Here is a 72089-nt window from a genome sequence, read left to right as displayed (position 1 = left end):
CCTCCTTTCGCCATGCATAACTAAACCGGAACAATGCAGTTATGGATAAGCTACTGAAAGCTAGTTTAGATCAGCCATTCGTATAGACAGACGGATACCGTGAGCTCCGCAATATCGCTTTAATCAATCGCCTTCATCATACTCTAGATGCCAATGGACCTGAACAAAAATACAGCTTCTGTATACCACGCATCAGTATACTCACTCACTCGCGGAACAAAAATGGGAATAGATGCAACCAATTGCAGGTAATAACGGTTCTACTGATTGATCACGCCAGCAATCAGCCCACTCGCGGATTGCTCGATTCCCGATTCATTTAGAACTCGTCGATAAGTGTCTCACTTCGCGCTTCTTGTGACTTGGCTAAGAGAGGGTGAGCTTCTAACATACTGCAAGTGACGAATTCAGTTACATATTGCAGAAAAAGGAATACACTATTGATACTTCATGACTTTCTGTTCGGAATACCTCATGTGACATACTCATATTTCGCTAACCTCTCTAGACATAGTTAGACCGTATCCACAAATATCAAATGTGGATAGAGTTCCTCAAATACGGATAGGTGATTCGCGAGACATTGAATACTAAGAATATAGATTATGTTAATTTGTTGAGGGTTTAGATTCTAGATTAGATAACTATACATACAAATATCAGTTTTTTTTGACCGATTTTGAACTGCTTCTGCCCATTTTGTTTCGATTTCTCTCTCATATCGAGAGTTTACATTCGCTTTACGTGTATTATTATGTGACCCGAATTTCAATTCTCACTTACGTGTATCCTATTTATATAACTTAACATACCTTCATATATTTAATTCTCAAATTAAATAAAAATGGCCTAAGATTGTACATTATATTAGAAAATTTCTATTCTAATCATTTTGATCACATAGAAGTAGAGACCTACTTACAAATATGACATACTCATAGATGTGTAGAATATACCATATTTAGGAACTTGTGTGATGTGTACTCTTGATTTTAAGGCATTAGAGGAGGGACTGTGACTTAGCTCTCTCAGTTTCTCGATAAGCACTTTTGTCTAGATAAGGTTTGCGGCAACCGCAGATCCTGTAATATGCGCAAAAGATAGAACATAGCCTCTTACGTACTCATTTCGACGATATGATTCTCTACAAAGAGTGATAAGATTCACTCCAAGATATCTATCGTATTCTTCATTATATACGATTGAGGCTTATGATTAGCTATCAAAAAAATTCATTGTAGTATAGAGCTCAATTTCCTCATATAGGCAATAACTTCCATGTTAAATATACATGGTGTGCATTCGTGAATTTAAGAGTTCGTGAGTATATTGCTAGTGGTGAAGCTCGAACTTTTATTAGCTTCCCAGTTTCATGATTCAATAGGTGTTTGACTCTTAACTCTCTAAACACTTACTATTGTTATGTATTTAGCGATACGTAATTTATCTTGAAAGAGAAGAAGTATTCCTAATTTCTTATTTAGTTGTGTTATGGCAGAATAGGAACATTGTGTTCAACTTAGTGGTTTAGAGTTCATATCTACACAATTACTCAAGACTATTCAATACTATGCAAAGAAGTATCTCGCAAATATCAGAAGTAGAGTGCTCCAAGTATTACACTATACCAATTACCAAATCGATAATAATGGAGAAAGAGATTTAAATCGATTTTTTTATTTTTGTATTTATAATTTTAATGTCAATTTTTATAGTGCACATCCTGATACGATAGTCCTCTTCGTATAACATACTATCATGATACACTATTCCTCTCATTATATAGTGCCTTCAGAACTTTGATTATTTGTAGAAACTTTAGTATATCCAATTAGGAACCCAACATCGCATTTCGCCTTTGTGATGGAGAGTATCTCTGCATGCGATCATCTATGCGATAGCCCGACTTTCGCGTTTGCATCCACCTTCTGCGTTAGCTACAAAAAATAGGCCATTGAACGCATAATAAAAAATAATAATGGGTTAGTCGAGATTCTCAATGTTGAATGTCGCAAGCTCATTTTCTCATGAATTCCTAATATAATTGCCGCATATTCTGCTTAACAACCCTCATAATTCTAAATAAAAGGCCTAAGATGACATGAATTTCTACATGCCATCAGTAGCCTACAAATATGCACAATTTTGAACAAGGTTTCAATTTCTTAGGATTTGCCTCAAGCACATGTGTTGGGCAACCGCAGATCCTGAAATGGCATAGACTACCTTTACGACCATTCCATAATTCCAAAGGTATTCTCGTAACACTCTTTGATGGAACATAGTTAAAAATATATGTTGCAATCTATATTGCATAACTCTAAAACGAGTCAAGTAAGAAAGCATAACTTAGCATAAACCGAACCATGTCCAACAGGGTTCAATTTCTCCTTTTTGATACACTATTCAGCTGAGGTGTAACAGGTACTAGGAGTTGGGATACAATTCCATGCTCTATCAAATAGTTCTAGAATGTAAGATCCAAAAACTCTCCACCTCGATCAGATTTAAATGTTTTAATTTTTTTTATTTAATGCATTTTCAACTTCAATTTTAAACTCTTTGAACTTTCAAAGGCTTCAGACTTTTATTGCATTAAATAAACATACCCATATCATAAATAATCATCAGTAGAAGTGATGAAATAATCAAACCATCATCTTGCTTTAACATTCATCAGACCACAGATATCTAAATGTACAAGCTCTAAGGGTTTTTTGTCCCTATGACCTTTTCCAGTAAAAGAACTTTTAGTCATTTTGCCTTTAAGGCATGAATCATAGATAGATAAAGAATTTTCTTCTAACTCGTTTAGAAGTCCATTCTTAATCAATCTCTCAATCTTATTGAGATTGATGTATTATAATCTTAGGTGCCAAAGACGGGCATTTTCTTTAGGAGAAATTTTAAGACTTTTAATTTGAGTTACCGCAGTTTTAAATATTTCAATGTTCTAAGAAGGGTTTTAGATGCTAACGATCTTAGCACATACAAATTATCTTCAAGTTAGTACAATAAATTAATACTCCATTCTTGTAAACAAACACTTTATTTACTTGAAAATTAAGAGAGTAATGTTGTTCAAAAATACATTTTACAGAAATCAGGTCCCTTTTCCGGCCTTAAACCACATGCACATTATCTAATAAAATATAAGATTTCTGTAAGTAAAGTCTAAGCCCTCCTACTACCATAGTTGAGACGACGTGCCTAGTTCCAACACGTATTGTCATCTCCCCAGCTTTCAGTTGTCGCCGGGAACTAATTCCGTGGAATGAAGAACAAACATGGTTAGTGGCACCTAAACCTATTATCCAAGGAGAATCATCATTCTCCACTAAACAAGTCTCCAATACAAATAAATCATATTTACCTTGTTTGACCTTCTTCTTTTCTGCCAAGTATTTAGGACAGTTCCTTTTCCAATGTCCCTCGTGGTTACAATGGAAACAGATTTCCTTTGTAGCCTTAGCCTTCTTGCCCTTCTGGACAGCAACTAATGGGTTAGCTTTCCCCTTTTTACCTTTCTTCTTCTTCCACTTTTTGGTATCGAAAGAAGAAGATACAGACTTAGTTCCAAAGGTTGTACCTTTGTAGAACTTCTTGGAGGATGAAGCTAAAGGAACTCTTATTCAAGAGTACCTACGAGTGGAAGAGGATCTTTTCCAATTCATTGTGACAGAATGACCATATATACATTAAAATATACTAATATGCATTCATAATGCTAAAGAGATCAAGAGGTCATACCATATGAAGATTTCTCCTTCACAATAAGCCTAAAACCCAACCGTCTACCTCGAACAATCATCACTCGAACAGAAGGAAACAGATATGACACCACCACTCAAATCCCTCAGTATTCTTGGAGTGAGAATCCAAAGTGTGGACTTTGTTCGGATTTGGTAGAGGGAAGAAGGAAGAGAGACCGTATACAATGATCAAGTAAATGGGAGATGAGGTCGTTGATATGTTATTTTATGATGTGGAAATGTGAATGAAATGCGATGGCAAAAAATGTGTTGAGCACACAAGTTTTCTTAGTGGAATCCAAGTATAAACCCCACTGAGTTCCTGGTAAGTCCAAGGTCGAACTCAGGGACTTGTGAAAATAGATTGCAATGGTAATTTTTTAGAAAACTTTGCAGTAATCGGTAACTCAATTAATTGTTGGTTTGTTGTTGATTGCGGTAATGAAAAATGAACAAATGCGGCGGAGTTTGAAAAGAGCTGAATAAATGGAAGATGCGATGAGTATGCGGTGAACGGGTTGAGAAAAGTTTCGGCTAACACTTCCAGGGATGCGTTCATGTTATGCGATCATGCAACATGCATACAACAGTAAACCACCTCTCGGTGCGAATGCCACGGCTTCTAAGGCTAGAACGCATGTGATATATGTGATAAGTCTATAAGACCTTCACAAAAGCCTCTATTCTTATTTATGCAATGACAAAATGACACACACAAATAAGGCGACAACATAATATCATTCCCATCTCTAGGATGCATGCGATGCAGGTTGACAAATAGAGCTTATTTCTAAGTTTCTATCTCTTCTTTATGTGGTTCTAATCTTGCTCTCTCGAGTCTAGATTCTAACCTAGCTCTCTCGAGTCATTAGGTTCTTTCTTTAGACTCTCTTTCGAGTAGCTCTAAAGGGGTGTTGGGCACAACATAAAACAAGACAATCGCAAGCAATGAACTTTCTAGGTCATGTAAGCTTAGTTCTTCTCAACCCATTCGACTAGTTTAGCTACTCATGCGTGCTAAGAGAGTGAACAGATGTAGAATAAGAACTTCAATTGTATAAATATAAAGATGAAGTACAAAATAAAAATGCAAGGATAGAATAAATAGCCTGGTAACAATCTTTTGTTGCGCAGGCTTTTACACTGTTTTTCTACTCGTGTTCAAAAGATAATCTCGCTCTCGCGAGAGTCGGCCCACTCTCTGCTTCTACGCCTCAAGATTCTCTCTCGAGTTTCCCTGAGCGATCTTTGGCGTCTTTACTCTTCTCTTGCTCCGCCTTAAAATAAAAAGGAAAAATCATGGACAAAGACATGCGATTCGAGCTTATGAATTTTCGAACTGGTGAATCCCTTTTCTGAAGGATGCCTTTGGTATTTATAGAGCTTCAAGGTGAAGGCAGCTTCTCTCTTATGATTTCTCAGATGGAATGACTTTAATTCCCTGACTGATGTGCTGAATATTTGTCATCGAAAAGTTGAATGTACTTTTTATCGTTAGCAGCTATCAGCTTAATTCGGATTCGACCATCATCAGTTTTCTATCCCATCGCAATTAATTATGCCTTTCACCTAGATGCGTCCACCAAGTTGTGCCGACCAAGTTGTAGCAATCCTTCTTGAGCGAATATTTGCGAACACAATCACCACAAAGCCTTGCGGTAATGCTGCACTCGACCAATGATTTCCTATGATCGCAATTTCTGCCTTGCGTCAATGCATATTCTGCATAAAAATACAAAAATCAACTATTCCTATGCAATGAACGCATGCGGCCGCAATATAATAAACTTAATGCTTTTTGGACGCAATCTAACACATTTTATCAACACAAGCCAACATTGTTTAAGAACTTAGCACTATGATAATGTGTATTTTTGCCCGTTATCACACCCCCAAATTTAAACAATGGTTGTCCTCAAGCATAAGCTAAAGATTTCCTTTAGCAAATCGACCACAATGTTCTTTTCCTAGATTTCTCAAGGATACTTCGTTCAAATCCTATATACCAAAGTTTCCTTGAGTCTTATTCAAGCCTCTTCTAAAAATATTTCTAAGATTTAGGGATCGCAAGCTTAACCTTCAAAAGGACTTTACTAAATTCCAGAACATCGCATGATTTATTTCTAAAAGAAAATTTTTCCACTGGGTGTCAATTGATTTTTATCCTTACATATTTCTTGACACTATTATATTTTTTTTTTCTTCTGACCTTGCGCTGATCCAAATGCCTTGCCTTCATTTTGGCCTGCCCCCCACGTGTGTCATGCAGACATCCAACTACGAGCAATGCGCTCTTCCTCAGACTAAACTCATACCTTCTTGGCAGCGAAGTTACAGTCATTTATTTCTGCGTTGATCTTGGTGACTTACTTTTGTTTTGGTCTGCCCCCACGTGTGTCATATGGACATCCAACTACGGGTAAGTTCCCTTCACAACTTGACTCTTATCAGCATGGGTTTCCCCATTACGTTGACAGTGGAGTTGTTATTCTCAAAATTTTCCTTCCTTTTTCTTTCTTTTTCTTTTTTTTTTTTTTTTTTTTTAGTTCCAACATAGCAAGGTCGAACCCAAATTAAAATGCGGCAATGTCCTCATTGCCAAAAGATTGAAAGAAGTCATGTGATGTTCTTAGAAAGCTTCGTAAAAAGAGTTTGAAAGAAAGTTAGCGGACCCCTAACTTCTAGAAATATTCCATGAGGCGACTATCTTAAGATTAAGTTGACTCTAGTATATATGAAAGAAATAGAAGCATATTTTTCATTATTGAAATCATAATTGGCAAAGAGACAGTATGCGATAGCTTACTAAATTTATCCATGTCAAATGATTGTGGTAATCAAAGAGGATGCGGTGATAAAACTTTTAAAATTAAAATGCGATGCAATAGTGCCAAATTTGAAAAAAAAAAGTTAAGAAAGAATACATCCCCAAATTTACGTTGTCACCCGCATTATGTATTAATGCATCCTTCTTTGCCGATTTATCTTCTTTGGATTGCGATGACAGAATTTGATAAGTTGCTTCTTCGTGTAACATCTCCATAATCTTGCACCTCGATCGTTGCAAGAAAAACAGAGAGAGGGTCAAATAATTTTTAAACAAAACAAACACCTTTTTTTATTTTTTTATTTTTAGAATAAGAAGAGTAAGAATAGATAAAGACTGAAAAGATATAATGAATTGAAAGTTCTGAGTAGTAGAGAAGAATTGAAGAGTCCATGATTCCCAAAACTTGTATCCCTCATGGATTTCAATCGTTTGATAACGTAGGGACCACCTACTTCCTTCTTTATTCAAAGTTCCTTAGTTTCACGAAGTCGACTCGACAATGCCAGCCTTCTCCATGATACGCTTTTACTCGCTGCCCATTAGCTTTGAATATGTTGGTTCCATCATCATTTGATAATTCAACCTCGCCATGCGGAAATACTTGTCAAACTATGAATGGTCCGGACCAACATGACTTTAGTTTTCCCGGGAAGAGCCATAGACATGAGTTGAATAGTAAGACACTCTGCTCGACTTGGAGGTTTTTACCACATATGCGTTTGTCGTGCCAGCGCTTGGTGCGCTCCTTGTAAATCTTTGCGTTCTCATATGCGTTAATCCTCCATTCTTCTAGTTCGACCAGTTGCATTTTTCGCGCTCCTCCTGCTTTCTTCAAATCAAAATTCAGTTTCTTCATCGCCCACATTGCCTTGAATTCCAGCTCCAGAGACAAATGACATGCCTTACCAAATACTAACGCATATGAGGACACACCTATGGGTGTTTTAAATGCAGTCTGGTATGCCCACAACGCATCGTCGAGCTTTGTTGCCTAATCTGTTCACAAAGGCCTTACTACCTTCTCGAGTATCAGCTTAATCTCCTGATTGGACACCTCGGCCTGACCATTCGTCTGCAGATGGTATGCGGTGGCCACTTTGTGGAGAATGTTGTATTTGCACAACAGCTCCTTAACAGTATGATTGACAAAGTGAGACCCCTCATCACTTACTATGGCACGTGGGGTGCCAAAATACGAGTTAAAATGTTCTTCTTCAAGAATTGAGAGACTACCGCCGCATTGCTTGCGGCATACGCCACTACCTCTACCCACTTAGATACATAGTCGACGGCTAATAAAATATAATGTTTACCATCCATTCGAGGGAGGGAATGGTCCCATGAAATCAATACCCCACACATCAAACAATTCAAGCTCCAAGATGGTGTTCATCGGCATTGCATGTTTCCATGAAATGTTACCTGTGCGTTAGCACCAATCACACTTCATTATCTAGTCAGTTGCATCCTTAAACAATGTTGGCCATAAGAATCCACTCTGTAAAACCTTGGTTGTAGTGCGTTGTCCTCTAAAGTGCCCACCATATGGTGAATCATGACACTGCGATGATATGCATTGTTGAGCAGCATTTGGTACGCATAGTCACAAAATCTGGTCTGCCCCCTTTTTATATAGATTTGGCTCATCCCAATAATAATATCTGCATTCATATTTGAGCTTCCTCTGTTGGTGGTAGGTATAATCTTCACGAAATTATCCACAAACCCGGTAGTTGACTATGTCAGCGTACCAAGACAATTCTTCAATATGGAACAGCTGCTCATCTGGGAACACCGCACTCACCTCTGGTTCATTGGGGTCAACTTCAGGGTTTTTCAATATAGACAATGATCCACAACTTGGTTCTCTATCCCCTTTCGATCAATTATTTATATGTCAAATTCTTGAAGGAGGAGAACTCATCTGATCAACCTCGGCTTTGCGTCCTTCTTTGTCATTAAGTACTTTATTGCCGAATGATCAGTATGGATGAGTACCTTCATCCCCAGCAGATATGCTCGAAATTTTTCCAACGCAAAAATTACTGCAAGAAGCTCTTTCTTTGTGGTGGTATAATTGGTCTGCGCAGGATTTAACGTCTTACTCGCATATGCGATAGGATGTAAGATTGTTTTTCTCTTATGTGCCAAAGCTGCTTCCATCGCATACCTGCTTGCATCACACATTATTTCAAAAGGAAGTGTCCAGTCAGATGCAATCAACACGGGTGCGGTTATCAGTGCATTTTTCAAAATTCTGAATGCGTTGAGGCAATTGTTGTCAAAATCAAATTTTCTGTTAGCCTCCAACAACGCACTCAGTGGTCGTGCTATTTTCGAGAAGTCTTTGACAAAGCGTCTGTAGAATTTCTGTCTCTTATACACATCTAGATGTGTATAAGAGACAGATGTGGTCATGTCTTGATCTTCTGGAGCTATCATAATTTGGTTGTACCTGGCATAACCATCCAGAAAGCAGTAAAAGTCATTTCCAGCTAGACGGTCTAGCATTTGATCAATGAACGGTAGAGGGAAATGATCTTTCTTTGTGGCCGCATTCAGCTTGCGGTAGTCCATACATATGCGCCATCTAGTGACTGTCTCTTATACACATCTAGATGTGTATAAGAGACAGAGGTGAATGTGGTCTTGTCTTGATCTTCTGGAGCTATCATAATTTGGTTGTACCTGGCATAACCATCCAGAAAGCAGTAAAAGTCATTTCCGGCTAGACAGTCTAGCATTTGATCGATGAATGGTAGGGGGAAATGAACTTTCTTTGTGGAGCATTCAGTTTGCGCCATGCAAATGCGCCACCTAGTGACGGTCTTTTGCAGTATTAGTTCATTATTTTTGTTCGGGACTATCGTCATGCCACCCTTTTTCGGCACACACTGCACGAGGCTGACCCACGTGCTATCTGCTATCGGATAAATAATGCCCGCATCTAACCATTTAATGATCTTCTTTTTAACGACCTTTTTCATCGCAGGGTTGAGCCTGCGCTGATGTTCGATCGTTGCCTTATGGTCTTCTTTGAGACGAATACGGTGCATACAATATGTTGGGTTGATTCCTCGAATGTCGGCAAGCATCCAACCAATTGCTCCCACATGTTTCCTCAGAATGCTCATCAACGCATTCTCCTGGTCTTAATTAAGTTCCAATGAAATGATCACTGGCAGCTTCTCATTCTGCCCCAAAAATGCGTACTTTAAATGGGTCGGTAGGGTCTTTAATTCCAATGTTGGTGGTTCTATGAGGGACGTTTACTTTGTTTTTCTTTCTTTTTTTTATGTTGGCTCTTCTTCTTGGTTTGCGATCATCTCTTCTTCCTTGCTTTTTTTTGTTATGATCGTATTACAGGAAGAAATGGATGCACTTGCATCCTTTTCTTCATTCTCTTCCTCAAACTTTGTCAGAAAACTTCATGGCACGGATTATGTTGAACTTGAGCTTCTGTCCATTGATGCTCAAAGTGATCTCCCATTTATGCACATCAATCTGGGCGCGACCTATTGATAAAAATGGTCGCCCCAAGATGATGGGCAAATCTTCGTCGACCTCGTAATCCAAGATGATGATGTCGGCTGGTAGGATATATTTGTCAATGGTGATCAGCACGTCCTTCACCTTTCCCTCTGGATGCACCAGAGATCTATTGGCCAATTGGAGAGTCACGGTTGTGGGCACAAGTTGCCCCACATTCAACTACTTAAAGATCAACATAGGCATCAAATTGATGCTGGCTCCAAGGTCACACAAGGCTTGCCCGATGTACAGTCCTCCTATGGAGCAAGGTAATAGTAAACTCCCACGGATCGCTCATCTTCAAGTTGAATGATTGATTTGAACTCTGTGTTAAAGCCACCGTGGCAAACTTACCAGCTCCTCTTCTTGGTTACCATATCCTTTAGAAACTTTTGTATAGGCAAGGGGCATTCCTTAATACTTCACCTGAATGGAATATTAATATGTAATTGTTTTTAACATAGACGTAGAAAGCGTTGGTACTGTAACCTCTTCATTCTTTTTTCTTCTAAAGTCTCTATGAGAAAGGTGGTAACTACACTTCAAACGGTCCCCTTCTCTGTTGTCTTGAGGTCGATGCAAACTCTTGGATCTTATTACTACTTTTCTCCTTCTTCTTCTTGTATCACTGCATTTTCAGGTTCCGCTGTAATGGGAGCAATCGTGACTAGGCTCCTTTCTTTCTTTTTCCCATACAGTTTTTTCCACTTCGCAAGTCACAACCTGACATTGCTCTTTACCTAATCCCCTCGGTTGCGTTGGGAGTTCCTGTTGAACTCGCAAGGCCCCTTGGCAATCTGTTCTTTAGCTCACTTGCCAATCTGGCCCCATCTGTAATTCTAGATTGCGATGGACGTAGCCTGAGTTTGAAGCAACCGTTTCGTTTTTCTCTATATATTGCTTCAATAGGCTTTCAGGGAAAGAAGATTGCGGGCAGTTGTGAGCTAACTGGCTTGATTTGCTTGGCTGACCATTAATTGCAACAAGAAGAATCCAAGGGCCCTTTCTTTCTGCACCACAGGTTGAAATTTTGCTGGCTGATTCTTCCATGTAAAAATTGGGGTGTTTCTTCCCACACCGGGTTTGTAGATATTCGAAAAAGGATTATTTTTCACAAAGTAAATACACTGTGGATTCTATGGGCATTCTTCCATTGCATTCCCATCACCACAAGTCGCACACCTTGTGGTGTTTTGACAAATTGCGTTGATTTGCCCATTTTGCGGTGTTGGGCTACTGATCACAATTCCCTGAATTAAGTTCATCATTGCGGTCATCTAATTCTGTAGTAAAGTAATAGCACCATTACTTGCGCATTATCCTTGATTCTCAGTCTCTAATCACTCTCTCTCCAATCTTCATGGTTCTTAAAGATGCGATCCAAGATATTCTTAGCCTCGTCATACATTTTATCAAGCAGATCACTAGCGGCTGCCGCATTGGCAGCGATCTGCGAAGCGGGATTCAAATCATGATAAAAGATTTTCATCTGAAAACAGTCTGGCAAACCATTGTGTGGACAGTCCTAGATCAACCTCTTATGAGTTTCCTTCGTCTAGCGTTCTCAGTAGGCGGAAAATATTTCTTCATAAATTTCTCTACGACCTGTTCCCATGAAGTGATCTCTCCCGGCTCGAGAGAATACGCCCATTTCTTTGCCTGATTACAAAGAGAAAATGGGAACAAAGTTAGTCGAACTTCTTCAACAGAGATGTTCGAGAACACAAAAGTATTGCGTATTTCAATAAAGCTTCGGAGGTGGGCATGCGGGTCCTCGCCACGCCGACCTCCGAATTGTCTTGCAGGCTGGATCATCTATAGCATCATCGGTTTCATTTTGAATCTGCTTCCATCGAGGGCAGGCCTCATGATTCCTGGAGAGAAATCATAGAGGTTTGGTGATGCATAGTCCCTAATGGGTCTATTGTGATCGTTAGCCAGAAGGATTGGGTTCGCCATGATGTTGTTTTCGTTTGGTGCTCCGTTTCCAGGCTGCTCTGCCATATCTTTTTTATCTAACTATTGTTGTTGGCGGTCTCTTAATCTTATTCTGAATTTCCTCTCAATCTTTGGGTCGTAATTCGTAGAGATTGAGAGTCTGTAAAGAAATCAGAAAAATAATCGTTACCACACTATTTTGCCAAAGTCCCCGGCAACGGCGCCAAAAACTTAATGACAGGAAATTAGAAGTCAAATTATTCAACAACTAAAATCCATTGGACGCAATAGGCGATGCATGTTCTTAAAATATGCATTGATAGTCATGCATCGATGGTCATACATTGGAATGATAATGCGTTAACGAAAGTATGCGATGACCATGCATCCTGTCACAAGTTTTCTTGCGCTCACGCCAAGTATAACACGAACACAAGTTTCTCAATTCATCCGAGGTCGAACTCAGAGACTTGTAGCAAAATGAATGCGATAATGTGCATGCAGCGGTTTAAATAAAAGAATGATGGAGGGGTTTCTATATTAACACTACTCCTACTCCTAACTAACAGCAACGCAATGAGAATATGCATGAGAGGTAGAGATACAACAACACTTGACATGGAACAGATGAATGGGAAAATAGATAAAATGCGAAGATGTTTCATTGCAACCCTTAAGAGTGACCGCAAAGGCAGTCTTAGTCAATGCAAGCCATGCGATCGTGCAACACACATACAATAGTAAACCACCACTTGGTGCAAATGCTATGGCTTCTAATGCTAAAACGCATGCAATATATGCGATAAATCTATAGGACTTACACATAAGCCTCTATTCTTATTTATGCGATGACAAAATGACACACATACAAATAAGGCGATCACATAATATCATTCCCATCTCTAGGATGCATGCGATGCAGGTTGACAAATAGAGCTTATCTCTAAGTCCCTATCTCTTACTTATGCCAATCTAATCTTGCTCTCTCGAGTCTAGATTCTAACCTAGCTCTCTCGAGTCATTAGGTTCTTTCTTTAGACTCTCTCTCGAGTAGCTCTAAAGGGGTGTTGGGCACAATGCTAAAGAGATTAAGAGATCATACCATATGAAGATTTTTTCTTCACAGCAAGCCTAAAACTCAACCGTCTACCTCAAACAATCACCACTCAAACAGAAGGAAACGGATATGACACCACCACTCAGATCCCTCAGTATTCTTGGAGTGAGAATCCAAAGTGTAGCCTTTATTCGGATTTAGTAGAGGGAAGGAGGAAGAAATATCGTACACAACAATCAAGCAAGTGGGAGATGAGGTCGTCTATCGCATAGACAAGATGCTTGATCGTTTAGGTGAAGTATATAATCATGTAGGAAAAAGTAAGCGATCGTCTAAACGATCGTGTAGAAAAGAGTATGCGATCGTCTAAACGATTGTGTAGGAAAAGGGTGAGCAATCGTCTAAACGATAGTGTAGGAAAAACTAAACGATCGTAGTAAATATCGAGAGCTAAATGATCGCTTAGGAAAAGGTAAATGATCATTTAGTTAATAGCGCGCGAAGGTGTAATTGGTAAGTGATCGCTTAGCAATATCGTACATGTATGCGGTCATGCAAGTACTATCGTATAGGCACTAATTTTCTAAGTGATGACATTCTATTTAACACAATGTTTATGCCTCTCATGCTTAACACACCGTCAACTATTTATGCATCTCAAAGTGATCTTTCAATACACTCATCCGTTATTAGAATAGAAGAGACACCGCCCCATTTCATTTATAACCGTCCAATGAATATGATCTCATCATATTCATAACATATCAATTAATATCATATATTAATTATAATATTTTTCTCTACTAGATATAAATCATATTTATATCCAATTTCCTCCAAATTAATGTATCTCATAAATAAAGTTAATTATATCATATTTAATTAACTCGTTCAATTATATCATATATAATCGAACTCCCTCTTGTCAATTTGAACATTTCAAACTAACCCAAAAACTGACTCTCACTTGTATCCAAGCTACCAAGGAGACCTTATGGACCTTTGGCTCGAAGCTCCAACGGTACGTGAATAGCTGACTAAACTCTTTAGTCATGATATCCACCATCCGTTAACTGTCAGGCATTCCACTAAAGACTGATAGTTGAACTCTTCTTGTCATAGATATATTTCTATGTCCATTGGATATAACCAATCATCAGTACAATGACCCTTCACAAACGCGCGTAATTACAGCAGCCCAATTTACCATTTTGCTCCTATAATTACATCTTCCTTCTTAAGTACCATTGATCCCTCTAATTAACAATACAACATAGTTCTACTATGTGTGAACACCTCTCGTTCCATGAGAAGGTGTGTGGTGCCATATCATTCAAGCCCCGGGATCAGTCCTTAAAAGAGCAATCTATCTACTTACCCCTACTTTAGGGAAGGAGTGAACTCCATCTTGTGAAGTTGAGTTCCCAGCTCCCAAATTAGACGAATCCCCAAAATGGTAGGTTTGAGTTGGCACTCTGGCCACTCGCACCCGTGCAAATCAAAGGACCGCCCTCAATGGCAGGAGTTCCCAACTCACTCAGGATTGAGGTCATGTTACTTATAGTCATCCTAGTGAAATGAAGTCTTAGTCATGACTGGAGTTATATGACAAGACATTAACACTTCAAGGTCAGGTCTTATACAAACACTTTGTACATGATGCCCCCACTCGCATGTCCACTACATAAATGATCAGGATCAAACCATCTGTGACAAGTCACAATATTTGTAACAATTTCACAAAGCGGGTCGCATTCGTAGTGTTACCAGGATAAGGTTTCCCTCCTATATTCATATACTACAGACTATTTTGGTTTTCACTTAAGATATAATCCACTTGTATGTCACTACATACATGCTTAAGTTACATAAAGACAACCAGGGATATTAAGTTTATTAGTTTGTAGAAAGTAAATATCATATATATTATACATCACAAGTGTCTGTACAAATTTTTTTACAAACTACAAGACACGAGACTTTAGGGCACAAACCCTAATAGAAGAAACATTTGTCTCTCCCTTTTGTTCCTTGCATTTCGTCAAGGACTGAAAAGTCTAAAGTTCATTGAGTAAGGTGGTCAAGTTGTAATCAATCATGTTCATAACAGCATTGCTACGAAACTGTAGGAAACTTTCAAGTAAAGATTCCAAAACAAAGCTAACCTGACTAGCTTCATTAATGATAGACCTATTCATCTCTGCCATGTTGAAGTGGACCATCATTTTGAGAACGTGCTCTCTAATAGATGCCCCTTCTTGCATATGAAGATGTGTTTTAGAGCGTCATGCCTTAGTTGTGTGGATGATTATCCGAATATCCCTTGCAGGGACTCCATGATCTCACGGTAGTGATCATGGGTTCATGCTTCTTATTTAGGACTTCAGAAAGACTAGCTAAGATATACGCTCGGGTCTTTTCATTTTCCCTTATCCAGTGCTCGTATGCTTCTTAAACATTTCAAGTGACATTTTGAGCAGGATAGGAGGATAATCCTCCATAAGGACAAAACATTGGTCATCAATGATCGGTATTATGTTGATTGTGTTTCTCCACGTTGTATAATTTTCACCAGTAAATTTGTCGGCAGCAAGTAAGTTAAGTGTCACGGAAGTCATAATTTTAGTTTGTTGAAACCATACAATTTATTTATATTAGTAATCTATGTATTAACCCATTTGCAAAAACCAATCAAATTTAGTTAATCTAATGCACCCTAAGTGACATCTATTTCGCAATGATGTTTTAGTGAGACAGGACAAAAGCCACTGTAGAGTGATCAGGTGCCCCTTCACTAAGATGAGACTATCTCAACCAATAGATAGAACAACTCCTTGTTACTGTAACTATCAGTCACCATTGTTCGGTCCGAAAATTGTTAAACTCGCTTAAAATTTTCTTTTAACTGTAACCCGTTCCACCCCAATGAGCCAATTGTCGAAAAAAACCGATTGAGACAAAAACTAAAGTAATCTTATCCATTTCTGGAGTTTGAGATAAAGAATCATGCAAATGTCATCGGTAGGGGGACATAAGCAAAGGTGTCTCGAGGCCAAGCATGAAACTTTACTACAAACTAATTAGAGAAATCATGTCACACATCCCGCTTCCACTTATCATAAACACTCTCTCCATTCACCTTGATATTGACCTATACAAACACCATCCGTAAGGGGACACAAGCAAAGGTGTCTCAAGGCCCAATATAAATCTCACGATGTGAACTTTTAGGGAGAAACGTGAAAAGGTAAAATGAAGTATCATATATCCCATTTACCTCCCACTGAGTTTTAAACCTAGGGTTATTTAACTTAGAAAAATCCGGCTACTAATTTTTTACTAAGTGTTTTGTTTAATTTGCCCAAAAGTAACACTTACTTTAGATGGTTAAACAACTTTGATTAATTTTTATTAAACACTTTAATAAATTTCAATCAACCATTACATGCTTGTAATAAATGTATCTAATTCACCTTTCCAAGTAAGTTCCCAAGTAAGGGGGTTACATTTTCTTCAACTTAAATACCCTAGCCTAGACATAACTAACCTTAGACAAAAGGTCCTAATAGATACATTTGTTACAAATTTAATCTTTTAATTAAGAATCAATTTAATCCTATTAAATTGATTAAAAGATTAAACTTAATTTCTAATCTTATTAGAAAAGTAATCTTAGGTTTATGTGAATCATATTTTAAAACTATTTTGAAAAATTATTTTAACCTAAGGTTTGCATGCAATTCTAATTTATAAAATAAATTAAAATCATATAATTGCATTCATTGACGTACTTAGTAAATTATAACAATTATAAACTACCTAAGGTAGTGTCATGTTTCATGTAATTCCATTTCATTACTAACCATATATAATACTTATATAATAAGGTAATGAAATAATTAATAACATCCATCCATACATACATAAAACTATATATTACAACAATTATAATATAAATAATGCATGGCTATGTTATTAATGCATGCAAACATATACTATAACACTTATATTATATGATGCATGAGCATGCTATAAAAATAAAATCATGCAACTATATACATTATAGCATTTATAATATAAATAATGATGCATGAATTATGCATAACCTATGGTGGTATTTTCACTATATGACATACATTATGGTATATATAATATTAAAATAAATCATGCATCAAATGCATAATTTAAAAACAATTACTGGATCGTTGGACTTCTAAACAATTAATTAAATTAATATAACATTTATATTAATTTAATTAATAAAAAACTATCTATTACAAAAATATTGATCAACCAGTTTAAAACAAGAGAACAAGGCCTTGAAATGTACAAACCGCGGGAACCAGTCGAGCCATGAACGAACTGGGCGTGAACCGGATAGTTTTTTTCATTTCGTCTCGTAGANCACAAACTGAATCAGGTACAAACCGGATTGTTCTTTTCGTCTTGCAGTGTTGCAATGCTATGACTTCTATACAGATAGAACGTTTGTTTGCCTAATCGCAGCATTGCAATGCTAGATACAGTACAGAATACACTGTATAGTTGCGATCTTCTTTAAAACTCCTCCAATTTTGGCTTCGTCTTCTCTAGAATTCGATCGGAACAGCCACGAATGACACAATACAAACCAAATAAAGACTCTATAACAAAAATTATGCCCAAAACACGGGCCCTTATAAATCAAATTTGTAAAAAATAAATTAATTAATTAAAGAAAATAGAGGCTATAAAGACGAGATCCAATCCCAATGTTATCCAATAATGTAAATAATCAATCCATACATTTGTAAACGTACAAAATGATAAAATTCCACCAAGAAACTGTAATATATATATATATATATTATGAAAAATTGGAAAATTTTGGACCAAAAACCCCGCTCTGATACCAATTAAAGGAACCGATTAAGGTTCAAAGCGGAAGCAGAGATTGGACCTGAATCTCAATTTTACAGAACATGAAATTTACAATAACAAAACAGAAACATTATGCATTTAATTTAAATTTTATAGCATGCTAATATGGAAAAAAAAGAATAGAGAAATAAAGAGGAACTCACCTTTGAAGATCTAATCTTCACATATAATTCCTCCTCCAAAATTGCAAAGAACTCAAAATCCTAATTGGCCACCACCACGAAGGCTTCCTTTGTATTCTCTAAGATGAGAATCCAAGGAGTTGTAAGCTCTTGGTATTTTTGGAAGAAAGGGAAATTTCGTTTAAGGGAAGGAGAGGGTGAGATCTTTTCTGGAAAAAAAAATTGCAAAGAGTGGTTTTCCTCCTCTAAATATTGAGAAGAAGAGAATAATCCTCAACCACACCCACCACTCAGGGAGTGAGTTGAGAGAAAATAGGGGAGATAAAGTTATTTCCTCCCATTAATTCAAATTAAAATTAAAAAAATAAAATAAATTAACTTTAATTTAAGTAAAACTACTTTATATATATATAAAATCACTACCTTAATATATATAACTATAGGTTATATGTCAGTAAACACAACCTATAGTTTAATATTGCATCACATACAATATAACCTATAGTTTTAATTCTCTCATTAATAGTATTTAATATAAATCTCATTTATATTAAATTCAACAATATGAATCTAATTCATATAATTAATATCTGAATCATATTCAAATATTTATTTACTCTCAAATAAAATTTATATTATAATGTATCAAATATATTATAGCAATTATATCATATATAATTAAATTAAATTAAATTATTTCACATATAATTAACTCCCTTAATTAATTTGATCAATTCAAATTAATCCAAAATTGATTCTCATTTAATCTGTGTTAAGCTACAGAAGGGACCTCATGGACCTGTAACTTGAAGCTCTAATGGTACTTGAATAAGTAATTAAACTCATTTAATTATATTATCCAACATCCATTAACTATCAGACACTTCACTGAAAAACCGACAGCTGCACTCTTCACACTATAGATATATTTCTGTGTCCATTGGATATAATCAGTCAACAGTATGATGACCTTTCACAAATTGCTCGTAAGTACAGCTGGGCCAAAATTACCATTTTTCCCCTTTAGTTACATCTAACTCCTTAATTATCACCGATCCCTCTAATAAACAATAAATCATAGTCCAACTATGACCAAACCCCTCTCGGACAAGAAGAGAGTGTGGCACCACATTGTTCAAGCCACAGAATCAGCCCTTAAGTGAGCAATTTATCTACTTACCCCGACGCTGGAGAATGAGTGAATTCTGCCTTGTGTAGTTGTGTTGACAGTTCCCCAATCAAACGAATCCCCAAAATGGTAGGCCTATTAAGTCGGCGATCTGGCCAATCTCACCCATACAAATCAAAAGACCGCCCTCATAGGCAGGAGTTTACAACTCATTCAGGATTCAAGTTATATCACCTATGGTCATCCTAGTGAAATGTAAGTCTCAATTACAAATGGCGTTATATAATAAGACTAGTCATTTCGTGGTTCGGTCTTATACAAACTCCTTTATATAGAATACCCCGCTCAGATGTCTCTACATGAATTATCAGAATCAAATCACTTGTAGCACTTTACAATAATTGTAACATCTAAAAAGTGGGTCGTATTCGTAGTATCACAAGGATAAAGTATCCAACCTTGTCCATCTACTTAAACCATTTAGGTTATCACTTATACATGATTCATCTGTATGTCTCTACATTCATGTTTAAGCTACAGAAGATAACCTTAGATGTTAATTTATTGGTTTGTGGGTTTAATGCTACTAATGTCAAATAAAACATCTCAAATTTTATTAAATAAATAAAATATTTGTACAATACAATTACAAACCATAGGATCTTACGAGATTTAGGGCATCAACTCCAACAGCCTTCTCACCCTATCGATGGTCCTTGTTACCTGAAAGCAGTTGTGTGGTGTATGAAGATTGTACTGTGTTGAAATCATCTACCTTCTTAAGATAACTATTCACAAGTTCTTAAAGAGAAGCCAAGTTGTTCTCATGAATCTTGGAAATGTCGGAAAATATCGTTGCTATTTCTCATTTAAGGCCTGGTATATACTCGAAAGGAGCGCACAAAATCTTATCTTGAATATCCTCCCACATAGATAAGGTTGCCTTCTGATAGAAGTTTGAAACCACTGCCTCACCAAAATACAGAGAAGGCTAAGGTTGCCCAGTAATTGGTTCATCATCAGCACATCATATTGGCTCAGAAATCTTAAGAGGACCAGGAGGGGAAAGCCCGTTCTTCTCTATTTAAGGTACTTTAGAGCAGCCAACCTCTTCAAATGAATGGTCTAAAGCTTCAATGCTCACGATGCCTACTTTCATTTTGTCACATCGAATTTCTTCAGAAATGTTAAAGGATCGTAAGGGTTGTCTAGTTGTTTTAACCGATGGCAATTTATAAGTAACGACCTTCTCGATAAATGAATCAAAAGAATAACCTCCCGTTAAAGATTCTTCGCTACAGTACTCCGCAAGTTCTTGAAAATGATTGCTCAAGGGTGACTACAAAGAAAAAAGAAAAATGAATAAATTATTTGCTAAAGAGGAAAACGAAGAGAACATAAAGTGAAGATGTACATACCAATATTATTATACCACTGGGAATTACCGAAGCACTTGGAACTCCTTCAAAAAAATCATCATTGGGCATCTTCGTCTTCTTTGAGGGTCTTTTCCAATGATTACCATCGTTACTACTATGACTCTTTTCTTCATGACCAGAAACATATTTTTGAAGAATGAGAGCTGCTTCTTCAAGAAAACGAATTTGCTTACCCTCTTGGTTACTCCATTTATTCTTATGTAACTTGGGTTGCAGGGGAGAAAAATTAATGCTACTTATTAAGTGATGTATGTTATCCTCAAAATAACTCCCATGTTTTGTCAACCATCAATTCATGTATCGTGGTTAACGTGGTTGCATGGCTCCAATATGCAGGCCGGTAAGAACACTTGAGACAATGATCTACGTTTATTGCAGACTTTAAAGTGGTATGTCACGTTGTAGAGAGCTACAGCAGGCGAAATTCCCCCTATATCATTAGGAATGTCTTGATAAAATCTGAACTACCAGCCAAATCGATAAGGGTTGTATGATTCTATAATCAAAATATTCCCACACCAAGACAATACATAGCTTGATCACATACTAGAAAGTTGGCAAGATTGTTGAAATGATAAATCTCTATTATCAATCAGACGCCTATGCCTATTCCAATTCTAAGAATTCACATGCCACTGAATGTTTGCATATTTATGGATCAATTATCGTGCTTCATATCCTCCAAAATAAATTGAACCACCTTTACCAAAAAAATTGGTTCATACCTCGAATATCCACTAGAAGGGGTAATGGGTATTAAAATAGTGGGCCAACCACCCATGGACATAATGCATGGGAAAATAGAAATCCATGCGTCCAATCAGATTTGAAGATTCAATTATTGGCCTTAGATCATGATAAATATTGGCTAGAACTAGAATGGCAATGCTAAACGTCTTCTAGTCAGCCATCAAACTAGCAGTCTTAAAGACCACAGGACAAAGGTAAGCCCCTTTTTACAGAAATACAAAAAGACATAGCTAACAGGATAAAAATGCAGTCAAGTACATTTTGTCCTTCAAATCATCTTTTATCCTAAGCTCTTTGAATAATATATTTTCTCTACTAGACTAGTCTTGAGGCTTGATGCTTGCACCATCTGGGTTTTGAGTAGATCGGGAGCGAGAGGCTTTCTTTTGCTTTCGTATAGTAGGTTTATCATATTTTTGAGCCCCTAGGAACCAAAATGAAATCCAAGAACTAATGGTCACTAGGGAATCATTCTTCGAGGATGACGCACAATCCTTTTTCTGCAAGCAAATTATTTAGTACGCCCGAAAAATATGTTCATAAGTCTTCGAAAGATATCTCTTCTTGTCCCATAAGCTGATCAGCTTTCTAAGGCAGGGAATGACCTCCTTATAGAAGCCCCTCAAATCGAGAGGCTACCAGATGACCACAGGTCCCATAGTAAAATTGATAGTTCACCATTCATAGTGTGAAGAGTATTAGTTGAAAGACACCAAGCTTCGCAAAAGGCTCGAACCACATCAATATTTTGGTCATACATATACAAAAACTTTGTCACTGCACCAAATAAATAGATGGCATGAAGAGAGCATTCTTTTCGACCAACTATGAACTCTAGCCATTCCCAACAGCAATCGATGAAGGTAAATTCTCCATGGACTTTTTATGGTGGCATTCTAACGAGTCTCACCATCGATCATGTGACGCCTAAAAGTTAACACCTGATCAGGAGTAGGGTCTTTGTTATAAATAGAAGATTGCAAATATCCACACTTTTTCTCCCTAAGTTAAAGGCATCTCTATTGATAATTCGAGTGTAGTCATATTGTTGTCCAAATCAGGCCATACATTTGTAAATGGACCAGCCAATGGCTCCTCCACAAGAAAGCTAAGGCCATTTGTTACAGATTGATTCCTATATGCAAGAATTACAAGATGTTTCTTCCCAGACGAAATGTGTTCTATGAAGTAAACCATTGCTCTACAAAAAAAAAAGTGTCATCAAAGAGAAATAAGTTTCAATTGCATAATCTAAAAGAAGCAGGAGGTGAAGGATGGTGAACTTCATAGGGCTTGGACATTTTCTGAGCTCGAATGGATGGAGAATACTAAAGGAGCCTTCTAATGTAACCATCCTTAGACGACACAAGCGCACAGATGATCCAGACATCTCTAAGGCCAAGATGATCAGAAACTAATACAAGATTATGATCCGGATCGAGTCCTCTCTAAGGGCAAGACGATCTGGTCCGGGTCCTCTCTAGGGCCAAGACGATCCGGTCCTCTCTAAGGCCAAAATGATCCGGTTCACTCTAAGGCTAAGATGATCCGGCCCGGTCGTCTCTAAGGCAAAAACGATCCGATCTGGTTAGCTCTAAGGCAAAGATGATCTGATCTGGTCAGCTCTAAGGCTAAGATGATCCGATCCGGTCAGCTCTAAGGCCAAAACGATCCGATCAGATCAGCTCTAAGGCCAAGACGATCCGTCCGATCAGCTCTAAGGCCAAGACGATCCGATCCGGCCAGCTCTAAGGCCAAGATGATCTGATCCGGTCAGCTCTAAGGCGAAGACAATTTGATCCGGTCAGCTCAAAGGCCAAGACGATCTGATCTGGTAAGGCATTTCTACAACAAAAAAAAAAAAAAAAAAAAAAAAAAAAAAAAAAAAAGATAAAATAAGGAGAGCTTCGTAGGAGGAAAAGTTATTTGGGATAAAAGCTACCAAACTAGCCCGAGCTTGAGCAAGTTAATAAAAGATAATAATAGAAAGTATGGAAAACCTAATTATTTTGCAAAAAAAGTTGTTGCGAAGAAAAATTATTAATAAAGAAAAGTATGGAAAAAAACCAAAATTAGTATTAAAAAATTTTAAAATGTTGTAAAAATACCCAAGAAGAAAGTAAAACAGTGATTCGATTAAAAAACATGGCTGAAAAAATAGATGAAAAAAAATATAAAAAGGGAGGCTTAATAAAAGTTTTTTAAAAAAGTTAATACAATAACGAGACAAAAAAAAAGAAGGGAGGGGAGGAGGCAAGTTTAAAAAAAGAAAACAAAAAACAAAATTCATATTGAAAAAAAAATCTGATCATGTTTTAAAGCCAAATAAAAAAAAAAAAAGGATAAAACCAAAAAATGATAAATAAAATAAATAATAAAATAATAAAAGAACATTAACGGGGGAGGGGCTAAACCTAATGCTGTCGCGGCCCCGCCATTTTCTCTCTTTCTTTTCTGTTTGCAGCCACCCCTCGTTCAGTCTCGATGCCGGAGAGGACGAGCGCCTTACCTTTCTCGACAAACGACGGGCGAGCACGTTGGTGACGGCTGGTGCAACGAAAAAAGGGAAAAAAAGGTGCTCGATTCCTCACCATTTGTTCTGTCCCTTCTCTCACTCCATCTCTCAACCATTCTCTCCAGCGGGAAAACAGCAACCAACGACCCAACCACCATGAGACATTGATCAAGTCGAAGATGGAGATACGAGAATCATACGACATTTTTGGCAATTCATCATGACGGCAGAGGTTGACAATTTATTTTGAATCTTGCTGAAAGGAAAAGAAGAAGGAAAGCCTGCAATGAAAAAAATGTAAAGCAAAGAGAATGATTTACAATTAAAGTGGAGTATAAATTTTCTAAGTTTACTCTCAAATAGAATGATTCACGATTTGTTGTATTCAATTTACAATTCATCGTGGAATCAGATTGCATAAATGCATTAAATTCAATTTGAGAGGAAATTTTTTTGTAGAAGAGCTGCTGATTGCTAGGTGGATGACATAAGAAATTTGGCTGAGAGTTTTGAATCAACCTCCTTTTCTTTTTGCCATCGGGAAGGAAATAGTTTTGCTGATAGTTTACCCAAATTTGCTTATAAAAATGGCCTTAATTTTCATTGCTCATATAACTTCCCTAAGTGGATTGTAAATGAGGTCCTAAAGGACATACTTTCATGTTAGCCCCGGTGGCTTATTAAATAAATTTCTATTATCAAAAAATTAATAATAAATCATTTAAATTAAAAATGGTATTGAAATTTTAATTAAATTTTTATAATTATTTTTTAAACTATATCTATTTTTTTATTTAACTTAGCTAAAATTTCAAAAATAACTTTAAAACGTCAAATTGATTGGAAATAAGGCCACATTTACTTCTCAATAAACATAATCAATCGATCGTAATATGAAAAATCTATCTTATCTAAATACATACCTAGAAAACTAGTTAACAATGTTCTATGAAACAAATTTAATGTTGTTGACTTTCCCTACTAATAGATGGTTGACTTTTCTATCTCAGAAATAATAATAATGATGTTGTTTAACATGTTATGAAACAAATTTAACATTTATATTCCCTTAATCAACCACATTATCTCGAGTTAACTAAATAATAAAAATTCTACCCGTAATGGTTTATTTTGTTATTATTTCATTATGTAATTCTATTACCTAATTCATTTGTTCTGTTTGTACTTTATTTCTTTTTTAAAAAATAGGGGGAAAAAATAAAGACCTTATTTTTTACCGTGAAATTAACTGCTTCACTTATCATAATTATTCATTGTTTGTGTTCTTCGATAAAATTTTATCTCGAATTTTAGGAGGGAGTCTGTTTTTTTATCCATTTAGTATATTATATTTAACTAATTTTAGAATGGTTTTTTTTTAATAAACATCAATGTTCAAATTCAATTAATTAAGACATTATACGCGATGACTATAAGATCAAAAATTTAAATCTTTATCTTTACATGCTCTCGTTTAACTCAATTAAAGAACTTTTAAATAATTACAATGATAACTTATTAAGTACAAGCTATATATAGTAACTTTTTATTGGACAATTTTAAAATTACTAACAAACTTGACTTTTTATTGGTGATTAAAGTTATAAAAAGTTTCAAAGTATCTCTAAATTTGAATTTTTATTAGTTTTTAAACTTTCAATTTTTAATATAATAAATGATTTGTTTATGAGATACTTTTTAATGTTCAAATGTATATTAGAAATAATATATGCTAAAAGTTAAAAACGTGTAATTTAACTCTTTTTTCTTGTGAACATTATCCTTATAGTTGTAAAAGAATTTTTACAAGTCACAATTCTTCTAATGATATTGAATGTTTTCAGTGAGTTAGACTTATTAAGTTTGATAATGTTTTTTTAAGAACTCGAACTCGATTTTGTAGTTAGATTGAAATATTTTTTTTAACTAAAATTAGATACTTCTATATTCATAAATAATATTTTAATTCAACTTTAAACACATTTTGAACTCTAAAATATATTAAAAGTTAAAAATTGATGAGTTAAATATAAGTGTAAAAATTTTGGTAAATATTGCCCTGAATAAGAGGTAAGGAAAGGAAAAAAAATCTGAAGGCAAAAACTTTTGAGTTCATTCATTTCCACTCAAGACGAATCTAACAATTCCCTTAAAATGAATTCTTGCCCGAAAACAAAGGCTCATAGATTTGTTAAAGATCTTAAAATAAAAAATAAAACTTTGCTAATTTGAGAAAAAAACCCACCACTTAATCCACGGATTTAGACAACTTTACCTATTTTTTCTCGTTAATTGCATCTATAAAATGGCGCCCCATTTACCTTTTCCCTAGACCATTCATTTGCTTCTTGAATTTCAGATACCATTCTTCTTCAATCAATCAATCTCAAGTTTCCCTTGAAATTTATTCTGTAATTCGCCGCAGAAATCGAAGATAAGCCCGACTGATGCGTAAAATTCTTGAATCTTATCCACTTTCCACTGATTTGATTTCTCTGGTTTGTTATTGTTCTGATTCATTGTTTTGAACATGATTGCTCTGCTTGATAATTCGACGATGAAGGCTTCTTCTAGACTTCTAATTAGTTGTAGGAATTCAGGGTTCTTTGGGTTCTCGCGTGTAAAATCCCCTTATACTTTGCCCCACAATTCTTGTTTGAACTTTAGCTTCAAGTTTCATTCTAATAGCCAGTATACTTCTCACCCTTTTCATTTCTCGGGGTCTCAACGGTTTTTGGAAGGGACCCAGAATTTTTCTGTGGCTAGATTGAGTTATGGCCAATCTAGGGTAATAACAAGGTCTTGTAGTTATAGTATTTTTCCTAAAACCAAAAGGGATGTGTCTATAATTGCTAGAATTGCATCAAAAGTTCGTGATCTTTCGACATCGATTGAAACCCGTGTGAATGACAATAACTTTGAAAGGATATATGTTCAAGGTGGTTTGAATGCGAAGCCTTTGGTTGTTGAAAAGATTGACAAGGATGAGAATATTGTAGGAGAAGAAGATTCTAGAATAGAAGTTGGTAGTGAACATGTAAATGAGGAAAACTTAGAGGATTTGAATAAAGCTAAGGTTATTAGTTCAAAGAGAGAGGAGTCTGATATTGAGAAAGAGGCCTGGAGATTGTTACGTGAGGCTGTTGTGACATATTGTGGAAGTCCGGTTGGGACTATGGCTGCAAATGACCCGGCTGATAAGCAACCGTTGAATTATGATCAGGTCTTCATTCGAGATTTCGTTCCTTCTGCCCTTGCATTCCTGCTGAACGGTGAAGGGGAGATTGTGAGGAACTTTCTCCTTCATACCTTACAGTTACAGGTACCCCTTTCCTTGTTCTTTATGTGTTATTTATCTCTTTTACTTATTTATCTTAATGTTTTGGGAACTTTCTCATGCATACCCTACAACTGCTAGTTCTTACGTGAATATGTTAAATTTTTATCATTTTGAATAGGTTATTCAATCTCACTCGCTCTATGTGTGTATATATGATATGGGATTTCATTGACCATTTAACCTTTCAACTAAAATAATAGTTACAATTATTCATGGTTTTAGCAAAGTGCTCTGGCGGCTGCATAGATGAATTATTCAATGTGTATCTAGTCCCATCACAAAGGATACAACTTAAATTTTAAATTTTAGGATGCGAGTTGCATGTGAGAGATCATTTCTATTGCAGAGGGATTGTTCTGGCTCGAGTATCTAATTTTAGCTTGAGAAGATTTGCTTGTTAATTGACGATCTTTTGTTTATTCCTTATGATTGTTCACTTGGCACGAAGTGTAACTGTTCTGTAACAAGTTATGTTTGTGAAATTAGACTGAGTCAAAAGATTTCGATATATTTCTACAATTTATGACATGAAACTCAGAGAAGACATTTATTTTTCCAGAGCTGGGAGAAAACAGTTGATTGTTATAGCCCAGGACAGGGCTTGATGCCAGCAAGCTTCAAAGTCAGAACTGTTCCCCTTGATGGCAATAATTTTGAGGAAGTTTTAGATCCAGACTTTGGTGAATCAGCTATAGGTCGTGTCGCACCAGTAGATTCAGGTTACCACGATTACTTTGTTCTTTTCTGTTTGTCATCAGGAGTCATAGATGGTTACCCTTCAATTCATTTTAAGTTTGTAACTCCTGAAAATGTTTCGAGGTATAACCTATTTGATCCAAGTCTCTATTAGGTTAACTATTTTTCTGATTCATGAAACCAAATATTTCTCCTTTTCAGAAGACTACCCTGTATCGAAACATTTGATATTAATTTCTTTTTTCTCTCCTTTTCTTTGATAGGATTGTGGTGGATCATTCTTTTAAGGGCGTATGGAAAAATTACCGGGGACTATGCTCTACAAGAAAGGGTGGACGTCCAAACAGGGTTGAAAATGATACTTAACCTTTGTCTAACAGATGGGTTTGATATGTTTCCTTCGCTGTTGGTTACCGATGGTTCCTGCATGATTGATCGTCGAATGGGCATTCATGGCCATCCCCTTGAGATCCAAGTGAGTTTGAATGTAACTTAAACAAATTGCACTCTGCAGTTAAGTTTATCACCTAAAAGAATTTAATCCTGGATTCACCTTCAGCTGTTGATGCTGCTTCTTCTGTTGCATTACATTGCATGCTTTATAGCATCCCATCCATCAGATGCAACCCTTCTTTTATCCTATCCTACAATTTCATATTAACCATTTGTGAATGTTTTTCCTTCTCAGTTAAGGTTGTCATGTGCATCCATCGTAACAAGTTTGATTATGCAGGCCTTATTTTATTCAGCTTTAAGGTGCTCCCGTGAAATTCTCACTGTGAATGATGGGTCCAAGAACTTGGTGAGGGCCATTAACAACCGACTCAGTGCATTATCATTCCATATCAGAGAATATTATTGGGTTGATATGAAGAAGATCAACGAGATCTATCGCTATAAGACAGAAGAATATTCCATGGATGCTACAAACAAATTCAACATCTATCCCGACCAAATTCCTCAGTGGCTAATGGACTGGGTACCAGAGGAAGGAGGTTATTTGATAGGCAATCTCCAACCAGCTCATATGGATTTTAGATTTTTTACACTTGGAAACCTTTGGGCGATTGTTTCATCTTTGGGTACACCAAAGCAAAATGAAGCTATTCTAAATCTGATTGAAGCTAAATGGAGTGATCTTGTGGGTCATATGCCTCTTAAAATATGTTACCCTGCTTTGGAGTATGAGGAATGGCGCATAATTACTGGCAGCGACCCCAAAAATACGTGAGTTTTATGCATAATTTGTAATATGTGTTCTGTGCTACTTCTTTGCCTTGCATTATCATTCTCCATAGAGTATCTAAGATCTACTTTATTCCAATAGAAAGTTCGTTTTGTGGTTGGTTGATGCTCATATCCATTTATCTTGTTGGCCTTTTTCAGTCCATGGTCATATCATAATGGCGGATCCTGGCCGACACTTCTTTGGCAGGTAACATAAAACTGATTATAGCATTGAGATTGGTCCTTCATTTCATTACGTTTAGTGAATAGACATTTCACTGTGGCTCCACTGTTATTTATCGAATTAAGTAATTGTCTTGTAGTTCGCTAGTGGGAACAGGACCAATAGGTTCATTTATACCCATTTTAATTCAAATATATTGCAGTTCACATTGGCATGCATCAAGATGGGCAAACTTGAAATGGCCAAGAAAGCAGTTGCTGTGGCTGAGAAGAGGATTTCAGCCGATCGCTGGCCTGAATATTACGACACTCGAACAGGGAAATTCATTGGAAAGCAATCCCGGCTCTATCAAACATGGACAATTGCTGGGTTCCTAACATCAAAAATGCTGGTTGAAAATCCAGAGCTTGCATTGTCTTTGTTCTGGGAAGAGGATTACGAGCTACTTGAGATATGCGTTTGTGCACTTAGCAAGTCAGGCAGGAAGAAGTGCTCCCGTGGTGCTGCTCGGTCACAGATCCTTGTTTAAGGTAACTCCATTCTTTCAAGAATGAGGATGCCTTTATACTTTACTGTACAGCTATAAGTCAATAGGTTAGAGCAATTAAATTAAAAAGTTAGTTCATAGTTCTAAAGGATAGCAGAAAGCCTGTTTGTTTTGCAAGCATACTGCACACTATGCTAATTCTGTCAGCCAATTTATTATAGTTGATTGGCAATAGATTTTTTTTAGAACTGAGAGATCCTGAATATTGATCTGTGGGCTCTCCTTGAACATCTTATATGTAAATTATTTGACAGTAATACATTCCCATTCATTAAACACCACACACAACCCAACCCCCCCCCCCTTGTTTTACACGATTACAATACGTAAACTTCATACCAATGTTTATTCAATAAAATAAACTTTCAACATAAAAAACATATAGCGAACATATTGAGCCAACAACAAACCAGTAGTAAGGAGGAAGAGAGAGTCCCTTGAAGCTTCAAAGAACTAAAATCAGACCTCCTTCACCTCTATAGCTGCAGCTGCTGCTTTCACTACTTCCTTCTCTTTGTTGTCCTTCTCTTCCTCATCCTTGACTTTTTCTTCAACCTGAAAAGCTGACACAGGGAAAGTTCTTGACAGCCCAGTCGTAGACTTGAATGTGATTTTTCCGTTCGGTGGTTCATTAACATAGATATCACAGAGTGGGAGCCACAGCAAGAGCTCCTTGGCTTTGACTCCAGTAAGCTTCTTAACCTTGTTTTTCTCCACATAGGCTGTAACTTCTGTGCCATAAGTAACCAACCTATCAATATCTTCAAACTTATGAGTGTAGCTCTTTTTCTGCTTCAGCCAAACAAACCCTGTCTCTTTCACCATCCCACATTCCTCCATGTCTTTCATTGGCAAAAGCCCATTTGGAAGATCCATTTCTTTGAGCAGCTCCCTTGATTTGATTCGGCACATCTCATCTCCATAGTAAAGCTCATCAGCTTTGGCTTTGATCTCTTCTGTGATTAGAGACATCCTTTATGAATTTATAGCTTCTTTCCTTGTTTGATTCTCACTTGTTTGGTTGAGAAAGAAAAATGGGGATGTTGGAGTTTATATAGGTGTTTAATCCAAAGCCATTTGGATTCCCAACCATAATAAGTGGTTGTATGGTGGAAACTTTAATGTATACAAGCATAAGGTTTAATGTGAAAGGTGAGGCCGATAAATTACATTGGGTAAGTTGTTTTGAGGCTTTTGTCAAAATGTTGCTGTCATGTATACTTATAGAAAGGAGATGGAAAATATATGTAGATGGTATGTTTTGAAGTCTGTAATAGTTAAAATCACTTTGGNTATATATATATATATATATATTCCTTTTCTACTATTCAAAGATTTGGATGATATGAAAATCATATTTAAAAGTATTAATCCAAACATTAAATTGTTTTTTTAAATGTTAAAGACATATTTTTTATTTTGAAGATGGCAAAAACAAGTTTTGGTTGTTTACATACATAGTGGAAATTTAACTCAATCAAAATGAACTTAATTTTTAAGTTAATGAATATCATATAGTCAAACCCACATTCGGTCTATCCTTGTACTTTCAAAACGTGTAATTTAGTTCTTGCTTTTGAAAAAAAATGGCTATTACAAATTAAAATATTCTTATTGAAAATAAATATGCTTTATTCGCCTACAAAATGTGAAAGAAATTCGTCCTAATTTAGATATTTTTCTTTTCACTCATTGTTAGTCTAATAATATCCACCAACTAGCTGCCTCATTCATATTGCCAATGATGTGAAAAGAAAAAGGGGGAATTAGTTAAATGTTATTATATCTCACAATCAGTCTAATTAAGAAAAAAGGCATATAAATAAATGATGTCACATCATATTTTTATTAGCTTAAAAAAGATATCAATTTTAACTCTAAATTTTCCATTACATTTCATAGTTAATGGGACTTTAACTTAATAAAATTTTACCATTCTCATCCCAAATATCATTTTAAAAAATTTCTCTTATGCATTTAATGAATTAAAAAACACATGTATGATATAAACTCATTAGAATTTTAGAGCAAATGATGTAAGAGGTAATTTGCGTTTTTTTTTTTTTAAATTTATAAATCTAAGCAAAATTATTCTTATTCAATGATTAATTTGTGCAAGGGACCTGACTTTTTCTGCAAAACTTTATTGAACTTTTTCAAATACAAAAAAATGAGTCAATTTAGACATTGTGATACTGATTATATAGTGATAAACAGTGACATTTTGTTATATTTATAAATATTTTCAATTATAGATAATAATATTTTACTATATTTATAAATGTTTCCTACGGTTTGTCATTTAAAACAATTATCCAACTTTATTCTATAAAAAGAACAATGCATTTATGGAGATTTTTTACTCTATTTTCTGTTGAAATTGGTGAACAAATCTAAACCGATGCAAGAATAAAGATTGTCACACTTATTTAAATTTAGAGTCCTATTTAATGTCTTATTTAATGAGACTGGAGCTTTATGGTCTAAATTGATTGTTTCACTAATAAAAAGATAATATTTTTTAAAGCGATCTGCAAATCATAAGATCAGAGAAAATCTAAAATAAACATTTGAATGAATATGGTAACAGAGTGGCCATGCTTTGGATAACAAATTAAGAACATGGTCTTGAAGTCATAACCAAATACAATAAATGGATGCAGCAATAGCAAGAAGCTATATTAGTATGGCCATTATTTCAAAATTTGACTGCTTATTTCTTACAAAGAATTAAATTGAGACCATTGGATCTGAGGAAAATTCAATGAAATGAATATACCTAAAAACCAACCAACTGCTACCTCCTACTACCTACCTGTCCATGACCATGAATGGAATTGAAGTATATAGATGGTACAAAAAAATAGGCTAGTTATGGTAGTGATTGAAAATATAGTACTCATGGGAGACGAGTCGAAGGGATTCCAAGCAATACTTGAATTGAGTCGGATGCATATACCAAGGTGAAAACGAAATGACAGCAAGATGAGAGTGATGTGCAAATAGCAGGCTCACGAGGATGATGGCAGTGCCCTCTTCAGCCACTTTACCAAGCGAACTTATTTACTTGAACGTTTCGATGCGATACTATGAGTTGCCCATGGACAAGGACTCCACAACTAATACTAAGAGAACCCAAAATAAGTTTTGTGACAGAAAATACAGATGATACACTCAATTTTGATGTCGTTAGCTGAAATCCTTCACCAGTTCAACTCATAACAATCGTTGCATCACAACGTCGATACTCGAGCCAAGACATTTATTCAATAGCAGTGAGCGTGTTCCCAAAAAGTGACAGAAGATGCATACCCTCATTGTCTCACCATCGTCCTCTTGCACACCACATTTGCTCATCAGAAACACCAAGCTATCGTCCCATTTGATCCTGACTCAAGTATTACTTCGGATATCACATCATTGTCCTCCATTCCACTATGTTTAAACACCCAGAACACTCAAGAATTGAATAAACACTAACCAGTTGCTGCTCCCTAGCCTCTTTTTTGGTCTTCATTCTCAGATATTTCATACACCTAAGAGTCCCCACATTTGATCAACAGATTGAGGCTTTCATAAAATGTGAGCCATGCATTGTAGATCCAAAGCAGAAGTTGTTCAGCAATGACTCTATCTGATTAATTTCTTTTGGGATTGAACCTGTGAGGACCTGATGCAAGAAAGTGTAATTGAACAAATTAATTATCAGATCCAGACATTGTAACTTGTAAGATATAACTGAACATCGAACGAGTAATCCAAAATCCAAGTTACACACTAATGCATAATGAAGATAGAAGACTCCTTCACAACCCAGGGACACCAGTTCTATAGCATATGATGCAACATAAGTATTCACTTTTTTGGTCTACAGGTTACAGATTTATCGAATGTCGAGAGGCCATTTTTGGTCTCTGCCATCATTAGAACATACAATATATTTGGCATTCAAGCCAACAGCCGGTTGGTGAACAACTGATAGAAGTTTTAGCCTTGGAGTACACGACGGTAAACTTTCCAATGTTTTTCTTTAATCAACTATCAGACCAGAACCATCCACATTCCAGAATAAATAAATAAAACCTTTCAGAACCATCCATAAAAAACTTGGACTTGAACTACGTACCTCATGACCTGACTCGGTTATAAGGACTTCATCCTCGATCCTTATTCCAATACCAGCAAACCTGCAGAGTTCATTCACTAATGAGAAAATGGAGTTATAAAATTGAAAACAGAATCCTAATGTTAATACAAGGATAAGTTGCAACCACTACCAAGACAGAACTTAGTGATTAAATTTACTTTTCTAAATCTAATTGCGGCAACTCGAATCCACTGGAGACAACAATAAACTATGTTGAAGGACTGGCGAATTTTTTGTTACTTGATAAGCTTTTAGCTTGAATGATTTTATTTTTTGTGTTTACCTTTCTGAAACTTCAAAAACAGATGGGATGTAAACTCCCGGTTCAATCGTTATCATCTGCAAACAACAAAGAAGCTTTTAGAAATTGAATTCCAAAATAAAAACAAGACTGCTAAAACTAAAATATCCAAACAAATTGGTTGATTTAAAGGATTTTTCAATAAAAACATCTCTAAGTGGGATGAGCACACACGTAGAGGGACAGGAAAATGGGGAAAGAAGGGTTGGTATCCAAATAAATGAATAGGAACAAAACTTACAACACCTGGCTTCAACGTTCGACCATAACCAACCCTAGTGCAATCATGGACATCCATTCCAAGATAATGACCTAAGCAAAGGAATCCGAAAAGGGAAAAAAACAGTTAATAAGGTAACCAATTTGGAATGGATATCATGTCAGTGAAGAGAAAAAAAGGTAACACAACATCAAAAAAAATGTACCATGCTTCTTTCAATTAAAAAGAAAAGGGACTAATTTTTTCAGGAGGTAAAAGAGAACCTATAGAAGTTGGATTTAGATGGTGGTAGAGATCACTTTTCAAATTTTTCAAAATTCCAAGCTCTTTGAAGCCTTCTCGGAGCATTTTCGTCTGCAAACGTGTAGAATATGAGAAGGGTCATGATATTTTTCAGTGATCGTGTGGCATTGTTAATATACGAAAAAGTGAGATGCTTAACCAAGTGAGGAACTGGCCAAAATGGAAGAAATCAAATATAGTGCAAAGAAACCTTTAGAAAGACTAAACCATAGAGAAACTATTTTAACTTCCTCACGAGGTCTTTCTGCACCAGATTTGTTGCTACGATCCATATATCATTTGAATGAATAAATACACAAGACTTACCGAGTAATCGTGAATGTCCTGTATACTAGCGCCAGGTTTGCAAAGCTTTATACATTCCTTGTTTGTTAGCAGTATAAGCTCATAAAGCTCTTCCTGAAATACATTCAACTAAGCAAGTTGAGGCACAAAAAAAGCACCCAATAAAGAGGGTAAGATATAATCCAGAAAACAACAAGATCAGATATTCAAAAGAACTGAGGTCACATGATCATTCCTTAAAGAGTAGTGACAATGACAGCCAATCCAAACAAAAGATTTTCGTGTTCACAAAGACAAGCATGGAAAAGATTGACATTAGAACTCGATGAAACAAGTAGGCTGAAATCCTCAAAATTGTTTGAAATGAGTAAATAAGATTTCGAGATAAAGGTAAAATACCTGAGCAGCAGAAAACTTTCCACAAGGGGGCCATGTACGAGTAAGATCACTAGCATAACCATGCAATTCACATCCAATATCCATAAGAACAAGATCCCCATCTTTAACCTGTAATCATTTATTATGTACATACCACCTATGAATGGTCATATTCTTTTAATCTTTCATAATAGTGAAGCCTAAGCACCAATGGATAAATTCACTTACTCTCTGATCATTTCGAGAATAATGTATAACACTGCCATTACACCCACCACCCACCACAGGATTATATCTGTTACAGAGAAGGTAAATTGAGAATCCGTTGTAAAATCTTGCATAGTTTAAAGTCTTATTAAAACTAAACCCTGTTCATAATTTGCACGATTCAGCATACAATTAAGAATAAAATGAAAACATCTAGATAGGGGTACTTCTTTAAATCCAAATACAAAGAACACTTACGCCATCCTTTGAGCACCTCTCATTCTGCACTCATATTCTACCTTTGCTGATAACATACTCTCGTGAGGATATGCCTTTGAATGCATCATTGTCTGCAAAAGAGCCTAAACCCAACCAAAAAAAAACACAGGAAGCATCACTTTTGCAAAAGTAAACTTAGAAAAAACTGACAACATGGTGCAGAAATAGATATGCTTTGAAGAAAAAATATTGCATTATCATGATATTTGATTGATCCTCCCTAAATTTGAAGGAGTTTTCTTTTTTTCAATAACTTAGTCAAAGATTAACGTTTCATATATATATAGATATATATATATAACACTTTGGAGTCTGGGAAAAAGGCACTTTTCCTCAGACTAACTGACTGAAGACTAAAGTACATAGTACAAAAGAGGAGATTTAAGATGAAGTCGATATAGGTTTATTCTGAAATAAAGAATTCTCCATTCTTACCATTGTGCTCTTGCTAAGTTGTAAAATAAATATATCAGCCTATAAGTCGATAACACACCTTATTCTCTTGTAAGGAGTACGTCGATAACACACCTTACTCTCTTGTAAGGAGTACGCTCTATCACTGAGCTACCGAGGAACAATGGTAAATTAGGCTTCAAAGAATTCAATTTTTGTTCTCAAACCCAGGACCAATATGAGCTCAAAGTTTCCTTCGTGTTGTGTTTTTTCTTCTTGCCAAGAACAAGTTGTGATAGAATACTATTAGGAACCAAGGTAGTATGGGATGTCTTTGTCCCACATTGGTTAGAATGGGATGACCAATGTGGTACTTAAGTGGCTTAACTCTCCGACCCAAATAGCTAGCTTTTGGGGTGTGGTCCTCCAAGGTGCTTAAGTACCTAACAATGGTATCGAGTCAGCTGTTGACGTTCCGGAGAGGAACCGGCGGAGGGTTCTGACCAGGTGTAGATGAGTGAAGTACCATCGAAATAGCCGCCAAGACGTCGGCTTTCTGAGTATGGGGTATTGTTAGGAACCAAGGTAGTATGGGATGCCTTTATCCCACATTAGTTAGAATGGGATTGATCAATGTGGTACATANCTTTCTGAGTATGGGGTATTGTTAGGAACCAAGGTAGTATGGGATGCCTTTATCCCACATTAGTTAGAATGGGATTGATCAATGTGGTACATAAGTGGCTTGGCTCTCCCACCCTAATAGCTAGCTTTTTGGGTGTGGTTCTCCAAGGTGCGCTTAAGTACCTAACAACAGTATCAAGTCGGTTGTTGACGTTCCGGAGTAGAGCCGGCGGAGGGTTCTAACCGGGTGTGGCTGAGTGAAGTACCGTCAAAGTAGTCGCCAAGACGTCAGCTTTCTGAGGATGGGGTATCGTTAGGAACCAAGGTAGTATGGGATGCCTTTGTCCCACATTGGTTAGAATGGGATGACCAATGTGGTACTTGAGTAGTTTGGCTCTCCCACCCCAATAGCTAGCTTTTGAGGTGTGGTTCTCCAAGGTGCTTAAATATCTAACAAATGCATCTTGTTTATCTCGATAAAAAGGGCAGAATGGCTATCCCGATTCCAAAAATATTCATGACTTTTAAGTATTTTATTGATGGTTTCACGACTTTTGCAATGACTTTTAAGTACTTTTAAATATTCATGACTTTTGCAATGCAAGGTATGAGCAGTTTGTTGCAGAATAAATAGTCTTTTTTTGGAGTAATTAGCAGCCAAAATATCTTTATGGAGAGCACAAAAAGTAGAAGGGGGGAGGGGAGAGAAGGTTCTAAATTCTTGTATAAAAGAAGGTTCTAAATTAACATAAAGATGAGACTAGAACCCCATGATATGCTTCTATAACCATGATCCTACAATATCCTTTTTTATATATAAAAGACAAGAATTGTATAAGAGAAAAAAGGACAAGCTTAGTGCAGAGGGATGAGAAGACCCATCTCCCAATAAAACTATTGAGTAACAGCCTTCCAACCTTGAAGAGGCTAGGCTAAAATTACTCCCACCTGTTTCATTATTTCTTAACAAATAACTGAGTTCAAAAGGAGAATACATTCATGACATGAACATGAAGCCAGCAGGATTAATTAACAAAAAGTTTGGAGGTACCTGGCTAGCAATTGAAGCGGATTCCCTCATTAACTTTATCTCTGCTGTTGATTTTATTAACCGCAATTCATGAGTAAAAAGTGAAATATCTTTCACACGGTCATTCACTGCCGCTTTTTGAAAGGCCTCTAAACCCACATAAGCCGGACTGGCAGTATTCAAATTATGAAACAACTTGGAGGACCTCCTAATAATATCTGGAAGGATCTGTGGTCAAATACAGAGGGTGAAAAGCAAAACACTGGTACAGAGAACTTCATGAACAGTGAAAATTCTTCATTTGGTTCGACAGAATCTTAAAAGTAAATTCATGAATGATGCTAGTAACCCGTGACACAACAAACAGATATCTGTATTGGCTCCATCATATTTCCAAGAAATCAGCTCACCTCATGCAACTTTCTCATTGGATATGCTTCGTCGGCCTTGAAAAATTCTAATGCTGCATCAACTCCTGCAGTTTTCCCTTTCCAAAGAACATCCTGATAAAATATGATTAAACCTAAGAACCTCCATTGTTAGGGCAAAGAGTAAATTTTATAAAATGAAAAAGACTAGACATACATAAGGCTTTGTTTCAGGCATGAACATGCACAATCCAAAGTCATGACTCAGAACTGCCAAACCACCGGGTTGTAGGCATCCAGTGACATATGAGTAATCAGAATCTTGTCGAAATGCATAAGGCACCTCATCGGTCATCATTTTCACAGGGGCAGCTGCAATAATGGCCAAACCATTCTCTGGTAGAAGCTCTAGCAACCTTTTTCTTCTTGTAATGTATTCCTCAGCAGTTATTCCAGGGGTAATTTCCCCTTCTTTCATCAACTACAAGGTTCAGCAGGTAAATGAATATATTTCAAGAACTTTAGCAAGTAATACCATTTAAGTATTAAACAAAACCAGAATAGAGGAACGCCTAGTGCATCGCCTCAGTACTTCAGGTCGAATCAGACCTCTGGATGAGAAGAAGCAGTAGGCTGTCCAATGTCAAGTATCTTATCAGTACAATATGCCCGGAAAGCAACAACCTACAACCGGAATACAACAATGTCAACAAGATCTGAAGTAAACTATAAGTGCTTGTCTTTCACGACTTGAAAAGGGATTGTGTTCAAATGGGAAGGAATTTTCATTACAAAAGCTGGAGAAATACAATACATACAAAATAAATAATAATAATAATATAATAAAGGGAGGAGATTTCCCAGGAACCAAGGTAGGAGATCGGGAAAAGGATTCCAATTCACTAGAATCATTAAACTAATTTAGATTAAATAAATCAATTGGCCGCCATTTTCTTTTAACTTATCTTTCAAAATTCTAAGACTTCATTCCACCAAATCTCCCAAAGAAAAGCCTTGACCACATCAAACAACAATTTCAGGCTTGTCTCTAAGATTCTAACCAGAAAGGGATTTGAATGGAGCCTCTAGTCTCTACTAATCTGAAAAAGAGGGCAGCTTACAATCGTATTGAAGCTATCAAACAACATGAACTAGTTATAAACCTTGGATCAACAAAAGAAGAGATCCCACTAATACTCCAGAGCATTACTTCAAAATATGCAGCAGGTGGGAGAAAGGTGCAAAGTATTAAATCCTAAGAAAGTTAAAGTCCAACAGAAGGAAGAATTTGATCCTCTTTGAAGCTTTGCTTCCACTTGAACAACTGATTGTTGAGCCTGGAAGAAGCTGTTGAGATGTTCTTGACAGGTTCTTGAAAAGACCCACATGAATAATCATTGAAACTCTCCAAATTCCACAATTTTTGATCGGGGAGAGAGTTCAGCCTAAATCTTTGCAACTAAAGATTTCAATTCCAACCAACCAACATGAAAGAACTTTTACGATCATATTGGAAAGAAGCTCATTGCTGGAAAGAAGAAGACAACTTCAAGAATCACAAGCACTTCAACTCAAGAAAAAAGTGAATGATTTTGAAAACAAGCAACATAACAAACCAGATTATTACAAAACAACAATAGATAACTTATTGCAAATGGGGTAAAAAAAAAGATTCACAAAAACGCACTTGCTTGAACGTTGTTCTGGGCAGTAGTTTCTGAACTAGAGTCTGCATTGTTGGGTGTCTTATTCTAACAACTTAGCTCCAGATTATGAACAAGATTGTATCTTTCTGCTACCTGCAATTTGAAAAATGAAGATTGAAGCTATCCTTTTGAGTTATTGATCCTTGGGAGCTAATTTCTAGGTCAGAACCACTTCAACAATTGTTCGCTTACAACACAAACACCAAGAACACAGCGCGTTTTGAGTAAGCGTTTCCTCAGAGCACAAGTCGCGGCTCCGGCCAGCCAACCCGTAATGAAAGTCTCTTATAAAGGATTAAATTACTCCTTTAGGTTTTTTTGTTTTTCTTTTTTTGTTTTTTTGTTACCAAAGGAAGGTGTTTGGCCCCAAGTTGGATTGGGTTGGGTGGGTTAAAAAAACTCACTTATTATTTGGTTCACCGATTTATTATCTCGTTATTTGTGTTAACTCACATTTTTTCATCTTGTTATTCGCGTTAACTCACATACCTCGTTATTTGCATCAACTCTTCAAATTATTCTCCTCCTACAATAATTACCAACTCAACTCTACATGCCAAACACCCCTTAGTTTTTAAAAAATGGGTAGATGATACAGTTTTGAGTTATAATGTCTTAATGAATCTGATTGCGACTACAAGGTCTATGATTCAACTTTCTCTACTAAAAATGTTAATTAAAAAGCAGAAACCAAGAATTGCATGATTGTGAGTTGACGCTTGATGTTATATAGTTTTAAAAAGTCAATTTGAATGTCCGATAAAAGTTAAGAATTGAATTGATATAATGTTGACTTAAAACATCAATTGAGATTCAAATATTGTCAAATCGTTTCAAATCATTATCATACTCTTTTTTATTCTTGATTTTCATTCCATGTTGAAATGAATTTGTAATTTAATGATAGTTTTGAAATGTTTTTGAAGTATCAATGGCAATATTGTAACAAAAAGAGAAGTTCGACAACCTTTTTTTTTTGGTAATACAACCTATTTTAAAAGATTTTAATTTGTCTTTAAACATTTAATTGTGTCTAGTAATTTTTTTATTACTTCAACATTTGTATGTCACTAAATGTTCTAATTTACATTAAATCATTTCATCATATAATCCTTCAATTTTTTTTTATTATTTTTTTAGTAAACAGACAAACACAAAGACATAAAAAAAAAAGAAAATCGGGACGAATAACAGAATCCGCCCACAGATGGTGGTCTTCAAGCCACTAAGTAGAAAGTCTAAATTTGCGAGCGTGGAAAGCTAAATGATGAGCAACAGAGTTGTATCAACGGCTTGCCCAAAGAAAACCAAGAATAGACTCACTCATATGAATATCATGAATAGCATCAACGAAAGTCTGAACCTCATTCGCATGTCTAGCATTTCCCACCATGAGTTACCAAAGGATTTTGGATTTAATCTCCACCCAAAGAGAGGAGATGCTAGTTTCAAGAGTTTTAGAAATACCATTGAACATCAACATTCTTATCATGAACAATGGTGCCAATACCCACGTCCCTATCAAGCCAGAATGCATCGGAATTCATCATGAAATAATTAAGCAAAGGGGCTAACCAATGGGAGTCCTCTACACCTAACCAAAGGAACCTGAGCCACCTGTATGGTACCTTGACCAAGATGTCAATTAAAATCTTTAACCAACGAAACATCCCATCATATCGTATCAAACTGAGGAGAGATGTGACTATCAAAAATCAGCATGTTGTGTTTATGCCAAAGAACAAAAGCAATGGACGTGAAAATGCAAAGATCACGAGGATTCAAAATCTCACGAGCCCTCCAAAAAAGAAAGACAGAATTAGAGTATTTTCTATCCGTAAGGGAAAGACAAAGAGGCCAGAAGGTTCATATAATCCTTCAACTAATCGATACTAGTTATAGACACGTGCGACACAAGTAGCTTAAAATGTTTATAATGTTCATGACATAACATATTTGTAATATGTATGATAAAATTTAAATTTGGATTGAGAGTTTATTTTTCTTTTAAGTTCAATTAGTATATAATTGTCATCAACTAAAGTAAAAAAGAAAGCACCTAAAAATACATATTTATTGTAAATGTAAAATTTTATGTTTATTGTTTATTGTACAATATATTTATTAAAAATTATACCATGTAATTATGGTTTTTTTCAAGAATCTATTAACTTAGAAATGAAAGAATTTTAAATCATTGGTTCAATAAAACTAAAATGTGAAAACAACCAAGATAATCTAATTTATATAACCTGATTGGATAATGATTCTACTTTTTAAAATAAAGATTGAAATTGTGAAGTTAAATATATTTGTTTCTTCTCCATTTAAATTAAAATATAAATAACAAAATTGTGATAGAAAATTTTGAGACATAATTTCTAATGCAAAAATAAAATTTTTGAATGAACATACTTGTAATTGAGTTTAAATTTTAAATATCTGAGATGAATAAAAGTAGAGAAAAAGAAAAAAAAAAGTACAAAGTAGATGTGATATGAATAAAATTAAAATACATGTAATATAATTAGAGATGTCCACGGGGCGGAGCAGGGTCGGGGATGTCATTCCCCATCCCCATCCTTGCTCCCCATTTCATTGGGGATCGGGGTGGGGATTCCCCGCGGAGAATTCGTGAGGATTGGGTTCTCCGCAAGTAATTTTTTCCATTAGTTTTTTTTTTGTGTAAAAATCTAATTAATTTAAATCACTAATATAAGTAAATTGTAATTAAATAATTAACTTTATCACTAAATTATTTATTATGGTTAATTTTTACATGACAATTTGAATTTAAAGATAAAATTACTCAATTTTTGGCCAAAAAAACTAATTAATTTTTTTAATAGAAAGAAATAGATATAAATCAAATTATTCACATATATAATCTAAATTTAATTATTCTGTTTAAACATATTCATTATCTTTACCAATAAATAATCAAATTTGAAATTTAAATGTAATATTACTATTAATAATAATAATAATATAATATTAAATAACTATACTAAATAAATATGTAGAAGTTAATCGGGGCGGGGACGGGGAATGGGGCGGGGGTGGGGACAGGGAATGCATTCTCCATCCTGGTCCCCGTTTAATTCACAGAAATTTTTTTCCCCCCATTCCTGCCTAATCGGGGAATCCCCGCCCTAGGACGGGCCCGTCCCCGTGGAGAAATGGTAGACATCTTTAGATATAATTAAAATGAAATTTGTAAAATAAAATTAATAAGAAAAATAGACAAAATAAGATGACTTATTATTTGATGTTATTATGTCACCGATAATTATTTAGCGCACTTCTCGAAATAGAGTGATTTCTAGAGACGGAAAAAATTATATATTTTAATAAAATTAATTTAAAAAAAAAAAAAGTGCACATAAGTTCAGAATTAAACCCTAATCTTGAGGAAAAAAATACAACAATTTACTATGTTAACCAAAAAGGTGTAAAATTGAAATAAAAAACAAGGAAAGAAACAAACAAACAAAAAACCTAAAAAAATAATAAAACGAAAAGGTACTTATTATTTTGAAAAACAAAAAGGATCACATACAGTTGTTTTTAATTATACACGGTGTGATTGTACGTGGTTTTTTTTCCCTCTCCTCTCTTTGCTACCCAATGAAATGATGTCCCTTTTATAATATTTTCTTCTTTAGAGAAGACTTTTTTTTTTTTTGAAAAAAAAAAACCCATAAAAATGAAAAGAAAATGTACAAATAATTAAAATTGATGATATATTAGATATTTATTTAAAGATGAATGACAAAAATAGGATGATAAAGTTTCTCCTCTCTCATAACCCCTTTTATATTAGTATATTAAAATAAATAAATAAAAAGAACTGCAGAAATTTCTTTTAATCCCCCACTCTGCATATCTTATAAATCCAAACTTAATGTTAAACGATAGAATTAAAGTTGTTTTTTACTCTATTTAGTGGTTAATTATGTAGTATTTGATTTATCTTGTTTGGTTGTTGATCATTATTCAGTCTCGTGTTGACATGTGTATTTTCCTTTTTTGTATAGATCTTTGTATGTATGCCTCATTATACCAGCTGTATTCAATTTTAGTGGAATAATATATTGAAACTTTTGCTTCAAATCTCTCCATCTTTTCAATCTTTTTTTACTTAACATTATATGTTCTCTTTCTTTAAAAAGAAAAAAAAAAAAAAAAAAATTAAAGAGGGCGAGACTCACTTGGTTTCCATTAGGAATGAAAGAGTACTAAGGAATTCCTTAGAGGCTTCACTATCCAATAAGAGCTTAGGGTGGCAATGGCAACATAAATCTACGAAAGAAAGAACCAACAAAAGGAAGATACAGAGGACGAATGCAACTATCTTGAAATGGAGAATGAAAACTTTGCCAACATAAGCGTAATTCAAGTGCTTGTACTATCAACCTTGAGGTCAGAGGTTCGATTCCTCCACCCCACACTTTAATTATAATACCTTTAAAAAAAAGAGAGAGAGAATAAAAACTTCAATACTATCATTTTAAAATTCTTTTGATCATGGGACATTTTGAAAATAGACGTAGGGCGAAAGAAAAACATAAAAGGTTTATATTTAATTTAAACTCTAAAACATTTGTAGTTACAACGTGAAGGAATGAATATAAAATTTATAGTTATGATATAAAGGAATGTGACTAAAAACTTTGTAGTTATAACGTGAAAGGATGTGTCTATATGAATTTTAGTTATTATGTGAAGTGATGTATCGAGTCAAAAAGGTGTGATATCTTTCTTCTAGAAGATATGTACAATTAAATGTGGTGAAAGCAAAACAAAAACTATATATTACAAACATTATGAAGGATTGTGAGGGCAAAATAGAAATTCTCAAGGGTAAAAAGGGAAGAGAAAAATTCTCTCCTTGTTGCCTCTTTTAATATAATACAGATAATTTTTTTATAGTCTTCTAATTGCACATTTGACAATCAATTTATTAGTCAGCAAATATTTTTTTGTAGAGAGGTCAATCCAAGCATGCCCCTACATCCACCTGGTGAGATGATAGACCGACAAATCGAGTCGATTGACCAAAATCAATCAAACCGAAGGCAGTCAGTTGGAGAAGAGGAGGGACTTGATCCATGTTGGTTTGGGAAAAATTCAAACCAAAATTTTTTTAAAAAAAATTTCAAAGAATAAAACCGACCGATCAACTGATAGCCGATTTCCACTTTTAACGATCGAGATCGGTTTGAACATTTACTAAATCGACCATAGTTGGTTCGATGACAATTTGATTGGAAAACTGATTCCGATCCACCTCTGCACACGCCTACTCTCACCAATTGTAAATAATAATAATAAATAAATCAAATTAGTGCAACAACTCATCTTCTTTTTCTCGTTTGTTTTAAATTTTAGAGATGGAAAAAGTTCCACTAAAAACATGTTTATGTAGTTTTATATATATACCCAAAAAAAATGAAATAATAACATAATCGGATAGGTAGAGAATTGAATCTTCGACCTTATAAATGAAATTATCAGTATATTCTTGGCTAAAAAACACTTAGTCCCTAAACTTGAGTTGGTAACGATTTAGTTCATATGTTTTCAAAATTTTAATAATTTAAATTTTTAAACTTGAATAAGTATCAATTTGATCCATGTACTTTGCAATTTATAACGTTTTAGTCCTTATTGTGAATAATATTATTAAGATTTAGTAAAATTTATGTAGATTAATTAGTTGATCGAAAACAATTTTTTCTATAAAGTATAAAAGTTAAGTCTTACAAATTTCAAAGTATTGGAACTAAATTATTACACATTTGACAGTACTAAATTATTGCTTTATGAAAGTCTACCGATCGTAAATGATTTTTTTTTCCTCTTTTTTGGGCAAAGGGACCATAAATGTTCTTGACCTACTTTCTCTGACCATGAGAACAATCGCCCAAATCATTATAATATCTCTTCAAAAATAACAAAATCACTGTTAATTTTCTCAGGTATGAGTGAAGCTAGGAACATATGTAGTGTTGTTTTATAGCCAATGTAGGATATTGATTTGGCATAAAGTAGAAACCACAGGCAGAAAAGACCAATATGTATATATGTTTTGTGTAAATACAAAGTTAAGTTTTGGATTCTGAAAAAAGCAATATATATATAGTACTAAAAAGAAAGGAAAAAGGCTTGACATAGATAAGGCTTGGCTGACCAAAAAAAATAAGGGCAAAACTCCATAGAAGTAACAATCATGGACCAGATAAAAAACCCTGACCCCTTGTGAACCAAACAAGCTAAACGGCATAAAAGTTGAACCCTTCACTACATCAACCAATCAAGAATGAAACAAGACCAAAGGGACCTACAAATCTTTTGATATAACAGTTTCACAAGCTACCCATTTTCACCCAAACTTGAACCCACCAGGAGGAACATTTGGCTGGTTTGCACCAAATGCAAAGCCATGTTGGTTCACATCTCCATTCTGCTGTAGGTTCTGCTCCTGCTCCTCATCTTCTTCTGCCCAGTATCTCTCCAACATCTTCACCGCCTTCTCGTAGATTTCATTGTTGTCGTGACTCTGCAAGTTTTCGATCTTATCAAGTCCTTCACACTCATCAATGGCTTGTGCATAGATGTTGATTCCTCCATTCATTCCCATGTCCTTGTCAGCCTCCCCAACCTTGAGTATGTTATCAAGCCCCTCTAGGCACACTGTCACGATCCTCGGATCCGGACAGGTTAAAAGGTCACAGAGCGGTTTGATGCAGCCTTGAGTCACCAGAAATCTGAATCAAATAAATGATTATGCTAAATCCACAGTTTTTTCCAGCAAAAACATAGCTAAAATAATGAGTCGATGACCAATGTCATGCAATCTGATAAGCCTAGGATGTTATTTGTGAAATGCGAAACCTAACAACATACTAGGCCAGGAGCAACTGAAATTCAATCGATCTTTCTAAATATTTAAAAGAAACCAAGCCAGAAATAAAATTTAGTCAGTCTGGTGGTTCAAATGATTTTTTGATCCAAAGAAGATACAATATATGGTGCGCTCATCAACAATTTAACATTAGTAACAGGCATATTTAGTCCTCATTCCACGAACACTTTATTCTCCTTTCCGTGGAAGGTTAGACTTTCAACTTACAAGAAAATCAAAATTTTTCCTTGGCACTTCTTATATGGAATGATTGACACTGTTGACTATATTCAGCGGAATCCGGGCTATATTGGAACACTCTTAGTAAAAACAACAAAGTTAGGACCGACAACTAACACTATACCCTCAATACAACCCAAGGTGGGTAGAACCAGACCGAACAAAATGCTCTCTCCAGCGAGGAAGGAGGCAACTGAACAAAAAGAATCCCCACGACAAGAGATTATACACTGCTGTTGCACGCTCTAGGGAAATGCGTTTGAGGGTATGGACCATACCTTATGAGGACTTTCCATTACGTATTTGATTTCTGATGATTTTTCTTTTGAGATGTTAGGCATGTTTGGCTTATAAAAAAGGTTATCACCAGATGATGAAGAAGATCTTGCTTCGTCCACTATCTTGGTACAAGGAACTTTGTGGCAGTATGTAGAATTTCTTGACGTTTTGTTGAGCATTTGACTTGAAATGAATGAAAGAACTTCAAAAGTATTCGACTTAAAGATCTGGATTTTTGCAAGATTTAACACCTTCCTTGCGGTAAGAAGTTATATAATCATCATTTATCTCTTAGGACATGATTGATTTAAATATTTATCGTGTCCAAAATCATTCTAAAATATATTTTTAATCCTTCAAAATCAATTTGGATGGTATAAAAAAATCATGCCTAAAAGTGTAAAATCGAATCGATTAAGGACATGTTTTCTAGTGATTTTGAACCCTAACAAAAGTGATTTAAACAATATCTTATCTATTGGAGATTTTTTTATAAGTAAACAAATTGTGGAGATTTGAGCTTCAACTTTTAAGAGAAGTTACTAATGCTTTAGGCCAATTATTTCTTTGAGTGTTATAGTTTAGTTTTTTTTTTTTTTTTTTGGATGGGGTCTTGTTCTTTTAAGTTTGATTGTATTCTTTCAATTTTCTAAATGGAAGCTATGTTTTTCAGAGAAGGCACATATAGTTTATATAGGACTGCAAATCATAAAGCGCCAAGAACTAGTAAACTATTTCTTACTGAATTTGCTGATGAGATCCTCCTGAGGTAGCATTGGAAATAGCCCACCCGGCCTCCTTCTTGATGTCAAATTCTGCATGTTGGAGGAGATGAACAAGAGGAAGGATAATATTTGCCTCAATAACTGCCTGTACATACCAATTCAACGTTATAATCATGTTGAACAGACACCTCAAACTTTTATAATAGGTGTATCCAGAAACAAGGGGAGAACCACGTTTCCTTGACATTTTTTCCAAGTTACAGAACAGATAATAACCGTCAATTTCGAAGGTTGCAGAAGAATTTAAAATGCAAACTAACAAGCCCTTCTTGCCTTTTTATCTGAACTCGGCCCACTTTCTTTCAAAAAGCAGAATCTATAACAAAAGGCAATTTGCTACCTGTATCTGAGCTCTATTTCCAGCCGTGATATTTGAGATTGTCCAACAAGCTTCTTTCTTGATGCTTTTCTTGTGATTTTGAGTGAGAAGTTGATAGAGATTAGGTAGAACTTGGTTGTCAATCACAAACTGGAAAAGGAGGGAGGTTAAAAGAAGCATACAGAAAAATCATTGAAATTGACAAGGGAAGTAAAGAGAAGATGAAGAGAAAAAGCAGATTCACAGAACAAAATTAATCCCAAAAAAAAAGAGGCAAACACCACTTTTCTGTCTTTTTCTAGTAAAATCAATACATCGAGAAATTAAACTAATGGAAAGACCATCGAATAGAAAAAAATAAACAGGTACCTGCGTCTGAGCATCATCACCAGTAACAATGTTTCCGACTGTTCGAAGAGCTGGCACCAGAACTGATGGTGATTGGTGTCTAACAGAAACAAATCCTGGTTAGTAACAAATGGGGAAAAAAAAGGAAAAAAAGGGGGGAGGGGGAAAAGGAAAAACAAAAAAGAAAAGAAAAGAAAGAAAGAAAGGGAAAAAATTATGTGTAATCATTATAAGAAAAGGCATTGAGATGTGCTAGCAGTCCGTGCTTTTACGATATATTGTGAGCATAACATCCTCAGGATTGTTGAGGTACGCCATAAACAGGTAAGGAGAGGCTGACACCTCAGTTATCAAAAAAATGCAAAGATTAAGGTGTGCTTAATTGAGATCCTTTAAGATATAGGAGCTTACAGCAGAAGCTCCACAAGTCTTGGGCAAACTCCTGCTTCTATTACAGCCTGAATTTTTTCATTTGGGCCATCTGAAAGGTAGGAGAGAGCCCAGCAGGCATCTGTTAGAACTTCTTCATCATTCAAGTGAATCAGTTGCCTTAGAACTGGTAAAGCAGGTTTCACCTGAGTAAGTGCAAGTTAATCAACACAACATCCACAATAATAGAAGTAATGTTAGAAGAAACTCAAAGTTGGATCTTGAATCCACAAGGTCAACCAAAATATAAACCTGATCAAATGGAGTTGGAGGCTTCCCACGACAGAAATTAGATAAAGTCCATGTTGCATTCCTCAACATGGATAATTTTGAGTGCTCATTTAGTTGGCCAAGTAACGGCACTAGGGCACCGTGGCTAAGAACAAGATCTCTACAACTTGGAGAGTCACCAGCAACATTACCTAAGGCCCACACAGCCTGAGCAAGAAAAAGGAAACGATATTATTAAAACAAATCAAGCAATAGTAGTGTAGTCCAGAAAAAGACAATAACAATAACAAGTGAAAAAATGTGCCATCAAGGCAAACATGCCATCATTACAGTAACGCAGAATGTTTAATAGAAATTTGAAACAAGTTCAAGGCATAGCATAATTGGACAGAAATAACTTTATGAAAGGTTTATGGCTGAGTATATCCGCTGCTCCCGAAAGGATGGAAATCAATATTTTGAGGATAAACGAAGCACAATCATAGCTATTCCAGTAATTCTTCCATTCATATTATTATATCATAAAAATCAACACAAACATTAGAATTTAAATCAATAAGATGGTTTTTATTGGAAATTTGAAGCTTCAAAAATGACCTTGGTCAAAGGTTCTCCTCTACTGGTAACAATGGCTTTCACATAACCCACTCAAGTTCACTGACAACACTCACATTTTCAGAAACTACAGGCTATGGCAAAGAAAAACTCAAAAATCTAATGAATATACATGCCCTCTTTGAAATAACTTTAGAAATGAAGGGGAATCTCACTATATCATCAGTAATGGGCTTAATTGTAGCTGTAGTGAGGTTGAGGCAAAGGCAATACCTTTCAGAGCACTAAAACTAATAGGCTAATGCTTTATCTAAATGATGTAGCCTAAATGCTAAAAGGAGAGAAATCTCCAAGAACCAAATTAAGAGTTTTTTTATTAATGAGAATGTGTCCTAATTCAAGGAGGCTCGCTCTATTTATAGAGCATTACAAGAGTCCCAAAAGGATAACTAAAAGAGATTAAAACTAAATTGATAATTAAAATGTAATTAATCAAGGTTTAACCAAGATTAACTTGATTTTACCAAAATATCTCTATCCTATTACATCGTATTCTATCCCTCCTAAAGAAACTCGTCCTCAAGTTTTAAAACGGAAATGAAAGTAAAAATAAAAAAGTAAGCCACTCAAAAGGAAACACCTTTGAACAACCAATATCAATAACATCCAAATTTCTTGAGCCCAATTAATCGGTGAAATATTTATCTTTTCCCTGCAAATCCAATTAATAGATGGTATATTTATCTTTTCCCTGTGTATATCCTTTGTAAGATCTCCAACAATCCAATTAATAGATGGTATATTTATCTTTTCCCTATATATCCTTTTTAAGATCTCAAACAATAATCTTCTGGCTATATGATCCTCAATTGGTGAAAATAAATCCTTTGACAATGTGAAACCCTTATCGAAAATTTGAAAATTGGTCATCTTTAGGCGTGGGCAGAAAATGAAAGATGCAAATTCTTTATGTTATTTTTTTGGTATGTTTTGGCAACAAATGCAGGTCAAGTCAATTGGGTAATGGGTCAAATCATTTGAATTATGTCGTGCAATGAATAGGTCAATTTCATCTTCTTCCTCACATGAGTTGCCTTCGTCAACTTTTAATTCAACCTCTTGTATGTTGGCGTCTATTCCACTCAGAAACCCAATTTTTTTCAATTTCGAACATATCATCTTCCACGTTGTTTTGTGGTTGACTGCAATTAGGATATTGAACCTTTTCGAAGTAGGACGCCCATGGGTATTGTTTTCTTATGCTTCTGTCGTGTCTTTGCTTTCAACGTCCCACCATCATTTGCATTAATCAATTGTTCCTCCTCGTCCGATTCATGTTGTGCAATCTCAGAGTTAATCTCATTGATTTTTTTAACCTTGCTGTCAACAATTTCTTCAATTTTCTTTTTGTGTGGTTGGTCATCATCTTTGCAGTAGATTTTTTTTCCATTCGTTTTTTGCCCGATTTCACAATCCCATTGGATGGATTTTTTATTTTCTTGCATTAATTCTTTTTTAAGAAGCAAATGTTCAGAAAGTTGCTCCACGTTTTGAGTCATCTCTCCCAACAACCGTTGGATTTTCTTAGCTTCCTTATTCATTTCCTCCAATACTTCGAGATTGATGTGCAAAATGAGTGTTCTTGAACAAGTTTCTTCATCAAAATTGTTGTAGGACTGATTCTTAAATTTTCTCTAACATGTTTTGAACCTTCTTGGTCGTTCTTCATAGCACAAATAGTAATTTTTGTCCCAAAATGCACTAGATCTTCTATAAAATTCCATTCTTGGATGATTCTTCAAGATTCTTTTCAATTTTCTTGAATTTAAAAGGTTCCCCTAGTTAGGTGTGTTTGGTAAAGAGCACAACTCACGAAGCTCCCTCTTGCGATCGGCATCGCCAAGAGTTTCTCGGACTTCCACCAGCGACAGTCAGCTTGGCCCAGATTGGAAACTCTGATACTAAATTGATATAGCCTAAATGCTAAAAGGAGAGAAATCTCCAATGTGTCCTAATACAAGAAGACTTTTTCTATTTATAGAGAATTAGTAGAGTCCCAAAAGGATAACTAAAAGAGATTAAAACTAAATTGGTAATTAAAATGTAATTAATCAAGGATTAACCAAGATTAACTTGATTTTACCAAAATATCCCTATCCTATTACATCACTAAATGTACTGTTGAAGCGTTTTGGAGTCCAATGGGAAAGCAAGACTAAGAACAAACTTAGCAAATGGAAAAACAATAGACTAAGAGGGGGGAGTTTTTTTTTTTTTTTTTGAAAATTTTATAAAAAGGAGTAAATTCACGGTTAGAGTACCTCTTAACAAGAAAATACTCAAGAACACGGAATAAACTCAAGAACAATCAAATATAGAAATATATTGGAATATGCTATAATATCATTGAAAAGTAAGAAGATAACCACTAGCCTTTCGAGAGGGCTAGATTCTCCCAAATTTCCAAATTAGGAAATTCCACAAAATGTTTCCTCGCTTCTCCCCTCCCACTCCCTCTGTTTATACTAAAAGCCCTTACATATTTACTAGCTATTTACTATTAAGCCCTTATTAATACTAATACTAATAATCCCAATATTATCCTAACTAGGGGCCTTACATTCACATAATTCAGCATGTAATTTCCAGTATTCCAACTTATTATATTTCCGTCTTCAAAATCCCTATTTCCTTGGAAGAAGCTCTTCAAAGACTTTTTACAGTATGATATGATGATTCTAATGCTAAAGGTACCACCTTGTCAGTTGAAATACAGTAAAGCTCCCTATTGATGATTGGTGCAGTTGGGTAATGATAATTGGTAACTTAATTTATCACAATCAAACTCTCTCTTCGAAGTGGCTATGGAGATACCCAAACGAACAAGACACACCCTCTGGTCATGGTATCACTAAAAAATTGCAAATACAGATCTCTCCATCAGGCTGGTATTCTCCTGATATGAAGACCAGTACTATATGCCTCGGGCATTTCATAACAAAAAATCAGCATCTTCTGAAGTCATTTTATAGTCTCCAAGGCTAAAATGGGAAGAAGATTAGACTGTGCAGAGATTGTTGGGTGGAAAATAGCTTTGTTTCTGGCTCCTTCCCTGATCCGCATGCCATTGCTAGTAATAGAAGAGCATGTTCAACTATAGCGAGGGCAATGAACTAATAAGCATGAGCTGGAATTTGACCAAAAGATAAATGAGATCCTTGTTTTACTAAATGCTACGGAAAATATTAATGCCTTCTATCCTTCTTCAAGGGATGATAAAAGAATCTGGAAATTGCCCCAGTGGATAACAAGTATCATTTTCTCTTGTGAATTAAATATATATTTATCACCTTGCACCTTGTACCCACTCTTTCTACAGTGCGCATAGGGGAGAAAATTTCTCAAGGTTAAGTGTCTTTTTGTGGACACTAATGCTTGAAAAAACTGAATACTACTGATAGAATTCCTACCTACGAGTTTGTCCCAAAAATGGTGCATGTCTTAAAAACAAGAGGAAGACCTGAATCACCATGTCCTTCACGTTGATTTTTTAGGCTTTCTTGGAGGCTTGGAGCAACAATTGTAATAGGAATCAAATTCAAATGGATCTGCCCCTCCTCAGTAAACATGTTAGAGCAAACCCTTGCATATCATAATCTGGAAATGAGTACGACTATTCTACCGGAAAAACACAATTATAGTGAAATCATTGGCTGTCACCGAGAAAAAAAAAAAAAAAAAGAAACAGATTATTTACATTCATTCTTTTGGCCTAGAAATGGAACATTCGCATTCCCACCAAGCTTATTTCGTAGTTATTACCCTTCACAGGTTTTCACCAACTGAACTACGTGCTTATGTATAACCTCCATCAGTCAGAAAAGCTTTGCCGTCCTTTAGTGTAAACACTATCAGTTCTCAATGCCTAATGAAAAGTTACTGCCATCAATAAAAAGAAGATTGAAAAGAAAGAATCTGTGTCAACCTGCTCCCTGACATCATCACTGCCTGAGCTCAAAAGCTGTACAAAAATAGGGACAGCACCATGGTCAATGACAACTCGTGTATGCTCTGATGTTCCAGATGCAATATTGGTCAAGGCCCATGCAGCTTCAAACTGCATCCATTGAAATCATCAGTCATATTGGTGTCTTCAAACCATTCAATTAAAACCAAACGGTACAAAAAAAAAAGAGAACAAAATGTTTCAAGGAATCCAACTTGCAACTGGGGTAGATCATGCCTTCCAAGAAACTCCACAAACTTGGGAACTACACCAGCTTTGATTACTTCATCAATTGGAGGGCTACGCTCTGCACATGAGTTCAAATCAAGACTGAACCACAATGAATGTAGAACAGAACGGAAATTTTTCAGTTATTTCAACAGCACCCTTACCAATAGATAATAGCTTTCTAAATTGAGTAGTAGCTTCAAGCTGTCCTGCTGTATCAGCAGACCACACCCCTTGTACCAATACAGGAATACTCTCCAACTGAAATTGCAAAGAAATAACAAAGTAACCAATCAAACATAAATCAGATCAAAAGAATTATGCTCATCTTCATTGTCTGGACAGCTGAAACTTTTATTGGATTAGCAAGCATACACAACACACGATTCCATATCATGGAATAACAATCAAATTTCCAATAGATTACATCCAAAACCAGGCAAGATCCAAATACACGTATACCAATACAACACTCAAACATACTGCCGAAATTATTTAGAGCAAAGTGAGAGAGAACATGCAGCAGGATTCAAAAAAGGAAGTTCCCATTCTGGGTTTTCTACCTCTTCCTTGTTTCGGGTATCTCTTCTCTTCCAAAGAGTGGCACAAATGTGCAAAATAATAGAAACCCAATTCTACAGTGACTCGTGGAAATAAAACAGAAATTGCTCTCTTTGAAAATTAAACATGGAAATCACTTCCAGTAATACTTCCCCCTGGTTCAAAACTATTGGTCAACGAAGTTAGTCAGCAAAACCCAGAATCAGATTTGGTAAAACCTACGAATCAGAATCCAAATTGCTAGAAAAATCCTCCATTTCCGCAGAAACCCAAATAGGAATAAAGCAAATCAAAGAACCCCACATGAAAAAAAATGACGAAAACAAGTCCAATCAATCGAAATCACCAAACAAAAGAACCAAGTAAAACCCATACGCGCTTCTCGGCGGCGGCAGCATTCTGAGCAGCATCAAGCAATTGCTGGGAATGCAAGAGAAGTCCTTCCCTCCTCTTCTTAAGCAGGTTATCCTCACGCTTGTTCTTCCTGATCTCGACCAGATTATCCTCTCTTCTCCTCCTAGCCTCATCGGCATCGACGCCGGTCTTGTAAGACTTCTTGCGGACATCGGTTCGGGTGGTGGGTCGGAGAGACATTGCCGGCGGTGAAGTGGGTTGTTGTTAAATGAGGAAGCAAGTGCTGGAGGAGAAATGGGGTGGCTGAAAGTTGGAAGACAGAGCGTGTGGGGGCGATTCGAGAGGCTGGAGTTGGTGGGTTTGGGTTTGGGATTGGGATTGAGCTGTTGGTCGGGCTTTTGCTTTGCTGTGAGCGAAATGGGCAGTCTCTGGTTGGCAATTTGGTGGATGGATTGATGAATGGATGATGGATTGGTTGAGACTTTGGAGGAAACAGGAACAGCTCTACAGTCAAAATGATTTTGAATTTGTTTTCTTCTCTTCCAACTTTCCCATTTTACTCTCTCGTTCTGTTGTAGTTCTTCTGTTCTCAAAACCTATAGAAATCTTCAGTTTTTTTTCTTTTTAGAAAAAGATAGAAATCTTCAAGAAAATTACCAATCTGGTCCTACTTGAATAACTGTTTAATTTTTTGTTTTTATTTTAAAAATTTAGGTTTTTTTTAAAGAAATCAAGTATGGTAATGAAGCTAACCAAAGTTGAAAGACACACCCGGAGTCGGAAAAGGAGACAATCTCCTCCACCAAACAATTAACGATCATAGGTTGAGAAGAACAATCACCAACTTGAATCAAAAAATCTGACAGGCTCATAATCAACGCAAGGGCTTCCAAATTCTTGATAGCCTAGTTCACCACCACCTCTATATTCTTTAAAAATTAGGTATATAAACAATTTCTTTGTTTCTATTAACCTTTAAACATAATAGTGAGATGATTTATATTTTTTGATGACTAGACATCAAATAAGTTAGTCATACTAAAAATCTAAAGTTTTAATTTTGAGTTAGGTGGTAAAGCAATTTTCTATAAGAGATCTCCAAAGTCATCTTGCATTCAAGATTTTGGTCATTCACTATTTTGGCACTTTAATTGTTGACATTTTACTTCACCTTCATCACTCATGCTAGATTCAATTTCATCCTTAAACAAATTTCATCTTTAAATTGTTAACCTAATCTTTACCGTAGTGATCAAAATAAACACTTTTTAAAAATCCAAGGACTAAAACGGACGATTTTAAAAGTTTAGGGACCAAAAGAAAATAAAGTTTAGAGTTGGATAATCAAAATAGGATTTAAATCCCTTTTTTTAGTGTTTTTTTTACAAATGTATTATAATTAAAGTGTGAAATAGGAGAATCGAACTTCTAACTTCGATAGTACAATTACTATATCTATTAAATTATGCTTATATTGACTCGAATTATGTTGATATTGACTCTAAGTGTTTTTTTACTATGTACTCGATCTTCCAATATTATTACTTATTTATCGATTAAGTTTACAGGCTATTGCTCCACTTTCTTACTATAGAGCATCATGGATAAGGTTTAATTTACGGATCAAAATGGTGACCATATTTTGAAATTAAAACTACAATCACAATACAATAAAATTCATAGTGCAGCATGATATCAGAGATTACATATAGCAAGAATCACTCAGCGAAAATAGATTAATAATAAAAATAAATAAACTATTGATTCTGATAATATAGATTCATAATAAAAAGTATATGAACATCAGCAAAGTCTAGTTGGCCATTTTTTTCATTTAGGAGGTATTTGATAAATGGATATGAGTTATTGGATTGGGTGGATATTTATTACTTTTTACCCACTTAAAACTCTCCTTTTTTATCCTCTTAAAACTAGGACATTTTATATTAATATGGTTATTTTCAAAACTTATTATATTAGAGAAATATTATACCTTTTATATTAGAGAAATATTGTTGTTTTGCTAGAAGTCGAGGGATGAGGATTCGATTAATGTAGAGATCAAACGTTGAGAAATCGACAAACAAAGAAAAACTTGGACACAATATGTATATTAGGGTTGTCGAAGGTTGAAGTTTCAACATACATAACTCGACAAACAAAGAAAAACTTGGAAACAATATATATAAAGGGTTGTCGAAGGTTGAAGTTTCAATATACATAAGTCGAAACTTCAACCCTCGACAAGTGAAATCTCGCTAATTTTGTGATGAGGATCTCGCTCTAGAAATAAATCTCGCTAATTTTGTGATGAGGATCTCGTTCTAGAAGTAAATCTTGTTAATTTTGTGATGAGTATCTCGCACTAGAAGGAAATCTCGCTAGAAATGTGGGTTGAATCTCGCTAATTTTGTGATGAGGATCTCGCTCTAGAAGGAAATCTCGCTAGAAATGTGGCTGAATCTCGCTAATTTTGTGATGAGGATCTAGCTCTAGAAGGAAATAGATCTCACTCATGAAGATCCTCGTGAGCGAGATCCTCATTGTTTTTTTTTTTTATGAAAATATGTTATTTCTATTTACTTGATTTTACTATTTGTGTTTACTTGACTTTACTACAAACGTGGCTGCTACTTACTTTCAACTAACATTCAAATTAATTTCACTCTTTAATTAATGACATTCAAATTAACATTCAAAATTAAATTTTTTTTTCCAGCTTCAATAAGAACATATTCTATACATTTTGGTGTGTTATTATCAATCTAATTTCAGGATTAATTTTTAGTATGTCTTACTATCGTTTCACAATCAAAATTGATTTTTTTTTTTTTTAAAATTATGTAATTGTAATGAAAATATGGTATTAATATTATAACCAATGTTTAATTTTTGAAAACTATAGTTTCTAATCGGTGACATAAGAATTAAAAATAATATTGCACACCAATATTCATACAATCGGTTCACCAAGTTTTGAAAGTATGGAAAAATGCATATTTTTTTCTATATACATCGTTTTAACACATCTTTCGGTGAAAATTTGTTGTCCTAGGAACTAAGAGTATGACAAGTTTTAGAAGCTGATACAAATTGTTCATAAACCAATCTAGGGAAAAAAATAAGAAGAGTAAGAAAGAGAGAGAGAAAAAAAGAACCCACTAGGCCCTTAAAAAGACTTAACTAAAATACCTTCAACCCTATCCTTAGGAAAAAAACCCACTAAGCCCTTGAAAACATGCATTTTTAGATTATTATAGGTACATTGGGAAAAATAACACCATAAATCTAAACTATAACCCAATATGCCCAATACCGACGCTTGACATTGTTTACTATTCTTTCTTAATCATGTAACATAATCCGCCAAATACCTTACCCTTTTAGGAACAACTTGTGTATCCCTTTCTCTATAAAGATGGATATTGTTGAATACCTCTTTTCGATCATGAGAATTATTTAGCACTCTCAAATATAGTTGTTCATAACACTAACCACATTATTGAACAATTACCGAAGGATAGAAAGACAACTGACATATGCTAGGCACTGCATTAGGTAGTTGACCTTCTTTTGCCTAATTTACGAGAGTGACTTGGCATGTCGTGAAAGCACCCGAATGGATAGACGTACCTTTACATTTCTATGTAATATGCTATGGTCGACTGGTTGTTTGGAATCAACAAGATGTATGGACGTCGAAGAGATGGTTGTGATATTCCTACACATTCTTGCACACTATGTCAAGAATCGAGTGGTACGCATAAACTTTTCGAGATATTTCAACATAGTTCTTATGGCAGTCTTACAACTTCACACTGTTTTGTTAAAAAAACCAGAACCGATCACAAATACATGCACCAATGGAAGATGGAAGTGGTTTCAGGTACAAAAAGTACTCAGTTTTTTATATGAATACGTCATAAATATGCATGCAACGATATATATATTTTTTAATTCATTCTGATCACTTAAGAGAAACAGAATTGTCTAGGTGCGTTAGATGGCACATACATTAAAGTGAATGTTAGTGTCGTCAATCGACCTCGATATCGGACGAGAAAGGGAGAGATTGCCACAAACGTTCTTGCGGAGTGTGATCAAAATGGGGAGTTCATCTTTGTTTTGCCAGGATGGGAAGGGTCTGCAGCCGATTCAAGGGTTCTTAGGGTTGCGGTTTCGCGACCGTACAAATTGAGGGTTCCAAAAGGTATTATAATAACCGTATACATTATTTAAACATGCGTACATGCCACAACACATGTGCATGACATTTCAAAACGTGTACAAGATACTATTATCTATGTGATGCTGGATATCTCAACGCTGAAGGATTCTTGGTGTCGTACAGAGGGGAACGATACCATCTATCCGATTGGTGTGGAGCAGAAAACGCACCGACAACTGCAAGAGAATTTTTCAAACATGAAACATTCTTCAGCAAGGAACGTTATCGAGCGAGCGTTTGGGTTGCTAAAGGGGCGGTGGGCTATTCTTAGGGGAAAATCATTCTACCCAATACAAGTCCAATGTCGAACAATATCTGCATGTTGCCTTATTCACAACTTGATCATAAGGGAGATGGGAATCGATGCAATATTTGATATGCCCGATGAGGAGAATTCTGCATCAGTTGGTCTTGATGGGGATCATATTGAATTTGTTGAATCATCGAAGGAATGGACCAAGTTTAGGGATGACTTAGCGGTCGAAATGTTTACTCAATGGCAAAGAGCCTGATTATTCAATGTTCATTGCTTACTTTTCTTTTACTACTGAATAAAATTTAATTATGGAACATTCCAAGTATGTCGTGAAAATGTTTTGTGCCAAGACTGTGTGTGAACAAGTTAAATTAGAACATATAATTTCAGCAGTTTATCCTTTGTTTGTGCATGTGGTTAATTTATAGCATCTCTTCATTCAACAAATGTATGCATGCAACATAATGGCAGGTAATGGTAAGAGGTCTAAACACGTATGGTCGAAGGTGGAGGACGCTAAGTTGGTGGAAGCTTTATTGTATTTAGTGGAGACCGGTTGGAGGTCCGACAATGGGACGTTTTGACCAGGATACCTACAACATTTGGAGCGAATTCTGCATGAGAAAGTGCAGGTGCGCATTGAATCAGTACACCATTGAGTGCAAGGTGAGGAGTCTGAAGAAACAATACAACGCAATATCAGAGATGTTAAGTCAGTCGGGGTTCGGCTGGAACGAGGAGTTCAAATGTGTCCAGTTCGATAGGGAGATTTTCGTTCTTTGGGTTCGGGTAAGATTCTAGAAAAAAAATGTATGGGTACGTGTTATAATATAAATATTAATAATGTGTATGTGTATCAATGCAGAGTCATCCCAATGCGAAGGGGATGTGGAACAAGCCATTCCCACATTACGATGACCTCTCCATCGTATTTGGGAAAGACAGAGCAGTATGGCAATCAAGTGAGGACCCATACGTGATACGACGAATGCATTCAGAGAGTCTGAAGATGAGATTCGACTTGGATCACAGGACTATCACACCCCTGAGGTTCGCCAGACAGAATCACCATTAAATCAAGATGAAATAGATGAAAAGCCAGCAGAGCAATATACAGGTAGAGCGAGTGTACCTGTCGAGTCATCTCGAGGCAGTAAGAGGAAGAGGCCATCATTCCAAGCCAAAATGACCGACATGAGATCGACTGTTGAAATGCAGAGCACACACATGAGTAGACTTGCATCGTGGCAAAATGAGAAGTATGAGCTGGAGTTCGGGCGCCGGAAGGAAGTAGTAAATTCCATATACAACATTGATGGCCTAGATGAAGATGATCAGGACACCCTTATTGACCTCGTTGTCACAGACATTCAGAAGACAGATTGCTTCTTTGCAGAACCATAACACACATGGAAGAGGTACTGCCTCCGTCTACTAGGAAGAACCATGTAGACTGATCACACTCCTATATTTTGTTTATAGTTCTTTTGGATAACAGCAAATGGACAATTAACTGTCATGTCGAAAAGAATGATAATTTTTGCATACGTCATGACATGTAATTTTTGTGTTTGTAAATATAATTAATATTATAAGTATCGAAAAGAACATATATTTTGTGGAATTTTTTTTTGGAAACGGCCACATGTTCGGTCGGTTCATATTATTTTTGTGATCTTATGAAAAATGTTACTGTAATACATCACATTCTCACCATCATAATCAAATGAAAGGTAATTATCCTATGTACAATTTCAATTCCAAATATACTATCAATATTGTATAAAAATAAACTGTATATATGTGAAATAATAAAGTTAAGTTAGCAAGATTCAATATATATACATACAATATATCAATTAGTAATTGAGATAATTACATTCAATATATATACAAACATTCAATATACAATATACCAATTAATTGAGCAGCAATATGATATATTTTGTTGGTATGTTTTACCGATTGAAGAGAATTAGAATTATTACAGTTTTTGAAAAGAATATATGAAAAATAATCTATTATGTTCTATAAATTGAGGACAAAAAATTGAGATTGTCCAGTTTATGTCATAAATGATTTGAGAAAATACATGTATATTTGAAAATTAATCAACAATAGCAAAGCATAAAACTAAAAAATAAAAGAATGAAATAAAAAACAAACAGAAAAAAAAATAGAACTAATCTTATTCACAAAAATTGCATAAAATCCTCCAACTTAACTCAACTAACTCTATACAACAAACACAGATAATAATTACCAACTCAACTCAACTCTACAAACAAACACAGATAATTTAACTCTCCAGATAATAATTCCAACTCAACTCAACTCAACTCTCTATTTTATTCACATACCAAATACACCCTTAAATCACTATTTCAACCTATTAATTATCATGGCATGTAAAACATAGTCTAGTTTTTACACTTACCAACATAGATGATATAATTGGCTATATTTAAGTTGTTTGTGCTAAATTTTTTTTTAAGTTGTTTAGATTATGAGGACCAAATTAAAAATTCTCAAATATCACAGTAAAAGCATAGTTTAACCCATGATTAGCTAATTGTAATACTACGTAATATAATGATCATTTTGACCAGTTTTGAAAAAATAAACTAACCGTATAAAATGAGAGTATACAAAAAAAGAATTATCGTTTGAGCCACCAACCTTAAATTCACCCAATAATGTCATAGGATGTTTAGCATTATTACCTTGGCCGTGTCAAAAAACCATTTGAAACTTTTCTTTTTTGAGTTTGGTAAAATAGATTTAAATTAAATCTATTAAATCACTTTTAAAAACACATTAATTCGATGTTTACTTTAAAAAACAATGTTCTATCGGTTTTTAGATTCTCCTAAAATTAAGTAGTTTTTTATTTATTAATATTTAGTTTTCAATTTTATATTTTAAAAGGAAATTTATTTAATATATTTATCTATTTTTACCTAATCAAATTTATTTTCTATTTTTCATGAGTTAAAATGCATCATTTTAAATATATAATATATATATATATATATAATATATATATATATATTAAAAAATAAAGCCTATTTTCTTTAATATTTAAAAATTAATATATAACAAACAAAATTTATCATATTAAATAATTATTTAAAATTTCAAACTATAAAAAACTTTAAATTTTCGATTATAAGTCTATTTCAGTTATTATATCTAAATTAATATGTTTTTGTATGTTTCACCAAACAAGTTTAAGCTGAAAGTTATCAAACATTATTTTGCTTATTTTTACGATTGATTTTTCTAAAAACACAGTTGTCATGTCAATAATTATTTTAAAAGTCAAAGTAATATCAAATAGAGTCGTAGTCTCTTATGTGGGTGTGACTTTTTATTTTTATATATATCATTTGTTAATCTAAATTCAATCTATCTTATTAAACTTGAAAATCTCACGACTCACTTATAACTTTTATCATTTATGGAAGTAAATAGAAATTCTATTCAAAATTCAGTAAATAGTTTAATCTTTCCTATTATTCGAATAATGAAACAAATATTTTAATCATTATAGTGGTCTTTTATTAATCAGATTTTAGTAATCTTAAGTTGATTTGAAATCTAACATCTAAGTTAAGCCATGTGACTTAAAATAGTCCCCTTGTCATCTAGATCTTTTTAAATGTCAACTATCAAATTTATATCCATCAATGTATAAAATGACTTAAAAAAAGTACAAAATAATAATAAATAGTTAATGAAATAGTGACTTTTTAAATATAAAAAATATTTAAAAATAATAATAATTAGTGATAAAATATTTGCATTATTTTCTTCTTACTTCTATTTCTTCTAATTTAATCTACATACAAAAGTTATGTTGTTTAATCTATATATTAAGACCACATTTATCCGAGGTAAACGTAATAAATCAATAATAATCTAAAAAGTGAGCCCCATTTGATTATATTTTGTATTGCTTACTTGTGTTTCATACTCATACTGGCATTTGAGATCCTTCTAAATTTATAATAGAAAAACGCAAATTGATTGACGAGTAGATAGTGCTCAATCCAATTGTGTTTGAAAATCATGTAAGACTCACTAGGAATAAGAAGAAAAAAAACTAAAAATACGATTGCTGGAAATCAAGAATAACTGTATTTGGTTTTATATAAGAATGTTATTAAAATTTTATTGTAACAAATTAGCTCTGTATTTATTTATAAAATTAATCATGGACACCTCTATAAAACTTTGATAGATTAATTGATAAATAATAAATTCAATTTAAAGTTTTGAGCAAAATTAATTATTTAACTATGAAATAATAATATTAATTACAAAAATTTATAAAATGGGTAATTTATAATTAAAGTTATCTAATTACATAATTTGATGTACCAACTTGATGAATTTATATAAATATGATGTATTAATTAATAAAACAATCAAAATCAGTTTAAAAAAATAAATATAACATTTTTGTAATTAAAAAAACAATGAATTATAATTAATCAATGATAAACTAATTATAATTATTTAAAAAACAATCTAATAAAATATTAATTATAATGATAATTAATTAACTACGTATATTACTAGTATTAATGCATTAGTTTTTTTTACTGTTTATTATATAATTAATTTATTTATTTATGAATCTGAAGCAGTTAAATTCAAATATTATAAATTAAAGTTTAATATAATTTTCTAAATTATAAATTTAATATTCATATATTAATTAATTTTAATAGGAAGAGTGGACATCAAGTATCATCAATGGGTATAAGAAGTGCATGAGAATAGTTTATTTTCAGGCCCAAAACTTCAAAACATGTACTAAAAAGGATGTATATCTCTTACTATTCCCACTTTTATTCATCCCAATTTCCTCAATCCAAACACCCTCTTATTGTTATTGTTACACCATGAGAATTATGAATTTGTCGCATTTACTGTCATATTTATTGTTATCGTTTGACCATAAATGGTGATAGTAATAGTAAATATGACAAATTCATAATTTTAAGTAAACGTGATAAAAAAAAATTCAATTATGTTTGCGATTTGGCTCATTAGATTGATCTATCAATAGAATCCTATTATTATTATACCATTTTTTGTTACATATTGATAAACACGGTCTAACTTTAAATCAAATAGTCCATATCAGTCAATGAACTTTGACTTCTTAAGTTTTATATACATATATATATATATATATAGAGTACACATATATATTTTCTCGAATTGTAATGGTTGGAATTGAGCTACACTCGCTTTGACAGTAAAAACTAAATTAATTGTTATTAATATTTTATGAAATTTAAGAATTAAAGTAGATATTTTGAAAGTTTATGAATTAGGATATAATTTCAACTATCATAGAATATTAGAATGAAAAAACCCCTTTAATTTTTAATAAATTATCGATAAAGGAATATAATAGAATATACACATTTTAATATTGTAGTTTCCAATATTTAACATGCATTATGTATAAAACTTCTATTTTTCAATTATAATACAATGTCTAAATTCCTGCCATAATTCTTATTCTGCAGTTCAAAGTAACTAATAACTAGTCATATAAACTAGTAACCAAATTGGCATAGGGGTTAAATAGTAGAAAAATTAAAATGAAATATAATCTAAGAAAGCTAATTTCAATTACTTCTGAAAAGCAAATTTTGTAAATCAAAATAATGGCCGAAGTGATTTCGATTAAATTATTGTAAAATCATTTTCATTATAGGCTTATAATTCAATCATTAATTACTTTGAGATCCACGGATATTCTAATAAGATTTCAGACAGACATTTAATATCTCTGTTTGATTCACATAATTACACTTTTTAAAACCCAACATATTATTATTGAGGGAATTTTAAAACCCATATGACATAGGTTTTTTAATATTGTACAAGAATGTGTAATTTTTATATCTGGGAGATGAACAATAAATACATAGCTTAGTTAATTAATAAATTAATATCAAATATTCATTACTATTAGTTTTAATCAATTATCAATTATATAAATATATTATTTAGATTTGATAAATTTCAACTAATATCTTTACCATTAATATCTTATGTTATCTTAACTATTTAATATAAATTATTATTGTTAATTATCAATATTCTAATTAATCTATTCATTAATTTAATTATTTTTAGTAACTGATTAATAATATTTAATTAAAAAGTATTTATTTATTTCTTATTTTATTTAATCAACATAGCAATAGGTTAATTAATGTTAAATTTAATTCATCTCTTACATTTTAGTAAGTAATTATTTACTTTTAGTTTCTATATACAATTATTGAATTGAACACAAATATTTAACTTTCAGACATTAATTATCCTGCACATCCCAACACAGACATTAATTATCCTTGACATATAAAACTCAGACATTCAAATCTCAGATATTTAATAATCTATACCCATAAAGCAATATCTGTGATCTAAACAACTCTCGAAAGTCTTTCAAATGTAAAGCAAAATAAATCTAGTTTATTGGAAGTTAACCAAAATAGTCAATGGGCACCGGGTCTCCATTAAATGGGTCAATCGAAATATAACTCGGTGAACAAGGCATCAACTACCAAAACTTTCAATTATAAATTTAAACAAGTTTACGAAAGAGAGGTTGACGACCAAATGAAATTATAAAATTGAAACTAACATATATATATATATATATATATATATATATATATATATGTAGGTATGTATGTATGTATGTATGTATATAAGGAGATTTTCAAAAATATAAAAATAAGGAATATTTATACAAATAGTAAAATTTAATTATAGTTGTGATAGACATTGTTACCAATATCTATCACAGATAGACGCTGATAAAATCTATTAATGCCTATCAGTGATAAAAACTGATAGAAGTCTATCAGTGACGGAAACGGATAGAAGTCTATCAATGATCAAAATTGATAGAAGTCTATATCAATATTTATTAGTTTTTTTTTTTTTTTTATCTATGAAAATCTCTCTATATTTTTTTTAGAAGAAATAAAATAAAAAATATTTAATAAAAGTCCATTGTCTTTCGGTGATAGAAATTTATATAAGTTTATCACTTATAGACGTTAATAAAAGTTTATCAATATTTATTAGTTTTTTTTTTTTTTTTATCTATGAAAATCTCTCTATATTTTTTTTAGAAGAAATAAAATAAAAAATATTTAATAAATTATTATCAAATTTAATTATGTCAATTACGAAGCTGTACTAATTTTAGTAGGATGTTAATTATCCTAAATAAAAATGATAGCAATTCAAACAAGGGTCTTGAGTATTCAATTCTAACGTTGGAATATGAAACGAAAGCCTTAAATTCTTTAAATCATTACATTTTTTAAAAAAGTTTATTAAATTTGAATCATACAATATGATAAAAATAATATAATAATATTGAACAAATTTACATAGTATAACGGTTAAATTATAAATTTTATCTATAAAAACCGAAATTTACGTCCATTCAATCCCTAACTTTTAAAATTAGGAATTTAATTCCTAAATTTTTTAACCTGATAAACTTGGTCACTTTTTTCCGTCTCTTCTTCCGGATCCTTGAACTTTAGAATTTTCAGATTAAAGATCGTTTTAGTCACTTTTGAGTCTACTTTTTATTTTTTAATTATTTATTTTAACAAAGTAGATATATTTATATTATTGTTAGATAACATATCAAATATTATTCTCATACTATAAAATGTATCAATTAAAACATGCTCTTTTTGTATTTCAACCACATATATACTGTAAACCTCTGAACTTGTCTTACTAGTTAATTAAGTTTAAGTAAACTTAATTATGAGTTAAAGATGTGTATTAACATCAATGAAAAGAGTAAGTAAAGTGTGTATAATGAATAATGCGTCTGAAATGTAAGAGAAGGAAAATTTTCTAAGTGTCCTGACTATATGCGTTCAGATTGTATACATGGTTGACGCATAGAGAGTTTGAGAAGTCTATTAATGGTAAATCGGAAAAGGGCAAGAAAATATGTTAATTGTGGAACGTTGAGTTATTGGGTTAAGTAGAAACAAGTTAACACTTAGAGAAGGTAGAGAGGGTTCCATGTGTTGGAACTATGAGCTGCTATGCGACCAGTCAGGTTTAACCATGCGGCCAGAGGTCCAAGAAATGGGGCATTATGACTAAGCACAACAAAGTGGTATGAAAGATTTATGCAACCAACTTTGTATATCGATGTTGAGGCTAAGCTGACAAGTGATGTGGCAAAAAAACATGCATTGAAGGGAGAAGGCTTGGGTGGCCACAAGACCATGCGATAAAGTTTAAGCTAAGGAATTCAGCTTAATTAACGAGTAAGTAAACCAGGTGGCAACCTTGTAAACGTTAATGAAAGAAGAAGCATGTTAGATGACAATTAATTAAGCAAACTCTCATGCATGCTCAAGTATAAATAGGCTTAACAACGAAGAAGATTATTTTGCCAAATGTTTTTTAACGCCTAAGTGAGGATGAAGAGCGTTCTTGCCATCTAAAGATTTTGAAAGTTGAAGAATTTTCGGCCAACTAAAGGAAAATTTGAGGAATTTCTAATGAATTTTGGAAGAAATATTGCTCAAATTCTAAGGTGAGTAAAAGTTAAAATGTTTTTGAGCAATTTTCTAAAAGAGAGTTTAGTTTTTATGAATGTTGGAATTAAATTAAGAAATTTGGAAGACTGAATCTGAAAATGATGTTGTGGACGAATAAGCAAGCAGTTGCATATAAAGAACAAGCAAGCAACTGATCTAGTAATGTTATGCATTGACGCATACAACATAGGCAATCCACAACAAAGGCACTTTGAGTATGTTGCATAAACTGAGAAGTCGTTTCAGTAATTACTCAAGCACTTTGAGGAAGCATTTTCAATTATCAGCCAAGTTATAAGGTAAGATGTCTAAGGATAGCCGATATGGTGAAGATAGTTCGATGCATCGAACTTAGTGTGATGCGATGACTATTAATATGTGGTGAAGATAAGTTATGCGTTAATCTCAACATGAAGCTAAGTATACTGACTAAGAGACCTTTCATTTTCAGAACAAGCGCAAATAAGAGAGACGTACAACCCCTTGGATAAGTAGCCTAAGACAGTGAGCGACAAGTTTTAATAAATGTTTTTCCAATGTTAGTTTTATGAATGGTTTTAACGCATAGACATTTTATATGAGGTTTTTATAACATGATTTTCTTCAACGCATGCCTTAAAATGAATGTTGGTCACATGGTCCATGCTTTTAGATGATGAAGTTATTTATGAGTTCAACATGCATTTTTCAGTAAGTCGATGCCATGTTTTACCGCATTATGAAATTTATCAAGGAAATAACATAAGTGTACTCCATATTTTACATGGCATTATGCATTGATATGAAACCATGAAGTATGATTATTTCAAATATGTATTCTCTATATGTTTCTATTGTTGGGGTTGATGCCCTAAATCTCGTAGGTCCTGTAGCTTGTAATTATAACGTACAAACGATTTATTTATTTAATAAAATATAAGATATTTTATTCGATATTTAGTAGCATTAACTTACAAAACCAATAAACTAACATCCAAGGTTATTTTCTGTCGTTTAAACATGTATGTAGAGACATACAGGTGGATCATGTTTAAGTGATAATCTAAATGATCTATAGTAGATGGATAAGGTTGGATACCTTATCTTGGTGACACTGCGAATACGACCCGCTTTGTAGATGTTACAATTGTTGTAAAGTACTACAAATGCTCTGATCCTGAGCATTCATGTGGGGTGTTCTATACAAAAGGTTTTATATAAGACTGGGCCACGAAATGAATAGTCTCGTTGTATAACGCCATTAATAGTAAAGACTTATATTTTACCTAGATGATCATAGGTGATATGATCTAAATCCTGAGTGAGTTGTGAACTCATGCCTATGAAGGCGGTCATTTGATTTGTATGGGTGAAAGTGGTCAGATTGTCAACTCAATAAGCCTACCATTTTGGGGATTCATTTGATTGAGAAGTTGGGAACACAGCTACACAAGACGAAATTCACTCATTCCTTAATGTCGGGGTAAGTAGATAAGTTGCTCCCTTAAGGGCTAATTCCAGGGCTTGAATAGTGTGGTTCTTGGTAGATCGTGACTGGAGAGGAGGCTTTCGTGAAGATCCTTGGTTCTTCAAGGGTAAGTTGATCATAACCCATTCTTCCTCTTTTGTTTTGCATGCTGTAATTTTATGTTTAATGCACAAATTTGTTGTTATGTAATTTTCCAATTCTATAAAAAACAAAATTGGGGTTGATCCCGCTTTTGCAGTGGACCTTATAGTTCCATTAATTGGTATTAGAGCACCGTTTCTTGGCCCAATTTATTTTTTCTAGAATTTCTTTTACATAATTGGTGGGTTTACATTCTGTATTATTCATAAAGATGAATGGTTGTGAATGGTTTGCAATTCATGGATAATTTCAAGATCGGTCTATAGTTTTTATTGCTTTAATTTTACGTTTTAGTTTGTAAGGGCCCCTTGTCTTTTAGCATTAATTGCGATCGAGTCTGTATTTTGTTATATTTAGTCACATGATGATTCTGACCTTTTTCTAGAGAAAACGAGGCCTAAATCGAAGAAGAAACAAAGCAAATCAAAACTGTACAGTGGGCGACTATACAGTAACGTTGCAACGTTGTGAAAGGCGAAACAAAATTTTTTTTCGTAGCGTTGCAACACTCTAAGACGGAGAGATTTTTTAGGTTCACGTGGAGTTTGGTTCATGTTTCAATTTGTTCGCGTTCGGTTCGCTTGGTTCAAGCGATTCATGGGCGGTTCGGGTGTTAGGCGGTCCGATTCGTGTGATTCAAGATCCGATTCGCATATTTTGAACCAGTAAAGCTATCATTTATAATAGTTATTTTTTTATTAATTGAATTAATATAGATGTTGTATTAAATTAATTAATTATTTACGTTGTTTAAATTATGCATTTGATGTATGGTTTAGTTTTAATTATATATGTCATAATGTATGCAATATAGCCAAATCCCACCATAGGTTATGCATTATTACCAATTGAATGAACTCTTATATAAGAGTACCTCTGAGCGGAAGTGGATCATTCCAAACTCATTGTGACAGAATTACCACATTTACATTCTAACTGACAAGATATGCATTATACAACAAATTACCGGCATGCTTTCAAAAATAAACAACAAGAGAACAAGAAAACGTACCAATTGAAGAACACTTCTCCATAGAAAAACTCGTTCCCTCCAAGGGACTGCTCCTCTCGCTCTTGTTGGAACGTCCAAGCAAATCGTTCACCAAATCACACGGTCGTCTACTCACGAACGACCTCCACACGAACACAACAATAGGGATGACACCAGCACTTAAAACCCTCGGTATTCTCTGTGTGAGAATCCAGGAGGTGTGGGCTTTGTTGGATTTGGTAGAGGGAAAGAGGAAACGAAGATAGTATACAACGACCAAACAAGTGGGAGAAGGCAGGGTCTATCGTATAGACAATGCTTGATCATTTAGAAGAAGGTACACGATCTTGTAGTAAATAGGTTGTGATCGTATAGATGATCGTTTAGTAAACGCTCGGGCGTTAGACTATCGTTTAAAAAATCCTATGCGATCGTTTAGAAAAAGGTGCGCATGTATACGATTGTGTAGCAATGTTGAACTATAGTATAGTCTCTCAGTTTGCTATGCGATAGGTGTATACAACTCGTGAGCGAATTATATGATCTCTTTGCAAAATGAAAACGATTTTCATTTTATTCTTCAGTTACGAAAACTTAATGAAACTTCCCACTAACACATGGTTACAGAGAAAACGTCGGCACAATTATCCTATAATTGTCCAATTAAAATAATAAATATAATCATATTATATTCATTAATCTATAGTTTAATATCACATATAAAACTTAATGTTTTCTCTTCCACTAAATATAAATCATATTTATATCCATTTTCCTCTAATGAATATATCTCATACATAAAGTCGATCATATCAAATATAATTAACCAGTTCAATTATATCATATATAATCGAATTCCCTCTTGTCAATTTGAACATTTCAAACTGACCCAAAAATTGATTCTCAACTTGAATCCATTGAGCT

General features: G+C 34.3%; 5 protein-coding genes across 8 annotated transcripts; 2 read left to right on the top strand and 3 right to left on the bottom strand.

The window, feature by feature from the left end:
- Positions 1-26261: 26261 nt before the first annotated feature.
- Positions 26262-30253, top strand: LOC120079688 (alkaline/neutral invertase A, mitochondrial-like). The gene is made up of 6 exons (XM_039033993.1): positions 26262-27305; positions 27883-28042; positions 28283-28494; positions 28753-29246; positions 29406-29454; positions 29633-30253. The coding sequence occupies exons 1-6, from the start codon at positions 26514-26516 to the stop codon at positions 29957-29959; spliced, it is 2034 nt and encodes a 677-aa protein (XP_038889921.1). The 5' UTR covers positions 26262-26513; the 3' UTR covers positions 29960-30253.
- Positions 30254-30299: 46 nt separating this feature from the next.
- Positions 30300-31019, bottom strand: LOC120079689. The gene has a single exon (XM_039033994.1). The coding sequence runs from the start codon at positions 30947-30949 to the stop codon at positions 30437-30439; it is 513 nt and encodes a 170-aa protein (XP_038889922.1). The 5' UTR covers positions 30950-31019; the 3' UTR covers positions 30300-30436.
- Positions 31020-32552: 1533 nt separating this feature from the next.
- Positions 32553-40532, bottom strand: LOC120079954 (intermediate cleaving peptidase 55, mitochondrial). Of its 4 annotated transcripts, none has more exons than XR_005482374.1 (15): positions 40200-40499; positions 39122-39196; positions 38730-38993; positions 38555-38647; positions 38166-38372; positions 36077-36180; positions 35840-35906; positions 35633-35740; positions 35255-35347; positions 34909-34999; positions 34667-34737; positions 34408-34463; positions 34104-34164; positions 33459-33647; positions 32553-33365 (listed from the first exon to the last, which is right to left on the bottom strand). XR_005482374.1 is itself a non-coding variant. In XM_039034432.1 (15 exons), exons 2-15 carry the CDS (start codon positions 40245-40247, stop codon positions 33534-33536), a joined length of 1452 nt encoding a protein of 483 aa, XP_038890360.1. In that variant the 5' UTR covers positions 40248-40311; positions 40411-40532; the 3' UTR covers positions 32553-33533. The 4 variants fall into 4 exon arrangements, 2 of the variants coding, with proteins under 2 accessions (XP_038890360.1, XP_038890359.1); XM_039034432.1 differs by having other exon boundaries at positions 32553-33647; positions 40200-40311; positions 40411-40532; XM_039034431.1 differs by having other exon boundaries at positions 32553-33647.
- Positions 40533-46273: 5741 nt separating this feature from the next.
- Positions 46274-56044, bottom strand: LOC120080145 (importin subunit alpha-4). The gene is made up of 10 exons (XM_039034713.1): positions 55482-56044; positions 54710-54806; positions 54533-54624; positions 54297-54428; positions 49778-49963; positions 49508-49671; positions 49118-49196; positions 48770-48898; positions 48387-48514; positions 46274-46988 (listed from the first exon to the last, which is right to left on the bottom strand). The coding sequence occupies exons 1-10, from the start codon at positions 55698-55700 to the stop codon at positions 46604-46606; spliced, it is 1611 nt and encodes a 536-aa protein (XP_038890641.1). The 5' UTR covers positions 55701-56044; the 3' UTR covers positions 46274-46603.
- Positions 56045-59117: 3073 nt separating this feature from the next.
- On the top strand, positions 59118-60200 carry LOC120079259 (putative nuclease HARBI1). Its single transcript, XM_039033417.1, has 3 exons — positions 59118-59346; positions 59455-59670; positions 59812-60200. The coding sequence occupies exons 1-3, from the start codon at positions 59118-59120 to the stop codon at positions 60198-60200; spliced, it is 834 nt and encodes a 277-aa protein (XP_038889345.1).
- Positions 60201-72089: the final 11889 nt, after the last annotated feature.

The sequence above is a fragment of the Benincasa hispida genome, chromosome 6, assembly GCF_009727055.1.
Source record: "Benincasa hispida cultivar B227 chromosome 6, ASM972705v1, whole genome shotgun sequence".
Lineage (NCBI taxonomy): Eukaryota > Viridiplantae > Streptophyta > Magnoliopsida > Cucurbitales > Cucurbitaceae > Benincasa > Benincasa hispida.
Note: the sequence above shows the minus strand (reverse complement) of the source record. Positions and strands in the feature narration are given on the sequence as shown.

Excerpts from the sequence above, each read along its gene's own strand:
- LOC120079954 (XM_039034432.1), bottom strand. The coding sequence starts at position 40,247 with ATGCAGACTCTAGTTCAGAAACTACTGCCCAGAACAACGTTCAAGCAA. Across the intron at positions 38,994-39,121 it reads CTGCTTCTTCTCATCCAGAG|TTGATGAAAGAAGGGGAAAT; the intron begins GTCTGATTCGAC and ends TGAACCTTGTAG. Across the intron at positions 34,165-34,407 it reads GTTTTTGAAGTTTCAGAAAG|GTTTGCTGGTATTGGAATAA; the intron begins GTAAACACAAAA and ends TGAACTCTGCAG.
- LOC120079688 (XM_039033993.1), top strand. The coding sequence starts at position 26,514 with ATGATTGCTCTGCTTGATAATTCGACGATGAAGGCTTCTTCTAGACTT. Across the intron at positions 28,043-28,282 it reads TGTCGCACCAGTAGATTCAG|GATTGTGGTGGATCATTCTT; the intron begins GTTACCACGATT and ends TTTCTTTGATAG. Across the intron at positions 29,247-29,405 it reads GGCAGCGACCCCAAAAATAC|TCCATGGTCATATCATAATG; the intron begins GTGAGTTTTATG and ends GGCCTTTTTCAG.
- LOC120080145 (XM_039034713.1), bottom strand. The coding sequence starts at position 55,700 with ATGTCTCTCCGACCCACCACCCGAACCGATGTCCGCAAGAAGTCTTAC. Across the intron at positions 49,672-49,777 it reads CTCCAACTCCATTTGATCAG|GTGAAACCTGCTTTACCAGT; the intron begins GTTTATATTTTG and ends GCACTTACTCAG. Across the intron at positions 49,197-49,507 it reads AGACTTGTGGAGCTTCTGCT|ACACCAATCACCATCAGTTC; the intron begins GTAAGCTCCTAT and ends TGTTTCTGTTAG.
- LOC120079689 (XM_039033994.1), bottom strand. The coding sequence starts at position 30,949 with ATGTCTCTAATCACAGAAGAGATCAAAGCCAAAGCTGATGAGCTTTAC.
- LOC120079259 (XM_039033417.1), top strand. The coding sequence starts at position 59,118 with ATGGTCGACTGGTTGTTTGGAATCAACAAGATGTATGGACGTCGAAGA. Across the intron at positions 59,347-59,454 it reads GAAGATGGAAGTGGTTTCAG|GTGCGTTAGATGGCACATAC; the intron begins GTACAAAAAGTA and ends AGAATTGTCTAG. Across the intron at positions 59,671-59,811 it reads CAAATTGAGGGTTCCAAAAG|AGGGGAACGATACCATCTAT; the intron begins GTATTATAATAA and ends GGTGTCGTACAG.